Below are 72,089 nucleotides of genomic sequence, written 5' to 3'. Positions count from 1 at the left end.
ACTTTCCGGCAGACAGCTCATTTTCAGCCAGGTAATAGTGCCAAACCTTTCTCCAAACAATAATGGCAGCGTTAACATGGAAGGCCCTTGACAAAAGTAGATAGGAACCTCTTAAAACGACTAAACCTCAGTGCAGTGCCAAGTCCGGTTAACTGCCGAGCTCAATTTGTAGACAACAGAAGAGACAGCAGTTCATGTCCACCTCACTCTGTCCTCCTTCTTGTTCTCACTACAGGGTGTTTACTCTATCAGTTAGGCTCTAACAACCATGCTGATGATGCCAGAAACCAACTTATCAGTTACTGGAAAACCTGGTTGCACAACAGTGTGGGCTTTCACCTTTACACATGGTGTGGATGCCAGTTTTGGTGCTGCAACACAGGGAAAATTTGCTTTTGCCTTTTCAGCTCCAGCCAGCCAACAAACGGACTAGAACACATCTGCCTGTCTGTGCAAAGACTGCAGATGGCTGATGGAGCATGGGCTATGCACAGCTGGTGAATATCTAACCAGCACAAGGGTACAGGTTTGAGTGTTTGGATAGCTCTCCACTGTCTGACCCATCAGCTGCTGCATCTGAGTATGTATTCAGGCTCAGCTTAAGTGCATCACAGCCTTTATTTCCATTACATGTAGAGAAAAAAAAGTCCACTCTAAGGGACACACACACACTCACACACACACACACACACACACACACACACACACCAACACCATATAAAGTAAACTGATGCGCGATCATTGTTTACACCTTCACTGCAAACAAACCAGCCCATCAGGATTTCTAGTTTCTAGTTTAGACTCCAGTCACAGCTGAGTCTTGTAGCCTCAAACCTTACAGAAAACATCTTAAACAGAATCAGCCTCACTGACAGATTCACTGAATCTTGCACAAACACTTCCTGTTCAGCCTTTCGTAGAAACATCTCATTGTCTTATCTTATCTCCTAGTCTCACTGCTTCTCAGGCATCCTGTTCTGTTTTTGGTCCATCTCAACATTGTTTCTGTCAGCAGGCTAATATTTGTCAGACCTACAGTGTGTAACATTCTGGCTATTTCTCTAAACTTTGAACTGAGTTAAATTTTTAAATCATACTCCATCAAGTCTGCCATCCCTGTTGACCTTGACCAACATCAGTGTGCACACCGAACTAATAGGTCGACAGAGGATGCTGTCATGATGGCGCTCCACACAGCCCTCACTCACCTGGACCAGAGCAACACCTATGTAAGGATGCTGTTTGTGGATTTCAGCACTGCATTCAACACAGTCATCCCCCAAAAACTGGTCCTGAAACTGAGCAACCTGGGCTTAGGCAGTTCACTGTGCGCATGGATACTGGACTTCCTCAGGAACAGACCTCAGCACGTCAGGATGGGAGATTGCACTTCCTCCACACTCATCCTGAACACCGGAACACCACAGGGGTGTGTCCTCAGTCCCCTCCTCTTCTCCCTCTTCACCCAAGACTGCTCCCCCATCCACCCCACAAACACCATCGTCAAGTTCGCTGACGACACCACCATTGTAGGACTGATTAGGAACAACAAGGAGACACAGGGAGGAGGTTGAACGCCTGACAGACTGGTGCCTCCATAACAACCTGGACCTCAACACAGCCAAAACCAAGGAAATTATTGTGGATTTCAGACTGAGCCCCCCACCCTCTTCATCAAAAGAGAGGAAGTTGAGAGGGTGGAGAGCTTTAAATTCCTTGGTCTCCACATTTCGGCCAACCTCACCTAATCCGTCCACACCTTCTATCAGGTGAGGAAGGCCCACCAGCGACTTTACTTCCTCAGGAAGTTAAAGCAGGCCCACCTCACCCGCCCACTGCTGGTTAACTTCTACAGGGCCTCCATCAAGTCCATCCTGACCTACTGCTGCACAGTGTGGTTCACCAGCTGACACTGAACCACACAAAAATACAAGTGCAATACCCCCCCTTGATGTGGCTCATCAGGAAATAACATACAGGATATGTGTAACACCTGGTGAATCAGGTGAGAGTGGACTCAAACACACATCACTTGAGACAGTTCAGGTAAAATCACCCAGTCTTTACTGGTCAAACAGTCGGTTCAGTACACAGAAGGACAATCTGTGGAGGCAAACAATTCCAACAGGGGTGAGTCAGAGTCAAACAACAGGCTAAATCCAAAAACCAAGAAAAGGACACAGGGAAACAAAAGGCTGGAGCACTGGACACACTAAATACTTTGGTGAGGGGAAGGATAACGAGACACAGGTAAGGCTGATCAGGGCGGGACAGACAATCAGACACAGGTGAAGTCATCAAAAGGGAGGGAAAAGATCTGAAACAAGAGATGTGAGTTTCAAAGCAAAACAGGAAACAGCATGAATGAATGAAATAAAAATCATAACCTACAGAGTTTGAGCTGTGACCGTATACTTATTTAAAAGTATACAGAGTACAATTTACATCCTGTCCTCTCTTCACACATCTGAGCACAAGCCTTATACTGTAATTTAAATCAGTTTCCTGCATCTTACAAACCTCTTGGATTAAGTCAAGAAACAAACACCCATCCAGGACTATTTTAAAGGTCCAGTGTGTGCTGGGTTTAGGGGGATATATTGGTAGAAATAAAATATATTAAGTAAGTTTTCTTCAGTGTATAATCACCTGAAAATAAGAAATGTTTTTGTAACTTTAGAAAGAGCTGTTTATATCTACGTAAGGAGCAGGCCTTCATTTATGGAGATCGTTAAGTTGCACTGCCATGTTTCTACAGTAGCCCAGAACGGACAAACCTGCCATTCACTGTTTCACATTTTCTCATGAGCAGCAGTGGAGTTACACTGATTTGTAATGTGAAACTGTTTCATTCAGTGCTCTTGGAGAGGAAGAGACCTTCATGGATAATTTGGAAACCTCCTGAATGTCTGGATGCAATGTGATCAGAGAAAAAGGTGACCTCATATTAGCATGAGTTTGATTAGCTGTTCGCAGCATCATGCCAATGCATGTAACAGGCATGACTTGACACAGCATCACAGAACGTCATCAACCAACACACCCAGGGTACCTTTCGTGTCATATGTCGACGGGGAAAGTCCATGACTAAACATTGTATGTGATGAGGTCAGAGTGAGAATGTGTTGAACTTAAGGATATCATTGTTGTAGCTACAATACTACATCATACCACCATCTCCATTTAGTAAAACAAGCTAGCTTGCTAGCAAGCTCTGCAGAGCATCCCACTCCCCCACACAACAATAAATGTTCAGCTCCCCGGTGATCTACCTCCTGCCAGACGCCCACTCATTTAGGTCTTTGAAGTGAAATGAGGAGGTATCATAAAGATAACTCCTGATTTCAATCTCACAAATCAGCCATTTCTCATCCATTGCGGTGCTTTTATCATTAGCAACAGGAATAAAAGAGCACGGTCTCATTCTGAAGTCACCGAAATCTGGCGCCTGGGCAGGGACTTGCAGACACAGACAGAAAAAGACATCCTCTAATGTCGGCATGATACGCAGCCGGTTGCCGTTATAGTTTACCGGCCCATCAGGAGGATACACGGTGGGGCAAGAACGAAAGTTAAGGTGGTGAAAGTCTGAGTAGGTCAGGTGGGAGCAGTGGTGAATGGGTCCAACAAACACCAACTGTGACCTGGGAGAGCGGTGTTTGTGTCCTGTAAGATTATAAAGCCAAACCCTGTTCTTTATTCCTAAACCCAACCATGTGTGTTAGTTGTTGGAGGAAGATTCCTGTGAAGAAGTAGAAGACAGGCACTTCTTGACATGGCGTCCCAGAACATAAACAACCAACACACCCAGGCCCGGACTGGCCCACGGGAGAACCGGGGAGTTCCCTGATGGCCTGGCCCACAAGTGGTCTGCTCTGGCCTGCCTGTCTATTTTTTATTTATTTATTTATTTATTTTAAGGCGCGCTCTGCAGCGTAGGCTGCGCGTGGTGACGTTGTCAAATGATGATGCTGCAACAAGTAAGTTAACATAGAAAAGTAAGAAAACTGGTTATTCTCAACATGAGGTCCGGGGAGGATGGGGACTGACCCGAGGCCAGATAAATGATTGATGATAAGCTATAAGAGCCAAATTAACCCGTAAGGGTCCATTTGGTTCCATTTTGTACAGAGCAGCGCAGGCTGAAACAGTTTGGGGACTCTTATCTGTCTAAGTTCAAAAGTTTTCAATATCTGAATACAAATGGGGCAGTTAGGACAGTCTGATAGAAAACAATGAAATCAAACAGACGTAGTCACTGACGCTCGCTTGTATCGCATCCACTGAGGACACTGTGTTAGATATGAAAAATATTTTGTTATCTTACTGTTCTGTACTCAGTGTACTCAGTGGACATCTGCTTTAACTCACAGTTTGGTGCCTTACAGCTAAAGCTGAGGCTCCACTTCTTGAGAGAGAGTTTATCTTCAGAGGCCCGGTCATGACGAGCTCCGTGCAGCAGGCAGGATGAAAGTCACAAAATGTGAAAAAAATAACCCTTAATGTTTCATAATAGTTTGCTTTCTCTTTAAAATGATAACGTTATTCATTTAGTCTTCACCTCACTTTCACACTATACCAAATGTTTTAAGTTTGATATGATTCAATCTTTTTGTTTGAGTCTTGCTAATACTGATCATTCCATTAAACGGTTCGTAATTTTTTAAAATGATGGTGATTTTTAGGAGGAAAAAAAGCTCATTACACTCAAAGAAAATTACACAAACTGGCCATTAAAAACAAATCAGCCTCCTTATCACTGTCAGGATGTTTTTAAATGTTGCTGCTGTGTGGCCCTTTCTTATCACTAACAGTACATCTTGCTATATTTTTATCTACAGCTGGAAAGTAGCAGCACACCACTCTGTTTCCTTTCTGACAGTCTCTCACATGTTTAATGCTGAAGTGTGCAACTGCACGGCTGCACGCTGGGTTCTGATGTCATATAGATTTCCACTGTTATAATAATGATAAGAATAGGCACCTTTCAAAACGCCCAAGGTCACCTTAGAGAGTTTAAAATCACATACAGGACAAGAGACGTGAATTGGGCACACATACAGCGATAAAAACACAGCTGAACAGGTGGGTTTTGAGATGGGATTTGAAGGATGTTTTGCTGTCAGACTTTCAGATTTGTCAGGGTAGGGAGCCCCAGAGCCTGGGGGCAGTGCAGCTGAAAGCTCTGGCAACCGTGGTGCTGAGGCGTGAGGTGGGGATGGTCAGGAGACCAGCAGAGGAAGATCGGGAGGGGGGTGTACTCCTGGAGAAGGTCAGAGAGGTAAGTAGGGGTTAGGTTGTGCAGGGCTTCAAAGGTGAGCAGAAAGTTTTTGACAGTGTAGTTGGATGGGATCGGGGGTGACGTGGTCAGATGATATGGTGTGTGGGTGATGATCCGGGCAACAGACTTTTGAATGATTTGAAGCCTGTTAATGAGTTTGTTGGGGAGGCCAGAGAGAACTGCATCATAATACTCAATACGGGATGAAACAAATGCGTGGACCAAGACTTCAGTGGCGGACTGGGACAGCAACAGGCAGAGTCTGGAAATGTTGCATAGGTTGAGGAAAGCAGTCTGGGTAATGCTTTTTATTGGGTGTTCGAAAGAGTGCTGCCCAGAATGACACCAAGACTTGAGCTGGCTGGAGAAGGCCACAGAGAAGTGGTTTATGCATGATTAGACTCACAAGTCAGTCTTTAGACGCTTTGCTTAACTAAAGACTGATGACTTTCTCCCTGATTTTGTGTTTAGATCGGCGGATACAATTTCAGAGTTTAAAAAAACTCCCTGCGTTGCAGAGTCAATAGTAAATCTGCAGGGCGGTCCTTCGGTGGCTCGCTGAACTCTTGTGCTTGTAAACATAGTCCCAACAGAAACACGTGTAGCGGTACAAAATGGCTCAGCCGTGCTCGCAGAAAACGCTGTCAAAGTTAGTGGATGTTTGTCGCGTTTGCGGCGACACATTCTCGCCAACTAAAAGAAACAAACATAATCTTTTACAAGGCCATGACTCATCCGTCCGGCCGGACTATAGAGGGAATCGCCTTGTTGTTTAGAAATACTTCCGGGTAGAAAACCAGCAGAGCTTTTAGCTAAATATATAGCCTATATATCACGTTTTTCACATCACTGTATCACCGTGTAGACTAATCCGATGTTTGTAAAGTCTATAAACACAGTGATTGAACAAACATTACTATTTCTGTGTGCACGTTTAGCTGGGCTAACCGTTAGCTGTTAGCCCTGTTAGCCGTTAGCGGTGTCTGCAATAGGTAATAACTCGTTAAACGGTCCGTGAAAAAAATATCTTTTCCAGTGGATATCTTAGTTACAACATGATTGAGCTAGCAAAGCAGTTTTGTGTTGCGATGTGTGGTATTTATTCAGTTTTGGGAAATCACGATGTCTAGAAAGCACCAGTGGCCGCAGCAGCAGCAAAGCTATCAGGACGTCATCTGTTAAATGTCTCCCGTTGTCGGATACGACATTAAACTACTCCAGTTAGCTCAATCATGTTGTAACTAAGACATCCGCTGGAAAAAATATTTTCTTCACGGACCGTTTAGAGTTAGTGAGTCATTACAGACACCGCTAACGTGGCTAACAGCTAACAGTTAGCCTCGCTAATCTACGATAACCATGTTATTAATTTCAGACCGTAATAGTAATGTTTGTTCAGTCATAGTGTTTATAGGCTTTACAAACACCAGATTAGTCTAAACGGTGATACAGTGACGTGAAAAACGTGAGATGTGCATATATATATGTTGCTAAACTCTGGTTTTCTACCCGGAAGTATTTGTAAACAACAGGGTGATTCCCTCAGAAGGGACACTAACAGCTCAAAGTACACGTCAAATAAAATTTCTCCAAACATGTTTCTTGTTATTTTAGGTAGTTATTATCACGCTAATGTATGTTCAAGTGTCCTTTTCCCCCGATAAGTTGGTTTTAATTCGTTATTTGATTCTATAAACAGTCTGACCATCTCGAGCTTTTATTTTGGTACTTCCGGTGACCGCAGTGTGAATTTGCATATTAGCTAAATATTTAGTTTCACCCAAAACATTTAGATTTAACATTTAGATTTAGATTTAGATTTAATATTTAGATTTAACATTTATATTTATATTTATATTTAGCATTTAGATTTAACATTTAGATTTAGATTTAATATTTAGATTTAGATTTAGCATTTAGATTTAGATTTAATATTTAGATTTAGATTTAGCATTTAGATTTAGATTTAATATTTAGATTTAACATTTAGATTTAGATTTAGATTTAGCATTTAGATTTAGATTTAATATTTAGATTTAACATTTAGATTTAGATTTAGATTTAGCATTTAGATTTAGATTTAGCATTTAGATTTAGATTTAATATTTAGATTTAACATTTAACATTTAGGTGCCACATTTAATATTTAGATTTAACTATTTAATATATTTCTAAGTTAACAAATATTGCTGTAAATGTGGTAAAAGGTGACGTTAAAAAAATAACAATACTTTTTTAAACATTGTTTGAAGCTAAATGTGGCAAAATGTTGATGTTATTTTCAGCGTGAGACACTTTACAAACGGCACCCCATACTACAGCAGCTCCACTGGCTCCCGGTCAAGTCCCGCATTGACTTCAAAATCCTTCTGCTTGCATTCAAGACCATCCATAATCTTGCCCCCCCATATCTTTCCAGTCTTCTCCACATCGCCACTCCCTCTTGCACCCTCCGATCATCCTCCTCCATTCTGTTGACTGTCCCCTCCGCCCGTCTCACCACCATGGGGAGCAGAGCTTTCACCCACTCTGCTCCCTGGCTCTGGAACTCTCTTCCACCCGAAATAAGGAACATCAGTACACTATCACGATTCAAGTCCCAACTCAAAACACACCAGTTTAAGATCGCCTTCTTCCTTCACTAACCCCATTTCCTGTTCACATCTAACTGTTTTTCCCTTGTGTGTACTTTTTGTGATTTTCTTTTGTAATTTTATTTTAAATTATTTTAATTGATTTTATTGTGTACTGTGCATTGTCTTTTATCCATTGTAAGGTGTCCTTGAGTGACAGAAAGGCGCCTAAGAAATAAAATGTATTATTATTATTTATTATTACATGTTTGGAAATGATGCAGCCAGCTACAATTTGTATTTATATAATTTTATCATTGATATATCTTTTAGGGAAACAATACCAAATGCTTGTGAGTATTGAGGCTCCTCAGCTGGTTGGCTCCAGAGCACAGAGGATCATTGGGATACAGTTCCCAGCGCACTCCTCCTCAGTAACACCACCAGCTACATCTCCAGATGGAGAAACATGTTTCTGCCTTGAATCACCCCACAATGTGTCCATAATTTGTCTGGCTGCCCCCACAGTCTCACACAACTCTCTTTATTACAGTGCAGGGACAGCTGCAGTAGCTAAAAAGTACCCAGCAATCACTGGTCTGACAGTGACGCCCTGTCCCTGGACAAAAATAGTCCAGCATGTCACAGGCTACAAAACCATGTGGTCATGTAGTGTGGCACTGTGTTCGTACAGGAAGCAAACACCCTGGTGAAAGTCCAGGGTTTGTTGGACCCATCCACCCCCTCCCACCCACCCATAGGGACTTTCCAGCAGCTTGTATTACATCATTACTGGTTACGAACTGACACTGTCCAGCAGCATCACTATTGTGTCTACCGGGAATCCAGGCATGTCTTCATCTGCTCTCTTCAGGTGGATGATTTGGATTCTAGTTTCTGTATTATTCCATTACTCCCCATGATTACGGTGGATTATGTGTCTCTTGGTTGTGTCACTGTGGCTGAAGTGTAAAATCAGAACTGCTGCTTTGTTCTGGTTCAGGATGCTTTTCCAGCACACAAAAGAATGGCCCACACACCCAAAGTCTAAAACAGACTGCTCACTGCATGTCTCATCTCCTCAATGACTACAGAGTTATTCAGTAAAGTCACCACTATGTCACTGGTTTTGCCCTTGTCATGCAGTTACAAGTTTCCACATGAGAACACATTACAGATGAATGACAAACTGGCACAGTGATGGTGCTTTCCACTCTGTCTGAGTGCCAGCAAGTAACACAGTGCACATCTTATGTTCCAACTGCATTGGATAGTTTCTGCTGCAACAACATGCCAAAATGTACAAACCAAAACGTGCAGAATGCAGTCAGCCCAACAATTCTCTGTATTGTATTATCACGGCTTACATCACACCCTTGCCCAAACTTGCAAGCTATCTAAGGATTGATTTAAATCTGGCCTAGTTCCAGAGGCTGATAGTTTCAAATGTTGCTTCCACTCTAATGGACCATGGTTAGTTTATTATGTTACCCTACCAGATTTTTGTACTTGACAATCGATCAAAAAGCGTTGATTCCTGGAAGCAGTTTTCCGTTATCGTTTGTGCTACTCACAAGTTTCTCTGTTTGGTTGGGTTTTCTCCATTTGCAGCGTTTTTTTCTTCCCTAAATGCAGCTTATGATTCATGAAATTGCAGCCCAGTTGCAGGAAGAAGAAAATGCTCGCACTGTATGCTTCTGCGACTGCGGATACTTTCAGTCAGGATTTAGAGTGAATCATAGCACTGAGACAGCACTAGTTAAAATGACAAATGATCTTCTGATTGCTTCAGACAAAGGACTCATCTCTGTGCTTGTTTTATTAAATCTTAGCGCGGCGTTTGACACAACTGACCATCAAATTCTGCTACAGAGAGTGGAACATTTAATTGGCCTAAAAGGTTCTGCACTAAGCTGGTTTAAATCTCATTTATCTGAGATCCGTTTTCAGTTGGTTCATGTTAATGATGAACAGTGTTGTGCTAGTTATTTAAAAATAGTAACTATTTACCGTTACTAGTTACTTCATTATAAAGTAACTCAGTTAGTAACTCATTTACGTAAACCAAAAAGTAATGCGTTACTGAGAAAAGTAACGTTTTAGTTACTTTTCTCAGTATCTACATATACATATGTAGTAATAATACAAACTGTTGATTAACGTGACGGTTTCAAATGATTTGCTTTCACATCACAAATCTGACACAAACACCAAAGTATTTTTTAAATGCTAATTTATTTAAGTCAGGACATAAACTAAAAAGTTTCAGTCACATCAAACAAATGCCTGCAAACTTGCATTTACAAAAAATAGAGGGGAGCAGAAGGTGTGCCATATATCCCAGCAGAACATAGCTGTAAGCCTGGCTTTCTTATTATTCAAAATAAAAGTGCAAACATTAAAGTGGCTTCAGCAAAAATAATGCTGTTGTGTTTAGCCCATAAAAATGGTATTTCATAGCTCAAGTATGAAATCTAGCAAGCAATGTACTACATTAACTCAAGAATTGCATTCTGGTAAACCCAATAATTTGTTGTTTCAGCTACAACCTATAAATGCTAGACATGGCTATACCACCAGGCATGCTATGTGTGTTCACTTTACTCTACCGCTACCAAGATCTAATGCACTGAAGAGAACTGTAATGTATAGAGCAAAAACATATTGGAATAGGCTCCTGCCAAATATAATTAGGATAGACAATAAATTGAGATTCAAAAAGAAATTAAAAGAAGCCATTATTGGGAGAGAAATTGTGTTTAGTTAGCAAGTTGAAATTGCAGAACTGTAATGATGTTTTGTTTCTTTGAATGAGGTGCGTTTATTGAACATTAATAGTTTTTAGAAACACTGAGTATTTCTGTTTGTTTTGTTTTATTTTAAATATGCAATTTGTTTTTGTATTTTATTGTATTGTTTCATTGTATTAAGTTTTTAGTTTGATTGTACTATATGAGTGTCTGGACCCCAGGAAGAATAGTCTTCACTTAGATGAAGACTAATGGGGATCCATAACAAAACATAAAACATAAACCGTATTTTCCTCAAAACATTCTGATATATCTGAAAACAATCTGAATTATTATTCAGAATCAAGTTGGACAAATGAATGTGCTTTCACTCAGCACGTAAGAACTGCTGTTAAAAACACCAGCTGGTCAAAAATGAAATCTGAGGAGGACATCATCAGCAGGATATTCCGCATCTACAACTTTGGTCGGAGAGCTTGTTCCTCTTTGGAGACAGTACCAGACTTCCCAGGCTGAACAGTCTCTCAACTGGTGCACTGGATGGAATAGCTGCATTTTTCTTCAGAGAAATTTCCTTTATTGTGGGAAATTGTTTCAGAATCTCCATCCCTGTTTCGGCCGTCCTCAAGTAGGCTATTATCTCAGATTCCACAGAGCTGAAGACGTCATCATTCTCCTCAAAGCAAAAAAAGTCCTGTACTTTGGAGGAGCTTGAGTTTGGTGGTGTGGGAGGCAGGGCCATGGCTGGTTGCTGCACAGGGCCAGCGTGAGGGACAAGCTTGTGACACTCTGCGACCAGGATTCCCTTGACCATCTCTTTCTTCCTCTGGTCTCTTAACTTCAACATGGGAAGTGTGGCAGCTGCCAGCATTGCATCGTTGCTTTCCAAGACGGATGCAAATCGTGTTTTAGTAGCCTGCAAAACATACACACAGTGACACAGGTATTAGCATAAGTGAAAGACTCCCTTTGTGAACATACATTTCCATGTGTCGATGCCGTGTTTCTTACCTGAACTATGGCATCAGGTAGGCCGGTTGCCACAGTCAGACCTTCCTTCATCTCCAGTGTCTTTGACATCAATACTTCTAGAGTGGGCAGGAGGGTGCCATAGTAACAGTGCTCCTCTCCTTGCAGGATGTCCAGAGCAACGGTGAGTGGCTTCGTAATGGAGCAGTATTCCTTCAGAAACAGTAGTTCCCTCTTGCTAAAACAGTTTAGTCCTAAACCATCACAGATGATGGTCAAGTCAGTTAGAGGTATTTCAGTGATTCTTGCCACAGCATCATGAAATGAATTCCATCTTGTTGAGCATGGCACCAGCAGCTTTTTGGTAAACACTTGGCCCGCCATCTCTGAGGCCACAGTGGACCTACTGGCCTTATTCCATAGTGCTGTGCACTTAGCTGTAGCGCTTCTGTAGATTCCTTTGGTCCCAGGATTTGAAAGGAGCTCCATGTTCACATCAGAGCAAGAAATTAAATTAAGTTTTTGAGACGCACATCTCTGATGTGGAGGTAAAGCAATCCCATCCTCTGTGGCGGTGTTAAGCATGTCAGTAACATCTGTGAAGACGACCTCATCATCATCATCATCATCTTCATCATCGTCAGACAGTGACGCCGGCTGATACATTTCAAAGGCTTTAACAAAATTAGAGCCGTTATCAGTAACTGTGGCTGTAACCTTCGTTGATAGTCCATACAGTGAGTGAATGTTGTCAATCTCAGCAGCAATGACATCATAAGTGTGTCTACCCTTGATCCGTTTACAAGCCAATGCAGCTTTCTGGCGTTTCAAAGAAGTGGGGTTTATCCAGTGAGCTGTTATTCCAAGGTAGCTTCTGTTGTGGACAGACCAAATGTCTGCGGTGGTTGTGATGTAGTTTAGCTCTTCATGCTTTCTTAAGATCAATCTCCATTTTTGTGTACTCCCTGTCCAAGTAGTTGGAAAACGTTTTCCGTCCCATTTGCAGTGTGCCGCCTGTGCACGGCACCATGCTGACTAGCTGCCTGAAAGCAGGCAGTTCCACTGTGGCAATCGGTTGCATGTTTTCTACCACATACCTGGAAAAAAAAAACACATTCATTATGTGTTTTTATCTGTATGAACTGTTTTAATGGACACTTAGAAGAATAGCTTTACAGGGCTAAAAGAGATCCAGATAAACATTTAATCAATCAAACATATCTTACCGTGCAATTGTCTTGTCAAGTTGTGCCTTGCTAACAGTCGGTTAAAATACAGGCGCTGTTGCTAAGGTGAAGTGGCTTGACTCTCAGATGCCACTGGGCTTTCTTTAGCTACTAGCTTCGTTGAAGCATGTTGCTTCTCCAGGTGCTTCAACAGATTCAAATTACTGTTTGTGGATGTAGAAAGGACTTTCAAACCAAGATACAGTTTACATTTAACTGAAATGTTTTTGTCTTTGTGCTCGACAAAAGAGAAATAATGGGAATATCTCCATGAAAAAAAACTCAACTTACTCTTGTCTTGGCTCGCCATCACGCCATGACCTTGACGCACACGCACTAGTGTCATCTATACTCTGAGTACGTCCTGGCTGTAGATGACTGAGTGCGGACGCTAGAGGGCACTAGGTGCTTTTTTTTTTTTTGCAGTGTAGTTTTTCTAAGCCACAAAGAAAGAAGACAATGTTGCTAAGAAGGATCATGTTTTGGGAAACTCAGCCCTGCAGCCCAAAACATTTCCTAACTGTATTGGCTCATAGGTACATCGCCTAAGCGACAGCGGATGGAGTTTAACCAAGGGACTGTTAGACTACATGCAACCGTCTTCTACAGTGGAGTCGCTCACTGTCAGGCAGCTAAACATTTTACAACTATGGTACTTGGATACAAATATGAAAAATGAGCTAAAAGCTTCCTCGGGATAACAATGGATATCACGTCACTGGATATAATGTTACTGGGACTAAAAATCTACAGAAGTGCTACAGCTTAACGTAACGTTACAGCACTGACAGTGACTTCAGAGATGGTGAGAGACGTGTTTCACTAAGATGCACTGATAAGAATTGTTCATATACCTCTATCTGACTTGACTATCTTTTATTGTTTCGGGCTAAAATGATTTAGTGAAAGGGAACTTCAGTTTGTGAAGGAATACTGCATGCTGCGCATCGTTTTAAAACCTGGCCAAAAATAAAGGAGTAACACACTGTTTGGTAACGGTAATTGAGTTACTGAATTTAAAAACTAACGCGTTAGAGTATTAGTTACTGCCAGTAGTTACTAACGGCGTTACTGTAACGCGTTACTAATAACGCTTTACTGCCCAACACTGATGATGAATCATCTCTACTTTCTAAAGTTTGTTTTGGAGTTCCACAAGGTTCTGTGCTCGGACCAATCCTATTTACTCTATATATGCTTCCCTTAGGTAACATCATTAGAAATCACTCTGTAAATTTCCATTGTTATGCGGATGATACACAGTTGTATTTATCTATGAAACCAGAAGAAAGTAATCAATTAACTAAACTTCAAAAATGCCTGAAAGACATAAAAACCTGCATGAGCACCAATTTCCTGATGTTAAATTCAGACAAAACTGAAGTTTTTGTTCTTGGCCCCAAACAACTCAGAGACTCTTTGAGGCTGTTTACACGTTGCCGGCTATTTTCATAAACGGACATTTCACCGTCTCCGGTGAGCATGCCAAACCTGTAGGTGGCAGTGTAATGAGAAGCTCGAGCCTTCCATGTATCCATTGTCACCATAGCAACATAGGTCACACTTTTGACACAGGCGCAAGTTCCGGCGCATACTGTGACATCAGCTGCCTATAACTCCGTTTATCTCAGTTTACATGCAAACGCGCAACTGGAGTTTTCCAAAATCTCCACTCTGGCCGGAGTTTTTAGAAAGACTCGTTTTCAGAGGAGAAATCTCTGTTTGCGTGTAAACGAAGGGCACAGACGAAGGAAGATGTCTCCGTTTATCAAAATCACCGTGTACGTGTAAACAGCCTCCGAATCTGATGACATAGTTTCTCTAGATGGCATTGCTCTGGCCTCTAGCACTACCGTAAGAAACCTCGGAGTAATATTTGATCAAAATTTGTCTTTTAATTCTCATTTAAAACAAACCTCACGGACTGCATTTTTTCATCTGCGTAATATTGCGAAAATTAGGCCTATCCTGACCCGAAAAGATGCAGAAAAATTGGTCCACGCTTTTGTTACCTCAAGGCTGGATTACTGTAACTCTCTGTTATCAGGTAGCTCTAGTAAGTCCTTAAAAACTCTCCAGCTAATTCAGAATGCAGCAGCACGTGTACTAACAGGAACTAAGAAACGAGATCATATTTCTCCTGTTTTAGCTTCTCTGCACTGGCTCCCTGTAAAATCCAGAATTGAATTTTGAAATCCTACTGTTAACTTATAAAGCTCTAAATGGTCAAGCTCCGTCATATCTTAGAGAGTTCATAGTGCTATATTATCCCACCAGAACACTGCGTCTCCAAAAGTAGATCAGGAGCCAGAGCCTTCAGCTATCAGGCTCCTCTCCTGTGGAATCATATTCCTGGTGCGGTCCGGGAGGCAGACACCGTCTCCACATTTAAGACTAGACTTAAGATTTTCCTCTTTGATAAAGCTTATAGTTAGGGCTGGCTCAGGCTTGCCCTGTACCAGCCCCTAGTTAGGCTGACTTAGGCCTAGTCTGCTGGGGAACCCCCCTATAATACACCGGGCACCTTCTCTCCCTCTCTCCCCCTCTGAGAACTGCGTGGTAAGTGCTTCCCGGGCACGGCCACTAATATATTATTTTGTAACTGTAACATCAAGTGTAAAAGCCTATTTTCAGCCATTCTTCTATGAAATGTGTCCATGCTTTACTGTTGTTCTTAATGTGAACTCACTAAGCAGAACATGAGCAGCACTTACAGTCATCCGATCACTACATTAAAAAAGCAATTAGCAGTCATGAATTACTGTGTCCTTCCGTTGGAGAGCACCCACTGTCTACTATTTCACTTAGTGGGAATCCTTAGCTCAGAGTTATTTCTTAAAGCCACCCATTAGGTGGGTGCGGGAAGTCTTCCGCCATGAGGAATCCTGTTACCCAGGAATACCATTAAGCTTTTCTCCAGCTCATTCATGCATGTAGAACCAAGGGGAAATTCCATGGTAAAATACAGGCTGTTTTTATTGGCTGCTGCTGAGCAAACAGGAGAAGGTGAACATGTGGTTTCCTTGGTCACCAAACTGATACTAAGCAGAGTGGAGTACTGTAAATTTGAGATTTATCCTGACCTCCTAGACGTCTTACTCCTTTAACTCATGTCTTTGTCACTCATTACAGGAGCTCTCATAATGAGTGACCTGGATTAATGAGTCAGAGTAAGAATAACAGACTCACTCATAGTAATGTGATTCACCACCTTAATTTTCCACACTTGTCAAGCACAGTGGAGTTAATATGTTAAAACATTTGTAGAACATTATTCTGATAACGTAAGTGTGAGTGCAGCTGATAGACTCAATAATATGATATTAAGATAAAAAGCAAAGTCTATCATGTGTTTAAACAATAATATTGTCACATGCTGCTCATCAAGCTTTGTTTCCTGAAGGGCCTCCTGTCCAATGTCAGCTGGGAAAGGCTCAGTGTTATGTTTATGAATACATTACGCTGACACGTTGTCAATCCTCTGATGAAGGCGGCTTCAAGGTGCTTCCCCTGTGCGCATTTGTCTTGTCTCCATCAACATGTATCTCTACATTGTGCAGTATAATCCTTTGTTTCCATATTGACAAGAAAAAAAACAGATTTGAGAGTCACAAGAATAAGGTCATAATTTTGGGAAATAAAGTAAATAATCTGTAATTAAACTTGTAAATTTATAGTTTAATCTTGCAATATTACGGTTTATCTTCTTGTGAATTTATAAATTTAATATTGTAACATTATGACTTTTCGCCCCACTCCTCCGTCATAGTTTCTGCTTTCAGTACTGTGCTTGAAATAAAAATACAATTTAAAAAAAAGAATAAAATAAAAACAGGGGAAACGATATTTTCTGAAAGTAAAGTCAGACTTCGGCTGTGTTTTTCCAGGAAAGCTGCGTTGAATCACAGCAAATAATTTCAGTCTTGCAGCCATTTTAATTCAATGTGTCTAATTCATGATCATCATTTGGCGCATTATTTTAAAGGTTTACACGTCCTGAAGTTTGCCATGTCAGAGTTTTCCCATATGGATTCATTGTCAGGATGAGATGTGTTTCTAAGGGACAGAAGATTCCATCCAAAGCTCAGAAGAAATGGCTCTAATTTCATTAAAGTCACTGCTCCCTTAATTTCCCAGGAAAACGGTGAGAAGTGTGTGTGTGTGTGTGTGTGTGTGTGTGGGGGACACATTCCGTTCATCCTTGTCCAGGAAATGTGTGGGTGCAGTGCCTCTTCTGTGCCAGTCCCATGAGACGTGCATAACTACCTTGCCTGTGAGTTTTAAAGTTGTGTGAGTGTGTGGGTGAGCTGCAAATGAAGTGCTGTTCTCATTCTACATTCTGACCCTCACCTATAGTCATGAGCTTTGTGACTGAAAGAAGTAATACGGATACAAGTGGATGAAATGTGTTTTGTCTGTGGGGTCGCTGGGCTCAGCCTTGAGGGGCTTTCACACTGCTACGCGGTCATTTAAATGAGGGGAAGAGGTTTCAGACACAGCGGTCGGGGTATGAAGTGATTAAAGCTCAGATCCATGCGCATGGACTTTGCTCTGTCGTGGTGAGTTCACTGTGTTGAACTTCTGGTGGTTGCCACCGTACCCAAAGGCCTGCCCAGATGATTTAATGGGCATCACACAAACACAAAGCAGACAAGATGAAGGAGCTGATAATGTCGGTGTATGAATACCTGGAGTCACAGCGCCAACAACTTTCAAGGACAACCAGAAGAAAGATTGGGCCTGGGGTAACATTTGCACTAAACTTCATTTTCCACATTTAACGACGTGGACAAAGATAAAGAATCAATTTTTCCATTCCATGCAGGGTACAGTGACACCCGTGGGACTGTATATGCAGATTATGTAGTCATGGTAGCGATGTCAACATGGTGATGACAGGGCAACGAACATGTGGTATCTTGTCCTTGTGAGTGTGCCTCACATCATGCTGTATTACAAGCGACAACAAAGTCTACTAGATGATAATATTTATTTCCTCTCAGCAGCAGCAGAGCAGACAAGCCAACCTCGTCTGGTGCCTCACGACACCACAGTTGGCACATCAGAGTCTTTGTAAATACACCTGTCACTTTTTAAAATCTGCTCGGTACAAAGGATTAAAACACAAGTACAGTCCCTCAACAGCAGCAGTTTGGGTTTATGTCATTTTGGCACGCACACAAATGCTGAAGCACAGAGAGAGATTTCTAAGAATTTAGAGGCTTCCAGTTAAGGCACACCAGTGTGTGTGTGTGTGTGTGTTTACATGCTTGAGTGAGGGAGAGGAAGAAGTAAAAAATGGGAGAAGGCAAACGAAAGGAAGTAGTGTGTGTGTGTGTGTGTGTGGGTGTGCGTCTAAATGAATGAATGTATCATTATGTGCGTGCATGTCTGAGGGTAATTTCCTTTTCTAGCTGTCATGATGCTGCTCACCCACTGAGCAGCGATGAACAGAGGAGATATAAAACCACGCAGAGGAGGAGATGAAGACAGAAGAAGACAGAGTCTGACTTGATCCCCTCCGGCTGTCAGCGTGCACTCACACAAGGTAAGTCAGCCGTCTCATTTTTTACTCCTGCAAGTTTATTTGAAACTTTATTAAACTGTAAAACTAATAAAGGTATTTTATAGTTTTTGGGGAACTTACTTACTTAGATGTATGAGAGGACTGCACTTTATTTAATCAATGCATTTTTCTTTGACAATTTCTTAATCACTTCATCAACTGCTGGACATTAGTTGATTTTGCAACCTTTCACATAGTGGCAGCATTTTAAAAATCATTCATAACGGCACCAAGATGAATTAATTTTTTATACTCACTGTACTTTATTTTATATTTCATTGAATTTTATGAGAGACCTTTACATCCAGTTTATTCAGATGGTCAAAAAGACAGAAAGTTGGAATTTTCAGAAAAATGTCTCTGCTTTACAGACGCAAATATTTACATCGGCATTATCTCTAAACAACCAAATCTGTTTCGACGGTACACAGTGTAAATCTGTGTTATGCCTGAGTTATTTACATTCTGCTATAACAGTAGAAAACACACAGACAGACAGACAGACAGACAGTGCGGGATGGGTTTGGGCTGTTGATCTCCAGAGCTGCACTAATCAATATTGTAGCATTAACAGTGGATAAGATGTGTATGGGTCGCTCACAGTTACTCACTGAGAATGATCCAGCTCTGCAGCTCTGAAGAGCTTGTTCAGCCTGGACTCCCTGAGAGATGAGATCTTGTATCTCAATGGGACCTCCCTGACTAAATAAAGGATAAATAAAAATAATTTTGAGCCTGATTCACAAACTCCTCTTATTAACCCACCAGTGTCTGCAGCGTCACACCTGAGTGCTTCAGTCACATTATGGTCTTTCATTGTGGCATTTGTGGCATCAAAGCTGGGTGGTTTTTCTACCATCACTTGATGTCTTTGTGCTGATTCAGCCCCTGAACACTGGGTGTTTTTATCACCAACACGTCCCTACTTTTCCAGTGGCTTTTGTGCCATCAATCCTGAGTGTTTTAAGCCGAAACACGATCTCTTCCTGACCATAAATAAGTGGTGCTTTGTGTGAACCTAACAACATGGTAATCACATCATTGTTTGAAACCAAACCGGTGTTTTCAGCAGTGTGTGTGGCACCGCACCTGAGTGTTTCACATCATGGTGTTTCCCAGCAGCATCTGTGGCATCAAACCTGTTTTGTTTTTTGTTTGTTTTTTTTTACCAAACCTACTTGTCTTTAGGGGCATATTGCTCCATTTGAGCCCCTGAACCTGTGTGTTTTTCACCGACACATTGCAGCATTTCCCAGCAGCATTTGTGGCATCTAACCTGGGTGTTTTTTTTTTTTACCAAACCTTGGTGTCTTTAGGGGCACATTGTGCTGTTTGAGCCCCCGAACCCGGTTGTTTACCCGTCCCTGCTTTTCCAGTGGCTTTTGTGCCATCAAACTTGCTGTTTTAAGCCAGAACGTGATCTTATCCAAACCATAACCAAGTGGTTTTTGTGCCTAAACCTCACATCAAGATAATCACAGTGTTGTTGAAACATAATCTTTTCCTGTCCATAACCAAGGGGTTTTTGTGCCTAAACCTCACAACAAGATAATCACAGTGTTGTTGAAATATAAAAATCGTTAAGTGCCATGTATCCCCTGCATAGTAACCCACAAATGTAACATACCGGTGGTTTGCAAAAGTATACAATACAAACATTTTTTGGGGGACTGAGCCTTCAGCAGCCATAGATCAAGATTAGTTAGACAACATAACAGAGCTTCAATATTAGTTTTACAGCCATCAGGTGGCCAGACGTGTGTGTCTAAGTGAATGCCATGTTGCCTCATGTCTGCTGCATGTGTAACTAAGCAACTGCTTTCTAAAAATCTATATATCTATCTATCTCTATATATCCCTTAACCATCTCCTGTTGTGTTTCTTCATATCTAAAACTGAGATGCTGACTCTTTAAATTAAAGGGCCATTTATAGTTGCTGATGCCTTTAAAGGAAACTGTATGCAACAGCCACAGTTGTGTAATGAGTGTCACACTGAACCTGCAGTTTTTCAGTCCTGTCCGGAGAGGAACTTGTGATACAGAAGATAAGATCCTTCTGTCCTGTGCAGATACTGTTTTAGAACATCATAGTTTCCACTGCATGCTGATGCAAACTGCTGCTGTGTGCTTGGTAACTTGTGCGTTTGATGCAAAGAACAATGTTGTTTTGGTTGTGGTTATTCTTTTTCATTTTAATGTGGGTGTAGCACAAAGTTTATTACAGCTCAAAGCTGAAACCTTTGGAAACTGCAGAAGTAGGTTGAGGTCATCGTAGGGTTAGACACTGATGCTCAAAGCTGAATTATTACATAGTTTGGCTCCAACACGCAGTTGCCTCCTAATTCTAAGGAACAGTCCTATGAAAGAGAGTTGATAAACTGTAGGATCCCCTCTGATAGAAGCCGCTTTTTACTGCCTGTTTGAGAAGGGAATATCATGCTGTTATGTCTCCTTGCCGTTCTGCATATAAGATACGATTGCAGGAAGAGAACAGTGTGGTCTCGCCTCTGAGCCGGGAACGTGGGCAGTAACAGCCAAGGTCTGTGTAAAATGTGAAGCTGGAGAGATGTGTTTTAAATGGAGTTAATTGTTTAACTTAGGTTCAGGAGCAGGACCACGCCTCAACCACTCCTCTAATCACCTGACTAACATATATATACCAGCACAGCTCTACCACAAGCCTCTCAGATCTCTCGAACATTGGTGACCCTACATAGGTTATCTCAGCAAGTGTGTTTTTTGTGCGTACTCACCGATGGATCACGTGTTGCAAGTCAACCTGTCCGAATCAGACTCCGACGACTTGTACGACTCTCTGTTCGAGCCAGGTGATCCTCTGACCCTGTCTCAGCAGTCTGCCGGTAGCCGAAACTCCCAGGGGAGCCGGCTGCGCTCTGTGGTCCACATCCCTCCGTCTCGCCGTGGTTCTCCGTCGGGCTCCATCAACGAGATCGCCCCAACTCCTAGTGGATCTCAGGCCTCCTCTCCTCCGTCCTCGCGGGTGGGAAATCTACGGCGCGTCCACAACCGTGGGAGCCAGCGGCGGTCTTCTCCTCCTCCTTCCCGAAGCGGTGCAGCGTCTAGTCAACCTCGCCGCTCCCGCGGGGCTCCGTCACGCTCAACTCGGCCATCTCCACCATCTCCACGTCCACAGCAAGAGCCCGACATCAGGGATTGGACCATCGCTCGGCTCCAGCGGTTCCTGAGGGCAAAAAACATCCCCTTCCACCGCAGCGACAACAAGTCCAGGCTGTTCCAGCTCTATTCAGCCGCTGTCCGGGCTCCCGAGGCCACAGCTCCTTCTCCCAAGCCGGCCGCACTTCCGGGTCGCCCTCCGAGGCCTACTCCCGCCAGCGTCACCATCGGTGATGTCACAGCGCCTCCACCACTCCAGCCGGAGCAGCCTCCCTCATTCATTCCCCCAGCCGGGGGTCAGGTCGTATCACCCCCTGTGCCTGCTCCCTCAGACGCAGATATGTCACGCGCCATATCTGCCTTCTTCTCCTCCCTGTCTCGCAGGCCTCCACTCTCACCCCGTGCACACACATCCTCCATCCCCACATCCCTTTCCTCTACCCTTCCTTCCAACTATCCTGTTCCGGCTGGCATCGCAGCCCAGGAGCCCGTTCCAGCACAACAGGCTCCTCCGGGTGTTTCACTGCCTTCCACTCTCTTTCCGACGTGTCTCTCCTTACCCCTCCCCTACCCCCTCCCTTCCCCAACACCCTAATGTTTTTTCCTCTGCTGCCGTCTACACTCTGGCCACAGCCACACCACCAGCTCCGCCGGCCTCTGCCATTCACCGCCCCTCACCCGTCTCGCACTCACTGCGCCAGCAAATACTGTCCGGTAATTATGTAGACCTAGCCCAGCTCATTCAGCCATCTTTTTTCGACAGTAGTCAACCCAGGGAACTGCAGACTGTCCTCGGTCCAGATCTATTAAAGCAGTCAATGCCAACCAGGTCCAAAGACTTGACTCCTGTTGAGTTTGCTCTCGCTTTCTCCCTTTTTCGCGATGTCATCTGCTCTGCTTTTCCTCACCGTCGATCAGAGCTGGACGACTATCTGTCCATCGTGTTGGACATGGCTTTGCATTTCGGGGGGACGGGATTTTACACCTACCATGTCCACTTTGCCGCACAAGCAGCTGGCCGGTTGCAGCAGCTAAACCAGGGGACATACTGGGGGGCCCTCGATTCAGAAATATACTGCCGCATTTTCGCAGCTCGTTCCTCCCTCTCCTGCGACTTATGTGGCGCCCCTTCTCACCCTGCCTCTGCATGCACTATCAGGGCTCCGCCACCACACTCCCGCCCCACCACCCCACGCAATGCTCCGATCTTTGACCGTCTGTCTTCCGCTGCACCCCCCCCTCCTGTCATCCCCAGAGCTAAGGACGCACGTCCCACTGTCAATGTGCCGGTGCCAAAGGGCGTCGACAAGCGAGGACGGCCGATCCTCTATCAGGGCGGTAGGATGGTGTGCAATAATTTCAATCAGTGGGGTTGCAACTCGTCCGGCTGCCGTCTCCTGCACGTCTGCTCCTTCTGCGGGGGCGCTCACGCCAGGACCACCTGCCCCCACAATCCCACCAACACAGCAGCATGACTAGAACGTCACCTCAGCATGCCCATCAAGGTATGTGCACTCGCTGCTGCTCTCAGTGATCACCCTGATAGGCAGTTTGTCGATTTTCTCATCTCTGGCTTAACTCACGGTTTTCACCCTGGCATGGAGGTGCTTCCTAATTTTTCCCACACATGTCACAATCTTCAATCCGCTCTCACTGAGCCCGACACTGTTGACACGTTATTGGCAAAAGAGGTCACTGAGGGATTTATGATAGGCCCTTTCGATCATCCTCCTTTCCCCGTATTCCGTATCAGTCCCATCGGTGTCGCCACACGCAAATACTCGGGGAAAAAGAGGCTGATCATTGACCTGTCGTCCCCACACGGCTCCGACATCCCGAGCATCAACAGCCTTATTCCTAGCCCAGATTTCTCCATGCAGTACGCCACCATTGACCATGCCATGGCACTGATTCGTCTGGCGGGACACGGAGCATGGCTGTCTAAGGCTGATATCACGAGCGCATTCAAGGTCTTGCCCATTCACCCCGACTTCTGGTGTTATTTCGGTGTCTGCTGGAAGGGGGCTTACTACTTCTCCGTGCGTCTCACTTTCGGCTGCAAGAGCAGTCCCAAAATCTTTGACTCCTTATCCGAGGCTCTATGCTGGATCCTCTCCAACAATTACAGGCTCCCCTACGTCCTTCATCTCCTCGACGATTTTCTTGTCGTGACCCCCCCATCCTCACCTCCTCGCCACGGTCTCACTACACTTACGTCTGCATTTTCTGACCTCGATGTCCCTCTGTCCGAAGAAAAAACTTCAGGACCTGGCACATCCATTGAGTTTCTGGGCATCACTCTGGACTCAATGTCATTCCAGCCTTCACTGCCTTTGGATAAAGTGCAGCGCATCTCGCTGCTCTTGTCTAATTATCTTCTGACAGACAGGTGCACCAAACGCCAGCTGCTCGCTCTCCTCGGGCACCTCAATTACACCATCCGCATAATTCCACAGGCAAAATCTTTTCCTTCTCAACTGCTGACCAAAGCTGCATCCATTCCCTCTCTCCACGACCACGTGGTTCTGGACGACACTTGTAAAACAGAAATGCGCATGTGGCAGCAATTTCTGTCATCCTGGAACGGCATCTCATTCTTCTATGACGACTTCATCACCCATCCCGAGGACATTCAACTCTACACGGATGCGGCTCCCTCCGTAGGTTTCGGCGGGTATTACGGGGGGAGGTGGTTTGCTGCCGTTTGGCCCTCCGAGTTCGAGTCCCGCGACACAGAGTCACGCTCTCCCTCGTCTGCTCTGTACGAGCTGTACCCCGTGATCATCGCCACTCTAATCTGGGGGCACGAATGGTCAAAAAAATGCATCACTATTCACTCTGACAACACAGCAGTAGTAGATATAATCAATAAAGGCCGTTCCCGTTCCCCAGCCATCATGCCATTCACTCGCAGACTCACTCTCATCTCCGCTCAGCATCAGTTCATCCTCCGTGCATCTCACATTCCCGGTCACCACAACGCCATTGCTGACTCACTCTCCCGCTTCTCTTTCCAGAAATTCAGATGCTTGGCTCCAGACTCGGATGTCCATCCCACACCAATCCCACCGTTTTCAGCGACCATATTCAGCTAAATCCTAATCTGGCAAATCTCACTCACACCTCCCAAGAAGCCATCCTTAACAGTTTAGCACCAAGCACACTATCCGCTTACCTCACCGGCTGGAATTCTTTCAAGAATTACCACACTACTTATCATCTACCGTTTCCCTCTCTAGATGCCTTGTCCATGTGCAACTTCATCACACACTGTCATACCGTAACAAAGATCCGGGCCTCCAGCATACAAACATATCTAGCCGGTATCAATTTATTCCATAAATTATCCACCGGCCTCCCTTGTCAATCGATCTCGCATGCTCACGTCACCATGCTAATCAAAGGCTTACGAAAGCAAGAACCGGCGCTGACAGCCAGACGCCTCCCCCTCACCTCCGATCTGCTCTGCCGCTGTATACACACTCTGCGCTCCGGTTACATCTCCCCCACAGTCGACTTAACACTGGAATCAATGTTTCTACTTGCCTTCTTCGGATTCCTGAGGTGCTCTGAATTCGCTCCAACATCATCTGTCTACGATCCTTCCCGTCATCCCAGTCTATCCGACATCACCACCCACACTTCAGACTCGCTCATATTCACGCTCCGCAGGAGTAAAACTGATCAGTTAGGAGTAACCTTTCCCATCTACATCTTCCGCCTCAACTCCTTTCTCAGCCCGCACGAGGGGCTTCCTAACAGCATGGGCTCATCAGAACACGAGACGGAACCCCCACACTGAGTCTCTCCGCCCACATCTACACCTCACCCAGTCCGACCCTCCGATGACGTCATCTCCATCCCGTTCATTCACCTGCCAATCTGCACTCCCCCATTCATCACCACCCCATTCATAACCATTTTCTGACATCACATCCTTATTAAACCTTTAAACTGCATATCGTTGTGGTGTGGTCCTTGCTAGTGAATTACGCATTTTGATGGCAACCTACTGCCAGAGATTTAAAAAGCAGCTGTCAGCAGTTAGCAGCTAACTCAAAGGAGAAGAACAGTGGCCGTAAATAAATGTCAGCAAAACGGAAAAACAATAAGATTCAGGAGCTACTTACCCTCCGAGCAGAAGACGAGATCAGCCGCCATACAACAGAGAAGATAACTGACATTATGCTATTGTTGGTGCATAGAAAGTGCTGCTGACGTGAAGACGCTGTTGTGTTACATGTAACACCTGTCACAACTCATTCATTCATTCATTCATCTTCTAACCGCTTCATCCTCTTGAGGGTTGCGGGGGGGCTGGAGCCTATCCCAGCTGACATCGGGCGAGAGGCAGGGTTCACCCTGGACAGGTCACCAGACTATCGCAGGGCTGACACATAGAGACAGACAACCATTCACGTTCACAGTCACACCTACGGACAATTTAGAGTCACCAATTAACCTGCATGTCTTTGGACTGTGGGAGGAAGCTGGAGTGCCCGGAGAGAACCCACGCTGACACGGGGAGAACATGCAAACTCCTCCTGCTCTTCCTGTAAAGAGCGTTAGTGTTCTTAGCCCAGTCCAGTTTATTGTCCATGTGTACCCCCAGATACTTACAGCTCTGCACAATGTCCACACTGACCATGCTCATCATAAAACAAGCCAGATGTCTGATTTACCTCACAGAGCTACACACTGTATTACTTCTTCACTTGGATCTATTCCACATGACGTAGCTGGCTTTTGGAGCAGCACGTGTGCTTGTTTGTCTTTTACAATGCTCCATGTTGGCTATAAATGCAGCTAAAACCACCTGTTGCTATTTAAACTGTTAACTGTCAACTTCTTTGATCTTGAACCACTCAGACATCCTTGCTTCAAGTGCAGCTAGCTGCATGTCACCTGGTACTGTTTGTTATTAATGAGTCAGGGATGAGGTGGTGCAAAAAGGGGGAGGCATGTCAAATAATATTTTAAGCACTGGGAAGGAACTTTTCTGCTTAGGGCAGGGGGAAGTCTAAATTGATGTATTTTGTATTTATTTTACTGGCAATTTTTAAGGAAAGCTTTCTCTGGGAGGTTGTGAATGGTTGTCTCTATGTGTCAGCCCTGCGATAGTCTGGCGACCTGTCCAGGGTGTACCCTGCCTCTCGCCTGATGTCAGCTGGGATAGGCTCCAGCCCCCCCGCGACCCTCAAGAGGATGAAGCTTTCTCTGGGAGGCATGTTTTCTTTAAAAATCACCAAAATCACACCATTTATCACAGTAAGAAACTGTAAAAACTGTAAAAACAGAAATTATTGTGAGATTTTAAAATATCCCATTTCAAAAGCATCTTGTATTTTACATCATTTCACTTCTTTTTTTTTTCCACAAAAATGAACAGGTTAGTTACCATTAATGGACATCCGGCTAAGGAAAGCAAAACTTTTTGAAACCAACATCCCCTAAAATCAAAAGAAAGTCCCAGGAATGAGTCCTAAAACCTAAGAAATGAGTTAGCATTTTCACACTCTGGTTCCCTCATCTTGAAGTTAATGAGTTTTTGGTTAGATATCTGAAGTAAGGTCTGTGTTTAACAAAGCAGCTGCTAACAAGTGGCTAAATGAGATCACAGAACATCATCATGCCGAACACAGCCTTACAGCCTTACTGGCGTGGGGACATGAAGTTAAGCACCTGCAGTGTATTTCATTTACAGTATCGCGTTAGCCTTGACCTCTGCCGATTGCACTGAGGCTTCAAAAATCATGACAGTGGTGTTCATCTGTGAAGCCCATCTTAAAAAACAAACATGTAAGTATCATAAATGTTTGCTTACCACAGAGCTTATTTTCTGCAATAATCCAAAGGAAAAATCCCTCAGCCTTTTTGACAAGCGTTAGATAAACGTCATTGCTTACTCTGAACAACAAAACTAGGCCTGACTAATTCCTTTCCTCTGAAAACAAAAACACAAAGATAAGACCCAACATATTGATCTAAAAAAAGAAAACAGAGTTGGCTGCAACCAACCAGTGTTAACCATGTGAGTGACTGATATGTACAGTTCCCTACAAGTCTCTTAGTATCCGGTGTGTGGCCTCTGATAACAATTTCCTACAACATTTGTTTCGAAACTGTAACAATGGTTCTGTGAGGGTGAGGGGCCCTGCAGAGGCTGACTCAGGAAGCAGCACTGTGGTTAAAGGTTCCTGCAGGACTGATGTGCATGAATATAAACTGTATGTAACATGTGCCATGTTTGTTGTTTAACAAGAAGAAATGTGGTTTCACTCTGAATGCACTCTGTGTCTCTCAGGAAATGGATACTTCCCGACTCGGCTTCTTCATCTTCATTGTGATAACTGCAACTGCATCTTCAGGTAGGACGTACAGTGCCCTCCAAAAGTATTGGAACAGTGAGGCCAATTCCTTTATTTTTGTTGTAGACTGAAAATATTTGGGTTTGACATCAAAAGATGAATATGGGACAAGAGATCAACATTTCAGCTTTTATTTCCAGGTATTTACATCTGGATCTGATACACAACTTAGAAGATAGCACCTTTTGTTTGAACCCACCCATTTTTCATGAGAGCAAAAGTATTGGAACATGTCACTGACAGGTGTGTTTTGTTGCCCAGGTGTCTCCCAATTACACTAAACAAAAATATAAACGCAACACTTTTGTTTTTGCTCCCATTTTTCATGAGCTGAACTCAAAGATCTAAAACATTTTCTATACACACAAAAGACCATTTCTCACAAATATTGTTAACAAATCTGTCTAAAATCCGTGTTAGTGAGCACTTCTCCTTTGCCAAGATAATCCATCCCACCTCACAGGTGTGGCATATCAAGATGCTGATTAGACAGCATGATTATTGCACAGGTGTGCCTTAGGCTGGCCACAATAAAAGGCCACTCTGGAATGTGCAGTTTTATCACACAGCACAATGCCACAGATGTCGCAAGTTTTGAGGGAGCGTGCAATTGGCATGCTGACTGCAGGAATGTCCACCAGAGCTGTTGCCCGTGAATTGAATGTTCATTTCTCTACCATAAGCCGTCTCCAAAGGCATTTCAGACAATTTGGCAGTACATCCAACCGGCCTCACAACCACAGACCACGTGTAAACACACCAGCCCAGGACCTCCACATCCAGCATGTTCACCTCCAAGATCGTCTGAGACCAGCCACCCGGACAGCTGCTGCAACAATCGGTTTGCATAACCAAAGAATTTCTGCACAGAAACCATCTCAGGGAAGCTCATCTGCATGCTCGTCGTCCTCATCGGGGTCTCGACCTGACTGCAGTTCGTCATCGTAACTGAGTTACCGCCCCTGGGCAAATGCTCACATTCGATGGCGTCTGGCACGTTGGAGAGGCGTTCTCTTCACGGATGAATCCTGGTTTTCACTGTTCAGGGCAGATGGCAGACAGCGTGTGTGGCGTCGTGTGGGGGGGCGGTTTGCTGATGTCAGTGTTGTGGATCAAGTGGCCCATGGTGGCGGTGGGGTTATGGTATGGTCAGGCGTATGTTATGGACAACGAACACAGTTACATTTTATTGATGGCATTTTGAATGCACAGAGATACCGTGACGAGATCCTGAGGCCCATTGTTGTGCCATTCATCCACGACCATCACCTCATGTTGCAGCATGATAATGCACGGCCCCATGTTGCAAGGATCTGTACACAATTCCTGGAAGCTGAAAACATCCCAGTTCTTGCATGGCCAGCATACTCACCGGACATGTCACCCATTGAGCATGTTTGGGATGCTCTGGATCGGTGTATACGACAGTGTGTTCCAGTTCCTGCCAATATCCAGCAACTTTGCACAGCCATTGAAGAGGAGTGGACCAACATTCCACAGGCCACAATCAACAACCTGAACAACTCTATGCGAAGGAGATGTGTTGCACTGCTTGAGGCAAATGGTGGTCACACCAGATACTGACTGGTTTTCTGACCCCCCCAGACCCCCACAATAACGCAAAACTGCACATTTCAGAGTGGCCTTTTATTGTGGCCAGCCTAAGGCAAACCTGTGCAATAATCATGCTGTCTAATCAGCATCTTGATATGCCACACCTGTGAGGTGGGATGGATTATCTCGGCAAAGGAGAAGTGCTCACTAACAGATTTAGACAGACTTGTAAACAATATTTGTGAGGAAATGGTCTTTTCTGTGTATAGAAAATGTTTTAGATCTTTGAGTTCAGCTCATGAAAAATGGGAGCAAAAACAAAAGTGTTGCGTTTATATTTTTGTTCAGTGTACATTGATTATTCAAACAATAAATAGCACTGAATGTCTGAGCTCAGTTTCAGATTGGGTATGATAGATTTTGCCTGTGCAGACTGCATTTAGAGGTGGAACCAACATGAAAACCAGAGAGCTGTCTATGGGTGAAAAAGAAGCAATTGTGAATCTGAGAGAAGATGGACAATCAATCAGAGCCATTGCACAAACACTGGCCATAGCCAGTACAACCATTTGGAATGTCCTGAAGAAGAAAGAAACCACTGGTGTACTGAGCAACAGACGTCGAACAGGTAGACCAAGGAAAACATCAGCAGTTGATGACAGAAACATTGTAAGAGCTGTAAAGAAAGACCCTAAAACAACTGTTAGTGACATCAGCAACAACCTCCAGAGGGCAGGAGTGAAGGTATCACAATCTACTGTTCGCAGAAGACTTCATGAACAAAAGTACAGAGGCTACACCAGAAGATGCAAACCACTCATTAGCAAGAAGAATAGGAAGGCCAGGCTGGAATTTGCCAAAAGGTACAGAGATGAGCCTCAAAAATTCTGGGAAAAAGCTTTATGGACTGATGAGACAAAGATTAACTTTTTCCAAAGTGACGGAAAGGCGAAAGTTTGGAGAAAGAAAGGATCTGCTCATGATCCCAAACATACAAGCTCATCTGTGAAACACGGTGGAGGTAATGTCATGGCTTGGGCTTGCATGGCTTCTTCTGGGACGGGCTCTTTCATCTTCATTGATGATGTAACACATGATGGCAGCAGCAAAATGAACTCAGAAGTCTACAGAAACATTTTGTCTGCTAATTTAAAGGAGTTCATCAGGGGCAAGAAGTGGAAGGTTTTAGACTGGCCAAGTCAGTCTCCAGACTTAAACCCAATAGAGCATGCATTTTACCTGCTGAAGAGGAGACTGAAGGGAGTAATTCCAATACTTTTGGAGGGCACTGTACATTATGATGAAGAACAGTGCATTAATGGATCTGTTCATGCAGCTGTATAGGGTGGGCTCAGCCACATCCCCTGTACTCACGATCAACACCGGAGCTCCACAGGGATGTGTGCTGAGCTCTTTCCTGTATACTCTCTACACCAATGACTGCATAAGCCCTAGGGGTGTAAATCACCAGCTTCATCACAATACGATATTATATCGATTTGTTTGGATGGCGATACGATGTTTGCCAACATCACAAAGTCTGTCATGATATGATTTTGATTCGATTTGATTCAGGAGCCTGCGATCGATATGACGCGATATCATATGCCCATCTAACACAATCATTTACATCAACTCACAAAAACAACTAGAATATGATTTGACCATTTCATTTCTGAGCCCTGTTTGTTGTTTAAGTGGAGGCGCACTTGCCCAGAAATGGTGACACAGACGTGCTATGTGAATTAATTTTACATCAATATAATCGGATCGTTAATCAATGAATCGATGTATCGATGTGGATCGATGTATCGCTACACCCCTAATAAGCCCATCACCTACCACAACCTATTTGAAATATTCAGACGACACGGCCATTCTTGCACTTCTCTCTGACAATCTCTCTGCTCTGGGTTATCACAACACAGTCACACACTTCACTCAGTGGTGTATGGACAACCATCTTCACATCAACGTCAGTAAAACCAAAGAAATAATGATCCCCCCCCCTCACCTCAGCTCCCCATCATCATCACAATCAAACAGTTGAAACACCATCTGGACAATAAACTCAATTTCGATCAGCACACCAGAGACATACAAAAAAGGAGCCAACAAGACTGTCAGCTATCCGAAAACTCAAAGGACTCTGTCGCCCCCCATCTACTGCTACTTCTGTATCATAGAATCATTCAACCAATCCTTCCTTCTTTGGCTTCCAAAATCATTGGTCTTCCCACACCCTACCTCACAGAGTTAAATAACAGGGCCATTACACGCTTTGCAAAATCAATAGACCTGGACGCCACACGCCCACTCAACCAATACCTCATCCCATTCCCCTCAGGGCGTAGGTACCAAACTCTCAAATTTAGGAAAGCTCGACTCAGGAAGAGCCTGATCCCAGCAGCCATAGCTGCACTGAACAAGAGATCCCGTTGACTCAAAGTGTCCACCTCTGTGAATGAACATGTAATGTTTGGTGATGTCTATGAAGGGAGCACTGTACAAAAGTCACCACATCTGAATCAGATGAGGCCAGAATATAATGCTTACCATGTCTATATCTGCATGTTAATGTCAAAGTATCTGCTTAGCCTCCCTTTTAAATAATGTTTGGGATCTTTTATTTGTTAAATAACTGCTAGAATATTGTAATATTTTCCACAACACGACTTTATGCTTTCAATGTTATCTTTGTCACCACAGCATCTTTAGAGACAACTGAGTTCCAGTGTGTGGACCTAAACACGGATTCTTTCAGACTTTTTGAAGGGGAGGCATTTCATTTTGTGCCCCGTGAGCTTGGCAATAACGTCCCTGATGATGAGGTCACATGGTACAAAAATAACTCCCAAATCACCACTGATGAGAACCAGAACGTACATTACCACGGTGGAGCACTCTTTATCTTAAACCTCTGCAGTGAAAACTCCGGCCTTTACATCGCCAGGTGAGATTACCTGTCTCTGTAAAACAACGTTTTGGCAACACTGAAATTCAATTTAATTTTTCTTATTTCTATCACTAAACGTAACATTAAGTTCATGTTACTCTCTGATCTTTTGGCAATGTAAAATATGTTCTTTCCAGTGAGATGATCTGTTAATATGGACCCTGAGGTGAATCACAAAGGCTTATTGTTTCTTCTCTAGGCAAGATGAGCCATCAGGACAGTGTTACAACTATTTTTTACAAGTTGACGTCTTCAAACGAAGCAATCCAATGGAAAAGAAATTCCTCTACGGATCCATTGAAGAGTCTGCTACGGCCAAAAAGATCCCATGTCCAGATCCTGTCCGCAACACATGTACCTCGTTGGCGGGAACTTTCTCCTGGAGCACGGTACCTGTGATTACAGTGACTCTGGTGTAAATAACAATGATGTTTCTTCAGGTCCTAAACTCTAAATCTGGTAACATCACTGATAATTTACTGTTGTAACAGTTGTAAGGAGAGACCCAGAATTTCTGGATTTAAATGCAGAACATGTAGGCTGAGCAGGTTCGATAAATATGAGCTTTACTCGGTCCATGTTCAGAACAAAGATCAGCACCAGGGCTTATGTGCATAGAAATATGTGATGATGAAGCCAGGGGCGGACTGGCCATCTGGAGGTTCTGGAGAATCACAGAACGGCTGGTACTCTAGGATGGCCGGCGGCCGCCATGCAGTCATCACCTTTTTTTTTTTTCCTTTTTCTCCCTGATAATCTACTCTTCCACGTCCAGTCCGCTAGGTGGCAGCCTTTAACCCTATGGGCCTGAATGACGCATAGTGCGTCCAAATCAACACCTGATCTTCTCTGTGGATTTACCCCACAACCGTGCGTCATAGTGAGAAGCCATATCACGTGAAACAGCGGTATTGTGGCTTTCCAACAAGACCAAGCACTTGTTGGTAATCTAATGTTTTCACAGCAAAAAAGACTTTTAAAGTTACACTAAAATTATGTATATCAGCTTTCATACAGCTCTGCACACACATTACTCTTGGATGGATTACTTGCCAACGCAGGCTCGTACAGAAATGCCACGCATATGACATGAAAGCGCAGGACCACACACATCATTGTGCTGTCATCCCATCATGCTATAAATCCAGATTTATTGTCTACAAAATAAAAACCTGACGAATTTCTTTACAATCCATTATACAGATCTTGTTATCAGTCACTTCATATAGTGACGAATATCATATCTTACCACGTCTTAGGCTTGCGTGTGTTTCTCCCTGTCTGTCCACATTTGTAGTCCGACTTTCAAGATGCAAATATCTCCATATTGTCCAGTTGACACTCCATCAAACTTTGTATGACAAGACAAGCGCACTTCACCTTTGCGCATCCAGACAACTGCAGCCTAATTATGCATGCTGACAGGGCCGTAGTCACCATATGCATTAAGGGGGACATGCCCCCCCCAATGCCCAAAATGCCCCCCCAATATATAACTGAAACTGAAAAACAACAACAAACTTTGTTTACTGCAAACAAAGTGGCAAATATTATCTTGGAGGACATCATTGCACTTGGTTGACTATTTTTCTATGATATTAGATGTAAATATTGCATGTTTCTTTCAGATAAAACACATTTTTGCCCACATTGTCCTGAAAAAAAAAACAAGATGTAGCATGTGTATGTAGCCTTTATAATGACTGTGCTATGAGCTTAAAAGTAAAGGCAGTAAAAATACCCCAAAAACGCCTAGGGCCCATAGGGTTAAATTGGATGCCAGCCGGCCCATAGATGTTGCCTGTTTCAGGCAGTCACCTGCATTTTATTGTTCAGCAGAGAGACATCTGGACTGTGTCGTTTATTTCTCAGTGAGTATTCTACACTATGCTCTTAACATAACATCTAATCAACATTGGTGCTATTGCTATAATTTGGAAGGTATAATATCATGTGTTAAGATTTAAGTATTTTGACATTAATGTCTGGGGCTGATGAGTTTCCGCGCACCGGTTGTTGTGGCGAGTCAAAGTCCAGGGCTGTTTTTTAGTCCCAGTCCGCCCCTGGATGAAGCTGTCACCAATCTGTGGATAATTCAGCTGCGAGGAAAAACCTTCTGAACAATGAACACTGAAGAAATTCTAGTCAGGAGAGTTTTCAGCTGGTTGCAATCTGCAGTCCTAACCACTAAATGCCAATGGATTGCCCACACTGGAACATTAAAAGTCACATTTACTCAGCCAACCTCAATTCCCTGGGAACAAGGTTCCAGAACGTGAGGGTCATTACTGCAAACGTCTCCTTTCGAACTGGTTCTCTGAAACAAATGCCAGAGGATCTCAAATTACATGCCTGTGCATATGGTACTAAGAGATCAGAGACATGGCAGGGAGAGATGCTACGAAAAGCCTTAAAAATAATTCGTGAAATCTCATGAAAGTCAGTGTGAAGAGGTTAGAACAGGAATGATGTGATCATATCTCTTGGTTCTGGTTAAAAGCCTGGCAGCGGAGGCCTGTACAATCTGCAGTCAATGAATATGTTTTGGTTCAGGCAAGAAAAGAGGCTGCTGCAGTAATCCAGGCAGGATGACATTAAGGCATGTAAAATGGCCTCTGTGTCTTAAAAAGTTAAATAGATCATATTTTGAAATACTTCTATGTTGATAAAAACACAACAGCCAGGCACTAATTTCTTCAAATTATCTTTCTCCTCTTTATGAAGCAACCCCCCTTGCCCGAGCTGCAGACGTTCACTAGCCCTGAAGATCGTCAAAAAGCTGACCTGTGGATTAAGACGGATACTGACGCTCACAATGGCATCTACACTTGCACTTGTACCTGGAAACACAATAACAAGGAGTACAAATCGACTGCCTCCAGGGAGGTAAAGCATCTAGGTAAGAGTGCATTTTCAGGTTTTCATAAGCCTTTACCCGGGGTAGTGTGGTAAAAAATAGTACAGAAGATTAGCTTGTTAGTCATTTTACCTGTTAACTGATGATGTCATTTATGTTTCCTGACAGACTGTTAATGTCACTGGCTAATGCTAAGACTTTAAGCCTATACTTTCCATAGAGCACATGAACATAATTCAGAATGTGACAAGGTGAACATTTAAAGAAATTAACATTTTCCCACCACACAAACAAAGGAATTTATATCTGATAGTTCAAAATAGTGCCCTTATTATATATTATCATATGTATATTCAGGGACTCCCACTTAGCCACACATTTAGCTTTAGTGCTCTTCTCACAATAGGATTAAGTGTTAGCATAGAGCAGAGGATCTAAACTCTTGCTCCTCTTCAGTGTAATGCTCAAATAACTGTGGTGCCCTTATAAAGGTAAGTCTAAGAATGATTATGTGACTCAGGCTTTATGCCTGAACTAATTTTCAAACATACCATGGGACCCATATAAGGTAAATGATCTATAGCATAGTCCAAAGTGCATGGCGCAAGTGCATTTAGGGTGCTCTGACTCTGCTTTTGCTAGTTAAACAGCACATGATCTGGGTGCAGTGTAAAGTGCAAAGGGGTTGTCTTTAGTCCCTTAATTAATCATAGGTGTGTGTTGGGTGTAACATGAATTTAACCAACCAAAGTGTCACCTTCAGTTCCTTTTAAAAGCCAGGTGCACCTACACCTGCTCCACTGCTATTTACATGGTGAACTCGGCAAATTGGAGAAGCATGCACTTTTCTGCTGAGAGTAACGCAGTAAGAGCAGTTACGTCACTGCAGCAAATATCGAGGGACATTTAAGCAGCAACATTAAAAACTGTAGTTATAAACCTGACAGAGGAAACAAAACTAAACTTTAAGCTTCTGAAATCAATGAAGCTATGCTGCTCCTCATGTGTGAATGTGCACGGCTTCTCTCTTAATGGGGAGTCGAACAGCATCTCTGCAGCTCTGCTCTGATCTCTGCTATGTTCACATTTTACAGAAGGCAATTAATGATGTATTATTTCACTCACCATAACCCCATTTGTGTGTCCTTATGTGTGAAACAAGCAGAGTGTGTACATGTTGTGAACCCGTATATTTAGGTGTTTAAACTATCTGGGCACAAGTACGTACACGACATGGGCGCTGGCCGTGAAAACAACAACTGTGTTGGACTGAAACTAGCAATGACAGTTGCGCAGCTTTACACCAGGTGTAAGATAGGGCCCTAGTAACTGAACATTCATTTATAGTTTTCGACACCATCGGTTCAGTTTGGCACATGGGTTTAGCTGATGCTACCAAGCTAATATTGTCATATATATAAATATGTATAACATTTGTCATCAGTGACCACTCCAAAATTAATATCTGATTCAACTTCTTCTAATCTGTGCTCCAGAAATTAAAACTTACCAGCGATTTACAAACACACAAATATGGTCTGTAGCAGCAACATCAATTATTTTTAGAATATGCACTGTGCTCGAGAGGTTAATTCAATGTGTTTTTGTTTACAGCATTGTCTATTTCTCGCCTCAAATGTTTTCAGAAACATATTTTAGAGTAATGTTAAACAATGATATATATCATTCATTCATTCATTCATCTTCTAACCGCTTCATCCTCTTGAGGGTCGCGGGGGGGCTGGAGCCTATCCCAGCTGACATCGGGCGAGAGGCAGGGTACACCCTGGACAGGTCACCAGACTATCGCAGGGCTGACACATAGAGACAGACAACCATTCACGCTCACATTCACACCTACGGACAATTTAGAGTCACCAATTAACCTAGTCCCCAATCTGCCGGAGGAAGCCGGAGTGCCCGGAGAGAACCCACGTTGACACGGGGAGAACATGCAAACTCCGCACAGAAGGGCTCCCACGCCCGGGATCGAACCGGCAACCCTCTTGCTGTGAGGCGACAGTGCTAACCACCACACCACCGTGCCGCCCATGATATATATCAAATAAAATAAAATTAATTGAAGCTGGGACTAAAAATCATGTTTACGTTACCTTAGAACAAACCATTTAAGCCCTGTTTCCACAGAGCAGTACGGTACAGTTCAGCTTGGTGTGCCTTTTTTCTGTTTCCACAGTGAAAAGTTGTGGATGGTACCATTGCAACAGTTCCTAACTGTTCCCATGTTTGGTCCCCCCTCTGTTGGGGTACCTAGCACACAGATCTGGTACTAAAAGGTGGAGCTGTGAACACTGCAGTCTGATTGGTCAGTAGAGGACGGTCACTCTGCTCAGGGCTGAGTTGTGTCTGGTTTTGAGGCTCATGTAACCACTGTTCATACTGTGGAGAGTTTTATTAGTAAACTGTAACTATAAAATGAAAGGATGCTTTGCTGCCTCTCACAGCAGCTGGAGTCTGAGAAAAAATAACTTCATTCACTGGGCCGACTGCCGGCAACTTTTAAGGTGGAACGTTAACTTGTAATGTTACTCAATGCATGAGGTGACGACGTAAATCCATCAACACACCTTAAATTTCACTGTGACAACTTTAATCATTCCTTAAGTTTTTATATGACATACGCTTTTAGTAATGAGTGGATCTTCAAGCGTTTAAACATATTAATTTCAGCCGGATTATGTGAACTGCAGATATTCTAATCCTCACTCGGAGAAAAAAAAAGCATCGTGGAGTGTCGTTCCTGTGGGCTCCAGCAACACTAAACCCCTGAGCTTGCCTTAAAAGGACTAAATGCACAAACCAACTATTTTTAAATATCCCATGGAGAGAGACTCTCACTGCAGCCTGTTTTATTTTGCTCTGAAAATGTCGGCGATGCAGGCTGATAAAGGAGGAAATACAGTGAGTGCTGGACAGAACAGTGAGTGACAACAACCCCGCCCACATTTAAGGGCACTGTTTGTGATGGAAATGCTAAACGGACTGAGGGTCTAGGTACCATGTCTGAAGCGTTACTTTTGGTTTCAAAGGTACCATACCAAAAGTATTTAGTGGAAACGGGGCTTTATATCGTGATACGGGGCAGATCCTTTTCCATAGAGTCTGCCGTGTTTTTTACAGCAGCCCAGAAAAGACCAACCAAACACTGACTCTAGATAGGGCCATTCACGTTTCCGCATTGTTCACAGTAGTTCCTCTACATACTTGGCACACAAGAAAAGTTTAATTTGGTTGCAATCTGCAACTTTTACAGTGCGATTCAAGATTCAAGACAACTTTCCCTTAAAGGGCAATTTCATTTGACAGCTTGCACAACAACACACACACACACACACACACACACACACACACACACGCACACAACACATAGAACAGAGAAAGAAAATTGACAGCTGTGTGCAAATTCTGTTAGTCGCCATGATGAATTACATAAAAATAGTTAGTACCGGCACTGGATGATAAAATACATAAAGGTACACAGTACCCAATGCACAATACACACAATACAATTCATAAGGATGTGTTTAACAATCGGACAGCAGAGGGGATGAAAGACTTGGAAAAGCGATTACCCTTACAAGCAGGTTGGGTGTAACAACGCCCTGAAGGCAGTAGTGAAAATTCACTTGCTAAAACATGCCCGGAAGAACTTAGAATGCTGTGTGACTTCCTCAGAACCTGTTGTTCCCATAGAGAACCTAGGTCTCTCTGCTTAAGTCCAATAATCTTGGAACAAATTACACAACTCTGTTCAGGCTGTTCTTGTCCCTGAGTGACAGGTTGTTGAACCAACAGATAAAGGGAATAAGTCAAAAGACTTTCAATGAAGGACTGATAAAAACGACAAAGAATCACTGGACTGACAGAAAAAGAATTTAACATTCGAAGGAGAAGAATCCTCTGCTGTCCACGTTTGACCAGTGCTTCAGTGTTAACATCCCATTTAAGCTGGTTGTCAAACACAGTGCCTAGATATTTGTAGGAGCTGACAATTTCAATCTTCTCTCCATCTATGACACGCTCAGTGAAGGCCTTCTTGTCACGTCTAAAATCAATCATCATTTCTTTAGTTGTGGATGCATTTAACTCTAAAAGGTTGTCCTTAGACCAATCTACAAATGCAGAGAGAGCCACACCATGTTGTGTTGGGCACCCTGAAGGAGAGACAACAGCACAGTATCATCCGAAAACTTAACAAGGAAGCTGCTTTCATAAGATGATCTGCCGCTGTCAGTGTATAAGATATAAAGAAGAGGTGACAATACACACCCTTGTGGTGAACCAGTATTAGTTACAACAGTGTCAGACAAATGACCATTCACAATGACCCTCTGCTGTCTGTTGGTCAAGAAGTTTAAAATCAATAAAACAAGTTGATGTGGTAGTTTAAAATCAGAAATCAGTCTCTCGATTAAAAGATTGCATGTGATTAAAAGCGGAGGAGAAATCTCCAAACAAAAGTCTGGCATGGGCATTAGGTTCCTCCAGATGTTTGTACAAGGTGTTACGAATAAAAATCTTAGCGTCCTCAACACCCTTTCCAGCCTGGTAAGCAAACTGTAGAGGGTCGAGTTTACCCTCGATAGCTGGGAGAATCTCATTTTTAATTATTTTCTCAGGATTTTCATTATCAATGAAGTGAGGGCAATCACTGCAGTCTGTGCACTCAAGACAAGCTTGACGTTTGCTGATGCTTTCCTCTGTCCAGCACTTGACTGTCTTCACAGTGTGCTTCAAGCATTTACATACGGGCTTATAGGAGGGCAAGAGGAAAATGCTGTGGTGGTAGGATGCTCCCAGTGCAGGTCTGGGAACAGACTTATAAGCACCAGGCACAGTGCCATAGCATAAGTCAATCACTGTATTCCGTTGTGTAGTGGCACATGTTACATATTGCTCATAAGTTTTGAATGATTTGTCCAACCGACAATGATTCAGATCTCCAAGAATGAATTTCGGAGATCTGAATCATTGTCGGTTGGACAATGATTCAGATCTCCAAGAATTAATTTGGGAGCGTTAGGAGAGAGAGAGTCAAGCTCATTTGTCACATCCATAACCAGCTGCGTGGCTGCAGTAACACTGGCCCGTGGGTGAATATAAACAATTGTGAAAAAGAGTTGGGAAAACTCCCTTGGCAAATAATAGGGGCGGAGGGAGATGGACAATAATTCGATGTCGGTCATGCAGATCTTTTCCCACACAGTATCTCTCATTCACATAAAAGCAGACTCCTCCCCCCTTAGCCTTATTTGTGATAGAGGTACTTCTATCCATCCGAATGGGATAACCAAACCCACTGATGAATAATTCATCATCCCGGTCAGATTCACCCAGCCATGTCTCCGTAAGAGCCAAAAGACACGTCTCCTTAAACTCCTGCTTGCATTTAGCGTAAGCCTCCAATTCGTCCACCTTATTTCGGATGGACTGCACATTGGAAAGCAGAACTGTTGGGAGAGGAGGGAGACTCTGTCTGACGCCAAGATGAACTTTCCTGATTCTCCGCTGGACACCTCCCCTTTTCCCTCTTTTCCTGCGAATCCTTTTCAAAGGTGTCTTTCTGGACAGCTGATCACTGTCCAGTCCACATAACAGTCAGGAAAAGATCTCAGGGTTGCTTGCAGAAGGTTGTAAAGACAGGAGAATCTCCCGGCTATAAGTGAATCGGTGCAGAGTGCCGCCGCCTCCATTGTCACCGCGTTGATCTCCACAAACCAGCCAGGAGAATAAAGTCCATAAAGCAGCACAAATCTTCACATAGTTCCTCAGGTTCATAACTGCAACTTACACACGTAGCTTTCCAAGAAAAGAAAGTTGACGATCACAACACAGAAACAAAGAAATCAACAATAAGGCAAATATTTGCGAGCTGCCCTAAGTCGCACTTGACAGAGCGCCCTGGATGTCAGGATTCCCAGTTCCCAATGTCACTTAATCCTACAAACTAGACCTTTAATTCACAACTAAAGGCTTTTCTGTTTGCAGCTGTGTTTCATTAAATTAAATGATTATATATTTCTTACACAGCACCGCATAGAACAGAAGTAACAGGAGGCAGTTCTCCAGAACCAGAGTTATGTTAGTTATGAGTAGTGAATTGCTTTTATGTGCCACTGACTGTAATGTATTTAAATTTTAATTCCTGTGATGTTCATATCAGTGAAGACCAAAAGCTAAACTGCAAAATCCCACCTTTGAAGAAGGCGCAACAAAGGAAAACGTGGCATCACTCGGCACTGACTCATCATGGTCCTCTCACGTTTGCAGAACGTCTAGGATAAGAGATCACACCAGCCTCTCACAATCTACCCCACCCTCACCCATCTAAATAAACATATACATACACTCCACACTGCTGCTGCTACAAAGACGTAAACTGTACACCTCACTATATTGTTTAAGAAATACTCTGTGCATATTTTATGTTGCATTGGACACCACCTATGGGGTGCCGTTTGTAAAGTGTCTCACGCTGAAAATAACATCAACATTTTGCCACATTTAGCTTCAAACAATGTTTAAAAAAGTATTGTGATTTTTTTAACATCACCTTTTACCACATTTACAGCAATATTTGTTAACTTAGAAATATATTAAATAGTTAAATCTAAATATTAAATCTAAATCTAAATATTAAATCTAAATCTAAATATTAAATCTAAATCTAAATGTTAAATCTAAATATTAAATCTAAATCTAAATATTAAATCTAAATCTAAATCTAAATGTTAAATCTAAATGCTAAATATAAATATAAATATAAATGTTAAATCTAAATATTAAATCTAAATCTAAATCTAAATGTTAAATCTAAATGTTTTGGGTGAAACTAAATATTTAGCTAATATGCAAATTCACATTGCCGGTCACCGGAAGTACCAAAATAAAAGCTTGAGATGGTCAGACTGTTTATAGAATCAAATAACGAATTAAAACCAACTTATCGGGGGAAATGGACACTTGAACATACATTAGCGTGATAATAACTACCTAAAATAACAAGAAACGTGTTTGGAGAAATTTTATTTGACGTGTACTTTGAGTTGTTAGTGTCCCTTCGGAGGGATTAACAACCTAAGCTAAGCTAACAACCGTCAGTTCTTAGCACCATTAGCAGTGTCTGTAATGACTCATTAACTCTTAAACGGTCCGTGAAAAAAATATTTTTTTCCAGCGGATGTCTTAGTTACAACATGATTGAGCTAGCAAAGCAGTTTTGTGTTGCGATGTGTGGTATTTATTCAGTTTTGGGAAATCACGATGTCTAGAAAGCATCAGTGGCTGCAGCAGCAGCAAAGCTATCAGGACGTCATCTGTTAAATGTCTCCCATTGTCGGATACGACATTAAACTACTCCAGTTAGCTCAATCATGTTGTAACTAAGACATCCGCTGGAAAAAATATTTTCTTCACGGACCGTTTAGAGTTAGTGAGTCATTACCATAGGGTCATTACAGACACCGCTAACGGGGCTAACAGCTAACAGTTAGCCTCGCTAATCTACGATAACCATGTTATTAATTTCAGACCGTGATAGTAATGTTTGTTCAGTCATAGTGTTTATAGGCTTTACAAACACCAGATTAGTCTAAACGGTGATACAGTGACGTGAAAAATGTGAGATGTGCATATATATATGTTGCTAAACTCCGCTGGTTTTCTACCTGGAAGTATTTGTAAACAACAAGGTGATTCCCTCCGAAGGGACAATAACAGCTCAAAGTACACATCAAATAAAATTTCTCCAAACACGTTTCTTGTTATTTTAGGTAGTTATTATCACGCTAATGTATGTTCAAGTGTCCTTTTCCCCCGATAAGTTGGTTTTAATTCGTTATTTGATTCTATAAACACAGTCTGACCATCTCGAGCTTTTATTTTGGTACTTCCGGTGACCGGCAGTGTGAATTTGCATATTAGCTAAATATTTAGTTTCACCCAAAACATTTAGATTTAACATTTAGATTTAGATTTAGATTTAATATTTAGATTTAACATTTATATTTATATTTATATTTAGCATTTAGATTTAACATTTAGATTTAGATTTAATATTTAGATTTAGATTTAGCATTTAGATTTAGATTTAATATTTAGATTTAGATTTAACATTTAACATTTAGGTGCCACATTTAATATTTAGATTTAACTATTTAATATATTTCTAAGTTAACAAATATTGCTGTAAATGTGGTAAAAGGTGACGTTAAAAAAATCACAATACTTTTTTAAACATTGTTTGAAGCTAAATGTGGCAAAATGTTGATGTTATTTTCAGCGTGAGACACTTTACAAACGGCACCCCGTAACCACCAGGCATCCTGAACTTGTTGTGAAAAATCAGTGCATTGCACCTGTAATATTGTCCTTCATATGTACTGTATTGCATATCTAAATGTACTGTAAAAACTCACTACACTACAACTTGCACTAGCGTTTTCTTAATAATATCATTTTTGGATCTTGCTAAGTGACTGTTCTTTGTATGCTCTCTAAGATTATGATGTACAGCAATGTTTACTGTAGCATGTATCTCTGTGCAGGTAACAATAAATCTTTGAATCTTTGCACTTGTTGCTTCTTTAACTCTTTCTGCTTCCCTTCCCTAATTCTCTTTTTGCCAGGTTAAGTGTACGCTTAAATGCCAGAGGTAGAAATTATGAATCGCTTTGCTGATTCAAATCATTTTGTTAAGTTTAGTTCAAAGATTTGCAGCCACTGACTATATAGTTCATTCACCTTTTTTTCCCCAAATCTATGTAGTTGCATTGCCTTTCAGCTGTCCGTCAGTGCATATAGCAGTTGGTGAGCGTGTAACTATTAATTCTACTGTGCTGCAATATCTCTCCATACAACGGTTCATAAAATATCCTGCAAAAATGCACACACAATGGTGCATATATCCTACAAATTAGCACCCCACAAAGTTAACATGTAGTATGTAGTTAACATAAAGTTATGGAGATAACGGAGATAGGCAAAAAAAGTTACTGTGGTTAGGTTTAGGAAAAGAAACATGATAAAATTAGTCAATTCAAATTTCAGACACCTCTCTCCTGGGAAAAGTCCTGTGTTTTTTGACCCATCAACTGTCACAGCCTTCCTGCTTACATGACCACATCCTTCTTTACTCTGGTCAGGGCTTTGGTCACATGATTGCAGCCTTCCTAAATACGTGGGTTACGCAGAGATTACCTGCACATGATCATGTAGGATGTGTATGGTTTGCTGCCATTTTGAGCAAATAGAAAGCAATTGCGCCATTGACCAACAATAACCTGGTCTGAAGCAGTATTTTCCTGCTATTCAAAGGGCGCATCATGTCAGATAGTAAGATGTGTTGACATAGACATGTTCACAGCGTGTGTACACTCTGCTTGTTGCACACACAGGGACATGCAGATGTGTTGCGGGTGATTAAAAAAATACATTATCATTGTGAAAAATATAGAATGGAAAGAACTTTATTGATCCCGAAGGGAAATTCAACTGTCCAGCAGCTCATAAAAGACAAAAAAAATGACAACCACACTTTCCTTCATCAACAACACCACAGTGGTATTGACAGACATAAAGGTTTAAACAAGCATAGAGAGACAGAAATTAAAAATCAAATTAAAAACTGCCCATTCCACACTCCAGTCCAGCTGTTGTTATCAATTACATTCCTCAAAATGTGAACATAGCAGAGATCAGGGCAGAGCTGCAGAGCTGCTGTCCAACTCCACATTAAGAGAGATGCTGTGCGCATTTGCACATTTGCAGTCTATTTTCATTGATTGTTTCAGAGGCTAAAAGTTTAGCTCTGTTTCATCTGCCAAGTTTATAACTATGGTTTTTAAGTTTTGCTGCTTAAATGTCTGTCAGTATTTGCCGCAGTGACATAACTGCTCATACTGCGTTACTATCAGCAGAAAAATGCTTGCTTCTCCATGCTTGCTGAGTTCACCATGTAAATAGCAGTGCACCAGGTGTAGGTGCACCTGGCTTTTAAAGGAAATAGAAGATGACACTTTGGTTGGTTAAATTCATTTTACGACCAAAACACACCTATGATTAATTAAGAGACTTGTGCAACCCCTTTGCCCCTTGCGCCTGACTTTGAACCCAGATCATACGCAGTTTAACTACTTAGAGTGGAATTGGAGACGCCGTAAATACATTTGTATAATATACTTGAGACCATGTGATGCATGTAACATTTCTCAAATTACGGTTCATAAAATCTTTGTTGTGTCATAGGCTAAAGAGCTGGTACAATTTTTTGGGTATCAGGTGAAATAATAATTGATTAGAGTCATAGCACTGGAATGTAATTGTTGTCATGTGTCCTACAGGAAAGAATGAAAAGAAGCACTTGTTGTATTTTGATTTTGCTTGCCTGCAGAGACAGAGGTCCACGTTCCGGTGGAGATCATTTCTCCAGCCAACAAGGAGCAGCTTGCTGATGAAGGTTAGAAAACTTCACCTCATAACACCACAAAGCTGTCAGAACACTGAATGCATTTCCTGTATTGACTAAGCCACTTACACCTCACCCGCAAGTTTCTGATCATTGTTTAAGTGCTGTTTTTCAGTAAGACATCTGTGAATTGTTAGAATTGTGCCCAAACAATTCACACTTGGGTAACTACCAGTAGAGAGTCAGGAAACTTAATAATTTGTGGAGTTCCCACGCATTCCCACACTCATTTATTTGTGGCGACCGCATCTGTCGCCACATATTGATTTTCTACGTTTAGAGCAGGACCGTTTAGTTGGTCAGCTGTTGGAATATAAATATAAATTGTTCAGTTATTCATTGCACTGTTCTCGGAGCACAGAGCATACTCTCGGCACAGGTGGAGCAGCAGAACATTGCTTTTACATGCCTCTGCAGCAGCTGCTCCTCTCTTCCATCGATCTGATCAGGTCTGATTGGATCAATGGATCAGTTATCAACCCTGTGACTCGAACTCCACAAAATGTTGCTGACGAAAAACAAAATCATGAAGAGCTCTGCCCGTCCTGCGTTTATGGACCCACATAAACCACCAACTTTAGAAAGGGAACAGAGAGTAAAACCAAAGGGACAGACACACACACAAATTTGTACTTACTGTAACACTGAGAATGAGTTCCATTTTGTGCCTTGAATCATGAGTTGCGCCAAAAGTTATTTGATAGGTGTAAAAACATTGACTTGATGTGGTTGAGTGATGCAGTGTTGACCATGTCCATCACTCTGAAGATGTGGTCAGTGTAGAAGCAAAAAAGTCAAGGTCTCGAGCCGTGCCAGAAAGCTCGCGACCTCGCTCTTCCCCTCCCAAACGGACTTTCTTTGTCTTCCATTAGATATCAAAAACTCAAATACTCAGAGGTCAAAAAATCACTGGAGACACGTAGAATCAGATGCAACTGAGTTTAATGTGCTCGCAGGCAACAAACACATCACAACTCAATGAGTCAAGCTCCGGAGCGAGACTGAAGTTTCTTTGTTTGCGCTCGCTCTTTTATCGTAGAATTTCTGCTGAGTCATCTCTTTCCCTTAATCCTTCCCACTTGGCTCTGATCGTAACGATATCCCACCTCTGCTGAGTCACTTTTTTCCCACCATAATGGTGTCATATTTCTGCTGAGTAATGTTTTTCCTAGATCTAAGACCGCCTCCTCTTACTAGGGTCATTCTCAGGACAAGCTGTAATTCCCCTAATTTTCCACTAGTGTTTTCTGAACCCATCCTCATGCTATTTTTAGAAATGATTCACAGTGAGTCCTAGGTACTTCTCCACCACAATGCTTAAGTGCTCAGTGAGTGTGTGTGTCATAAGAATACATGAAATATGTGTAATTTGTCAGTTGCACAGATTATATTGCTTCAACACATATCTTTTAAAGGTCAACTAAAAGGTACAGTATATGTCTTCAGTAAATCAGTACATTACACTACATCAGACACGAGGTGGGAAAGCAAAATCAAAAGCGTTGAGCCTTTGAGGTACCAGAGAGCTGCAGTTAGAGAGGCCTTGACTGACAACATACCAAAGATTCTATGCCACATTCAGCATGTCAGCAAACTGATACAGTCTCCCACAATGCATGTGGACTAGGCACTCAATCTTTTGAAAAAGACCAAGCAAAGATTTAAACAGTACAGCTAGTGGCTTTGTGTCCGCACAGTTGGCAGCCAAGGACCTGTGTGAGGATATGAATGTGGAGGCTGTACTTCAACAAAAAAGGCTGAGGGCCACAAAGCGCTGTTTCTCCTATGAGTCCTGCGATGAGCCTTTTAGCGATGCTCTGAAGAAGATGGAGGTCACATTTTTCAGTGTTGTCGTTGATGCAGTCACCTCTTCCACTGAAGACAGATTTTCAACATTAGGAAATGTGGGAGAGAAATTTGGTGTTTTCAACTGATTTTCCAAGCCTCTCTGACAAGGAGCTGGCTGAACAATGTGACTCTCTTGGAAACACATTGCAGTTCAAGGAGCACTGTGATTTGGACAGTCGAGAGCTTGTGCGGGAAATGAAGAACTTCCCTGACCTGCCCGCGGAGACCACCAGCCTCCTTGACTTGCTCCACTTCATGCATGAGAAGGATCTCTCACACATCTTCCCCAACTTTTGGACTGCACACAGAATCGCACTTACTCTACCAGTCACTGTGGCTCAGGCAGAGCATGTTCCAGGAATGTCTCACTGGCCTTGGAATAATTAGCATTAATCATGCACTAGGGGAACAGATCTCTTACAGTGACATCACTGAGGACTTTGCAGCAAGGAAGGCCAGAGGGATGAGGTTTTAGCTGCAAGTGTGTTCTTCTGATCAGTGCAGTAGTATAAATTGTGTAAATAGTGTAAATATTCATCGTGTTTATTCTCCATTTTATTTGTATTATATTTTCTTTCTTGCTGTACCTGTGGCATGGATGTACCTTGTGCAGAATGGTGTGTATTTTCTTATCCTTTCTTATCCTTTTTATATTGTGTTTCCTGTTTTAAGTGCAAGAAGTGGAATCTCTTTAGTGTGCTTTTCATTTCTGTGATGAAGGACAATTTAGTTTTCCTCGTGATCTTGTGACAGTTATTTTGGATGTTTGTATGTTTTTGTTTTGTTTCTTTGCGCCTAGGGCTAGAACTGCTACTGGTCTGTACCAAAATTTAATGTCAACCTTTCTGATAGCTGTTGAGACATTTCACTTAAAGGTCACTACAGTCAGCAGATTTCATCATCACCATATATTTCTCTAACAAATTTTGTGCCAATTCATTTAGAGGACGTTGAGGTCTTTCCGCTGGATAAGTGAAAACTTTGACCTGCTGGTGACACGACATGAACAGTCAGTGGATTACCAAACTGTATTCAGTCAAGTTTTTCTGATTTCTAATATGATATTCAAACTTTCTTCCAGGCGCTGGGATCAAGCTGAACTGCTCGGTTTACTGTGGGATAAATGTGAAATCTCACTGCAAGGCCATGTGGGAGGTTATTGGAGTCTCTGTCCAGGAGCGCGATGGATACCGTCAAACCTCAAAAGTGTAAGCCTGATTTAAGCAGAACTGCACTGATTAAAGAAAAAATGACACAACAAAACAAGATGTGTGAAAACTGTCAGTACAAAATGTAACTGACCCTTTGCTGGACGCAGACTGGCCAATCATGACGTAGCATTGGGCCGGCTCACACCAGGGTCTGCCAACAACACAGCTGTGCTCCATTGACTCTAATGCAGTCGTTTCAGATTTCCTTCATTTTCAGGCTGGTTTTGTGGATTTGGAGCCAAATGTTGTGCCTGGGGCACGTCGTGTATTAATGACACTCGTTACCTGGAGAGGTTGGAAAAAGATATACGTTTCTTCCCTGTTCCAAAACCAAAATCAGACCCTGAAAAGTGTAGGGTTAGCTAGCTAGCTACTGAAGATATAGCCTACTGAATGTATACACATGCTGCTTTTGTTTTGTAATGATTATGACAGTGAAGCCAGACACGGTTCATCTGCACACACTGTGATGCCACACAGCTGGTTCAGTATCAGCCAAGTTTCCCTTTATAGTCATTGTCTTGTGTGGCGATCAGCAGTGATGTGGTGGTTCACGTTTACACTGTGATCTGTAGCCTATAGTTAGTGTAAAAGGGGCTAAAGATAGTTAGGCTACTGCCAGAGTTTCGGTGAATGTTGGGCCATTTTGCTGGCCAGCTGCGAGCGTTTACGCACACAGAGCCGGATTGGCGAGTTGATCTGAGGTGCCCAATTTTCCACCTCGTAGGGTAGACATATTGGCGGAACCCTTTTAGTTTAAACAGACAGAGGCGGCTTTCCGCAACAGGAGGGACTGTTGATGACTTGTGGGAGGAGCTGTTGATGACGCTGCACGTGCGAGCCACTGGCGGTGGATAAACAGGAAACAGCTGATAGCAGGAATTAGCGAGCAGCTAGTAGCAAGAGGGAAACACAAACCTGACAGACACTGTAAAGATGAGCAACTGGGGAGACAAGGAATTGCGCGCCCTCCTTGCCCTCGCAAACAAAGAGGCCATTAACCGTCAGATGACGGGGACGGTGAAGAACGGGCCGACTTACCAGAGAATCGCCGAAGGACTGACCAGCCGCGGCTTCCCTCCCACGTCACTGTTTACGTCACACGCTGAGCTACATGTTTTGTTACTTGCTCACGCCCCCCATTGCCCCGAAAAAGGCGCATTCTGTATAAACAAAAGTAGGTAGGCGGCATTTTGCTGCACTCCCCGATTTTGTTTTTATACTGCCAATGCTGAAAAAAGACTGATTGGGCTTTCCTGCAAATTTGCACAATTCCTATCTAAAAAGGGCTAGTGTCTTTATAACCTGTTGTTGCTGCTGAGTCAGTTTGACATCCTGGATATAATGGTTAACGGGTGGTTGGGTTTGGGTGCTAAAAGCACTTGGTTATAATTAAGAAAAGATCGTGCTGATTCTTCTCAGCTTGTTTGTCTCTTGTCCTAACTCTCCTCTCTTCCTTTCTTTTTAAAATAGTCACACACTAATTCTTATAATTATCTTCTAAAGAAGCTTTGGATATTGTTTTAGAAGAAGAACATAAAAGAATATGTTGATCTGTTCTGTACGACATCTATTGCACGTCTATCCGTCCTGGAAGAGGGATCCCTCCTCAGTTGCTCTTCCTGAGGTTTCTACCATTTTTTCCCCCGTTAAAGGGTTTTTTTGGGGAGTTTTTCCTTATCCGCTGTGAGGGTCCAAAGGACAAAGGGGTGTTGTATGCTGTAAAGCCCTGTGAGGCAAATTGTGATTTGTGATATTGGGCTTTATAAATAAAATTGATTGATTGATTGATTGATAAAAGAGCATCCTTTATGCAGCGCAGCCCCAAACTGCATGTCGTTTTTGTTAAATTCATTATCAGAGATGCAGCATGGGAGACTTAACTTTATTATAAGTTAAATTTTGGTTTTCTCCTTGTACTGGGCAGTTGGTGAACCAGAATCTGGAGTTGGAGGTGGATGATCTTATCTTACTTGTTGTTAACGGTGGGTTATTGCTTACATTAGACTGGCTTTATTGAGATATTTTGATAGTGTTTTAATCCTGCAACCGTTACAAACAATGCTGAGGCTTAGGGCCAAAGCTATTGTTACCTGGGTGTCCATGAAGGCAGATGAGGAAGACGTGATGCCGCTCTGCAGGGCACTCGATTTCTGTGTGTCAAAGAGGGAGGGGCAGGGGCTTGTCTCAAATCAGTTGTCAGGCATACGACACACCTTGAATTAGGAATTGATGCCAGGGGCAAAATTAACTGAAATGTAAGAATTACTTAAAAAAAACATGTCTTGCAAAAAGGGCACTTCTGTAGAGCAGGTGCTAGAGCACCACCTGGGGTCTCTCTGTGCACGTGCCTGGTTAAGACTCAGCCACAGCAGTCCCTCCAGTATCTGTTGAAGGTTTACATTGATTGATATTGCTACCCTCAGAGCCAGTGACGAATTGCTTTTGGGACAACTATACAGTGACACAACTTTTTCCCTGTATGTGTTGGCTGCAGCTCCACACAAATGGAAATGGGAAAGTTGAATTCAGTTCAAACATTGATATTGCTACCCTCAGAGCTGCTAGTAGCATGACTAAAAATGTTACTGTAGCTATGAAACAGTTTAAATCTAAATTTTGATTTTGTGCATTTCCTTCCTCTCTTTTCTGTGATCAATGGTAATGTTGGCTTCTGAAACAAACTGTGTGTTCTTTGGTAGAAACCTAGAGAGTCCCTCACAGATGACCATCTCCACTGCAACCCTGGTCATTGACAGAGTGTCTGCTCAAGATTTCAAGACTGAGTTTAAATGCATCGGCGTAGGCTTCTCTACAAATAACTTTACCATTATAACTCTGAAGCGGAGAGGTCAGTGACAGGATCATGGATGAGTATGAATCTGTCAGGCTTTGGTCACACAGACAATACTTGTTTACTGAAGTAATCCATTGTTTATTTCAGTGTTTTTATGAAATGTATTGACAATATCAAAACATGTAGAATATTGCCCTCCATATCTTTAAGTGATCGACACACACACACACATCGTCTTTTCTTTTCTTTAATTTTCTGTCTGCTTCCCAGAGTCAATAATTCCACTCGTCATCGGAGGCGTGTGTGTGTTGCTTTTTGGTGTGTTTGCCGCTGTGCTGGTCAAATGCTTTGCCATCGACCTCGCTCTCTTCTTCAGACGCTGCATCCCACTAAGCAGCTACAAAAAAGGTAAGAACTTTTCTAATCTGTGGAGGGTTTAGAAGTCGAAGGATTTTTAGGAGCGCTGCGGCAGGCTGCGTCCGAGGCTGAGACGATATGCCATCTCCTCCAGCTGCTTTGGTGTGAAACAACAGATTTTCAGAACATTGCAGAACTTTAAACTGCAAGTAAAGGTTCAACACAAGCTGACTGCCACGCTTTACTCTCTTCTCACCTTGATGAATCCAGTTTGCATACTTTGTTCTCTCTTACAGAACAACAAGTAGAAATAAAACAACTTCACAGATAAGCGATGACTGGGCTCAGACAGATCATGTAACCAGTGACGAATTGCTTTTGGGACAACTATACAGTGACACAACTTTTTCCCTGTATGTGTTGGCTGCAGCTCCACACAAATGGAAATGGGAAAGTTGAATTCAGTTCAAACACTAATGCTTTTTTAGCCTTGACCACCAATGTCTTTTTTTCTCCAGGAACCTTTTGCTTCACACTCATGTTTAGGCTCACAGAAAGCATAGCAGGCAGGATGTGGTGAGGCTACACAGGGTCATAATGATTTCATCAGCACACTACACAGGATTTTTCTAAAAAACAATCGCAGTCCCTGTCAATTATCACTTGTGACCCACTCTCAGTGTGTGGTGATGTATTTTTTCCACAGAGATTCTGCTCTCTGCCTGTATTTTCCTATTTTCTTCTTATAATCTGTGTTGCGGAACTGTATGGATGTGTACTCACACAGCGCTCAGGTGAGGTCGAGGCTTGACAAAAAGGTAGTGACCAGGTGCCAGATCTTCAGCAGCAGGCGTCCAAGGCATTCAGTTCGGTATGAATTATTTCCGTTTCCACTGTGAAAATTTGTGGATGTGGAACCATTCTGTACTGTCCCCATTTTTGGTCAATAGTTGGTCACTCTGCTCAGGGCTGAGTTGTGGCTGGTGCTGAAACTCATGTAACCTGTCAAGTATCAGTTCAAGGAGGACCCAAATGCAGACTGAGGGCCTGTCCCAATACCCCCCCTTAGTCCTACCTCTACATTTGCGCGTTCCCGTGAGGGGTAGTGGTGTCCCAATTCTTTTTTGTGTGTAGGGGTAGTGGGCATAACGAGGGGTAGTGGGTATGAAACTAGCCCTTCGGAGCGAGGGATGTCAGATGCTGGGATGCCAGCAAGGGGTTGATGTCGCCATGGCTACCACCGAGCAAGAGACGGGGAAAAAAGTTCATACATAGCTAACATTACCGTCATCAGGTTGCTTGTTAGCTAGCTAGCTAGCTCGCTCGCACTATCTGGCATCTGTCATCTGCTCTGTTCTGCAAAATTGTTGAACTTTTAACATTACGATAACATGCCGGCTAGTATAACTGTACTGCCTCGTAATGTTAGCTGGTTAGCTAGCCAGCAGAACCTGTCGTCTGTCGTTCATCGAATGAAGCATGATGAATGTGGCAAACGCGATTGGTAGGATGAATGAGACTCCATTGTAGATGCCGGTTGGAAACGTAGATGTCTCGCAACTTCCTGTTTAAAATAGTTACGTAGAACGTAACCGACGTGCTGACGTATTGAGTGGTGTCCCAATTCCTAGGGAAAGATTTCTACCCCTACCCCTCGTTGCTTAATTTCGAAACCAAGGGGTAGTGGGCAAGAGGGGGGAGGGGGGAGGGGGGAGGGGGGGGGGGTATTGGGATTGGGCCTAACAGACAGGTTGAATTTTTTAACAAAAAGCGAGCTTTAAAGCAGCTGATAGAAAACATCTGGTACAGGCAGGCAACTAAAAGTCCAAATAGAAAGCAGAACCAACAACTAAACACAAAAACCAACCGGGAAAATACAATAAACTCAAATCTAAAATCCAAACAGAACACCAGTCAGGAAATGGATTAGGTAATGACACCAAGAATGCAGAGGTGAGCACGGGAATCAATGTGGGAATAAACACAAGAGGAACTCAGACAAACTGACAAGGAACAAAGGGAAACACACAGGTATATATATATATATATATACAGAAAACTAATCACAAGAATGAGACACAGCTGGAGGAGGAGGACATGGGCAAGAGGAAGGAAATGAGGATTGGCTAACAACAAGGGTGGAGCAAACAACACTAATACACAACAGGAAGACTGTGGGAACAGGGAAAGACTAATGAGACGGGTGTGACAGAAAACAGGCGGGAAAACACACAAAGACAGGAAGTAAAACCAGATACGACACATGAGGAGAGAATCTACAAAATAAAACAGGAAACAGATCAATCATGAATGAATAACATGAAACAAGGAGCACAAACAGGAAATATAAACAAACCCAGGATCAAGACATAACCACTGTTCACACTGTGGAGAGTTTTATCAGTAAACTTTAACTATAAAATGAAAGGATAACTATAAAATGGAAGGATGTTTTGCTGCCTCTCACAGCAGCTGGAGTCGGAGAAAAAATAACTCAATTCACTGGGCCGACTGCCGGCAACAATTAAGGTGGAACGTTAACTTGTAATGTTACTCAATGCATGAGTAGATGATGTGAATCCACGAGCACACTTTAAATTTCACTGTGACAACTTTGACCATCACTTTGGTTTTCATATGACATACACTTTTAGTAATAAGTGGATCTTCAACCGTTTGTATGTATTAATTTCGGTAGCGATGACACATATCCCAATGCTTACTTGGGGGAAAAAAAAAAGTGTCTCAGAGCATCGTTCCTGTGGGCTCCAGCAACACTAAACCCCTGAGCTTGCCTGAGAAGGACTAAATGCACAAACCCGCAATTTTTAAATATCCCATGGAGAGAGACTCTCACTGCAGCCTGTTTTATTTTGTTCTGAAAATGTCGGCGTGCAGCCTCGTTCTGTGGACGATAAACCAGGTGCAGACTGATAAAGGAGGAAATACAGCGAGTGCTGGACGGAGCAGTGAGTGACTCTCCAGGGTCTACGTACCATGTCTGAAGGGTTACTGTGGTTCCAAAGGTACCATACTGAAAGTGTTTGGTGTAAACGGGGTTCAAGAGTCACAGCGGCAAAATAAGGCAAATATATTGAGGCAAAACACCAAACCAAAGTGAATCTGGAGTTGTCTTTAACTTTCGCTGACGAGCGTTTTTACAAACAGTAAAGAGTAAACATTTAGGCCTTCATGAATTTGCTTGTATTTTCCAGATATGAGGATGTACGATGCCTATGTGGTTTACCAAATGCAGAGCATTGACAAGGACACTGAGGACGCACTCTGTCAGTTCATCTCAAAGATACTGCCGTCTGTCCTCGAGGAAAAATGTGGATATCGACTCTTCATCCACGGGAGGGACGACATACCCGGGGAAGGTCAGAATTTAATTGGTGTCTTTGTTTGATTTAAATTTTGGACACAAGTATGGATAAAAAAAACACTGGAGAGGCACACTTCAAAACACCATCTGGAGTGTTGCATGTGATGGAGTCTTAGCCACATAATGCTGCTTACATGGTTTGCATTATTAGGGCCTGGACGCTCTTGTTATTGTTATTCTTCCTGTCATGAAATCCGCCTTCTCATTCATGAAAATAAACCAAACTTTGCACAAAGGTCCAGAGCTGTGCTAGATATCCTAAACTAAAATTTGGCTCTAATAGTGCTGATGGCGGAGCTACAGCGACTGTCTAAATTTAAAACTTGAAAGATTCACATCAGATAAGTCGTAGGTGCAACAACTTTGCAACTTTCATCAAAGTGTAGCCCCAACTGAGCAGAAATGTTCAAGATGGTGGATTTAGTTTATTCATTTAGTCTGACAGCCATCAAATGTGATTAAATAAAAATAGCTTAATCAATGTAAAGAACCGACATGGTGAACTTCTCTGAAAAGATCCTGTCCAGCACCATGGTTTGTTCTGATGAACCGTTTTTCAGTCACTATATGACCTTGTTCTGTGTGACCCCACAGACCGTCTGGAGCTGGTGGAGGACTGCATGAAGCAGAGCAAGAGGCTGATGGTCATCCTCACCCCGGGCTCAGGATCGGAGCAGGAGAACGCAGACGAACCTCCTGCCTCGCCCCAAACCTCAGTGATAGGAGGCTTCGACTGGCAGGTACGAGTCTTACTGAAGGCAGTAGTTACTATTTACATTAATGTGATAAATACTGAGAAAGACTGAGGACACACTGAATAATAAAACCCTCTCATGAAAAAATGAATAGAACAATAAAACAGCTGGGGACACACCTCATATTTCTTTTCTTCTTTATTATATTCGTGTTGCATTAATGTTGGCTTGTTGTTCATTTTGTACTGTATCTTTACTGTTCAATTTTCTAACCAAGTACTATATTAATATCATGCTCCTCTATATTTGTTTTTTTCCCTTTTACGATAAATCATTTTAATATGCAGTGCTGTCTGAGATTCCTTTTTAGATAATACTTTTATTGTGTTTTTTTGTACATTTTGTATGTTTTTGCATCCAGGCCTCTCTGCATAGACTACTGGTTAACCTTGTGTGAAGATTAAATTACATGAAGGTTTAAAATTGTTAAAAATATTGGCACAGACAGTAGCAAATCAGGTCTACTAATATGGTTCATACCCAATGTGTGCATATTCCACTGGTAATTATTTGTTTTATTTGGTGTTGTGCATACAGACTGTTGCTTGATTGCAGATCTTTTGTCTGATTTCTGCTTCAGATCAACATGAGATAATGTTTGATAGCTTAAATTAGAGGTGTATTTAAACAGTTATCTGTAGATAATTGCTGGAGGCCTCCAGCACTTGTCTTCCAAGTGGAAGGTCCAGGGTTCAAATGGGGTTGACGTCAGCAAAGGCATGCGGTCGCAAATGGTTCCCACCGCTGAATCAAACAGGATCAGATCAAAGGGGAACTAATGTTTTTATCAACCTGGGCCCTATTTTCCGACCTACTTTTGTCTAAATGACGATAGGATGATAGGATGTTCAATATTTGACATTTCTCCAGTATGAAGCTAGGGCTGACCTGCCTGCAGCCTGTGAGCATGCGCTATATTAAATAATAGGGCACTGGGACAGCGTCAAACAACGTCAAAATGCATCCACTAAAAGTGCATTTTTTTTCACACAGATAGGCTCGGATTGTTAGTATAATTATCCGACAACATAACGGAAAGGAGAAATGAACGTCTGTGTTTACCTTTAGCTGGATTCGGACATGTTCCTCCGTCTGTTGCTGCTCCCTCTCTCTCCTCGTCCACTCTTCAGTTTCAATGAGCTCTGCGTACGTGTACTCCGTGTACTCTGTGTACTCCGTGTTCAAATCAATCTGGAAATCCATCAGTAAAAAAAAATAAAACAATAATTTTTCTTCCTTTACCTCTGGAGGCACTGCCCATAGTTTTTTGACTAACGGAAGTGCAGGGGCCTCGGGGATCATTCACCCGCTTCACTTCCGGCGGTGCCCCCAGTGCTACCTGCAACTCGAACCAAACAGCGGTAAAAACGTTGCCACTAATGCCCTTTTTTTTCCCTGTTGTGAGGAGTGGAAGGTGTGCTGGTGGATGCACAACAGTTGTAAGCTGTGCTGTTGTCAATGTTTTTCACATTGACGAGACGGCGTCCTGGGTGGAGCGGTCGCCATGGACACGGAGCTTGCTGTTTCATGTCGCCCCCACCCCCCCCACCCCCCTTTTGTGATTGGCTACAGTGCAGCATCGTTAAACCTCAAAGCCCCCCCCCCCAATCTGTAGTTGTCTTTCACACAGGGCTGCCGACAGATTCTACAGTGTAAATCGCAGAATCTGTCTTGAGAGATTATGTTCAAATAAATACGGGCAGTCATCAAATTCAAATGGCTCATCCAGATCCAGTTGGTCAAAATCGGGTAAAAATTCAGCCATGACTACTCCAAACAGAGTAACTCTTTGTAAGGTTTGTAAGGTCACTCCAGCGGTAACTTGTAACTGTAACTCAAATCTCGCGAAATGTGAGATTTCAGAGCCAGACTTTCACTCTCTGAGTGAGTGTTTTGACTCACAACAAACATGTCCGAATTTTTACCTGATTTTGACCAACTGGATCTGGATGAGCCATTTGAATTTGATGACCGCCCGTATTTATTTGAACAAGGACGCAGAGCTCATTGAAATTGAAGAGGGGACGAGGAGAGAGAGGGAGCAGCAACAGACAGAGGAACATGTCTGAATCCAGCTAAAGGTAAACACAGATGTTCATTTCTCCTTTCCGTTATGTTGTCGGATAATTATACTAACAATCCAGGTTGATGAAAACATTAGTTCCCCTTTAATCTGATCCAAGTCCTCAACGAGGGCACAACTCAAGCCCGTCATAGACAGAAGGTTCCAGATGTAAAACCGGATGCATCTGTAGATGATTGCTGAAAAAGTCATCAATGCAACAGAAAACCATAACTTGTTCTCTCAAGATGATGACGACATCATCAAATGTTAATCATCATGCTTAATCTTTGACTCACCACAGTGCGTCTGTCATTGCTAGCTTCAGACTGACGTAGTCATCACTGTCATGGCCAGCGCCTATGTTGTGTCAACAGCAACTTGCATCAAAATTTGTGTGCACAAGCGTGTGAAAGTCTTACAGTGAGGTGTGGTCAGGCTCATGATGTGTTGCTATTTTGAGGCAGTAGAAAGTGACTGCACCATTGAAGAACAAAAACCTGGTCTAACGTCAGAATGGTGCAGTATTTTCCTGCGGATTAAAGGGCACATTGTTCATAAAGTAACATGCTCCTACAAAGCCAGGCACACCTAACTTTTAAAAGGAATGGGAGCTGGAACTCTAATTGCTTTAATACATGTTATACCCAAAACACACCTATTATTAAGGGACTAAATACAACCACTTTGTGCCGTTGGCGCCTCACTTAACGTCCAGATTATGGAGAAAGTGTCTGTTGGAGACGCCTTAAATGCACTTGCATCATGCTCTTAAAACCAGTGGTTCCAAACTGGTGGGTCATGGTCCAAAAGTGGGTTGCAGGTCCATTCTGAATGAACTACAAGTGACTTGCAAACATGTCAAGTTTGTAAAAAACACACTTTATTTTGAAGCACAGTGAATTTTCGGCCACTGCTTCAGGCTATGTGTTATGGCTTTATAAATATGGCTCATGGTGTGTCTCCAGTCTTGGCTTCACACTTTGTCATTTCTGAAAAGAGTTCTTTGATTCTACCCTCTGAAGTTTTATTCAACTTGCTGCACTGCTCTGGGGAAATCTTTGTGTGACTAAACATACAGTGTGTTCAATTAATAAAAATGTCATTGATCCTTTTCCAGTTGGGGCTCCACCATGCACTGGTCCAGAGGGAAATGAGCGTGATTCTGATCCAGCTTGGGGACACTGGGCCAAAAGGATACACACACCTTCCTGCTGGCCTGCAGCACCTGATTCAAAAGAGCGCCCCCATCAGGTGGCCAGAGGGTTCGCGGGGCGCCACAGCCTGGAACTCACGCTTCTGGAAGAGAGTAAGATACCTGATGCCTGCAATACCTGCCAAAAAATGTCTGCAGTCTGGTATTATTTGAAACCCTTATGAGTTTGCTGTGGCTTTACTGGAATGATAATTAGCGTGTGTAATAAAAAGGATCCAGATGCACAGGCCCATCAAACGCTTTACACAGGGTCATCAGTTATGTCACAATGATGCAAGTAAGTCCAGATAAAGTTGTGAATGTACAGAACCCCTGAGAGGCAAGTGTCTGATCTAAACTGTTTTTGCTGCGGTGTTAAGAGCATTACAACAGGTGAAAAATAAGCAGCAATTTCAGGATTCAAGCCAGCATGGAACTTTAAAAGTTGAAAGCTTGGTAGGATCAAGATCTTTGACAATTTAAGATGCCCGCATTAAAGATAAACAACAGGTTTTTGGGGACATGCTTTAATGTCTTAGTTTTTTTGATGTTTGAACAAACCCTCAGTCAGTACGTTTACATGGACAGTTTAATTCCACTTTCAATCGGAATGAACGGCCATTCCGATTGAAAAATAAATCCGATTAAAGGGGGTGGTTTATTCCATTTGTCATTCCAAATGAAAGAATTTTGTGTGCATGTATACACTCGTTCCTCTTTAGGTTCATTCCGGTCTTTCTGCGCATGCTCGTTTCCTTGCCCTTCTGGTGCGATGATGTATATAGCGTGCATAGCAACAGGCTGCATAGCAACGGGCTGAGCTAGAGCAGTCGGACTCGTTGCACTCACCGGTTTCCATTCGCCACAGCACGGTCTTCTACCTCCCTTCTCCTGCTCAACAGATGAAGCATTAGCAGAACAAGGTTGTTGTCGTACTGCTGCTTTAAGAATATAAGCAAAACACGCCCGAAAAAGGCACTAATAACGGCGTCGTCAAGCATCTTGTTATCCGGAGCGAGGACTACAGTGTTTTCTTCCGGTAAACGTAAACACGTAACATCCGCCCCGCCCCCTATCCAATCAGAAACCTTCCCTGCCCCAAACCTTACGCAGACCCGAATAAAGGCGATTGAACTGATCTCCCATATAAACCCTCATTCGGAATTAATATTTCCCATGTAAACTACCTGGAAACACTTTAATTCCGAATGATTTCATTCAGATTTATTTCATTCCGAATGAGAAACCATCATGTAACCGCAGCCATTGATGGGTAAATTTTGCAAAAGGCCATTGCACTTGTTTGGAACTTGTGGCACCCCCTATTGACCGATTTCCAAATAATTTAACACATGTGGTTTGTCATAATTATTTAACAGACCCTGCAAGTTTTGTAATGATTTGACAATCAGTTACTGATTTCCAGTCTGATTTGTATTATATTATGCCCATTTTTTTGCATGTGCAGTGCCCCCTAGTGGTCAATTTGAATACAACTTTCACGTTCCTGGTACCTCTCAAGACGTCGCCTGCAAGTTTGTGATGATTGGCAGAGTGTTTAAGGAGTAAGATCCATTAATGTACTGAACACACACCTTCTAAAGTTCATTGGTCAATATAAACACAATCCAATAAGATATCAAAAAGCTTTTGATACCGTTTGATGACCTTCATCTCATGGTGATCCACGGAAAATTTGGTACAAATCAGACCTACGGCTTCAGGGGAGATGTCAAAAATGTGTTTTTAAAAAGATTCAATATGGCAGAAAATCTGGTCAGGTGGACCTTGAGAGTTCCTGAGGCTTTCATAGAACGCATTCAGCTGAACATGTGTGTCGAATTCTAAGTCAATCCGACATACGGTGCGAAGGGGGTGGCCTTTCAAAACAGCATTTCTTTAACCATAATTATAGCGTAACCCCATCTGGCCCATCGGCATTATATTTCTTGAGCACCATTTGCACACCACTTCCAGTCATTGGTGAAAATTTCATGTGTCTGTGTCGGGAATTTGTAGAAATTGTGGTTCAGCCCTTCAGGATCATTTTTTACCAGCCGTGACATCACTGTGACTGTTACGGTTTTCACCTCATCAGTCTATGTCTGAGTGCGTCATTATAAAATGTGGCCCTGGTGACATCTCAGTTGTGGCTGGGCTGACTCCCCAGATTTCAACTGGTTGGAAGGAAGCATGAGACTCAGTTCCCAACCACATGATAAAAAATATATTCACTTGTGGAAACAAATCTCAGGCGAACCTTCACAAAGGAGAGCGCCTCCTTAGTAACAGCACAAAACAATAGCCTCTTTCAGAGCAAAGGTGTTTTTAAATGGGTTAAATTGGGTCTCAGTGAAATAAACCAAGAAATAAAATCACTATGTAAAGTGTTAGGTGATCGTTTAATAAGCAAACTCTTGCGTCAAACACCAAGAACAGCCCAGAGGTAGCTGACCTTGTGTTCCCTCCACAGAACACACAATAATAACAGTACAGGAAAAATGAATTCTCAAATGAGCCTTGAGACCAGAGTTCATGAGTGACAGTGTTTTCTAACATGAGGTCTGTATTCGATTGAGGATCAGAATGTCCTCGTAGTGCATTTCCTCACCTCTCTTAAATCCTCAGAGAGGGTGTCATCACATTCTGATTAATCCAGAGGAGAAACACACCAAGCTGCTTGTAATTCTTAGTTAGGAGTCAGTACCCACACCTTGCGCAACAGCTGATCTGAATTACCCTCTAATTAACTGTGCAGTACGCTGCTGTTTCTGTTTGCTTCTATGTCATGCTGTTCCTGGATACAACTGTTGGTCTTCACCTCAAGAGCTCTGTACTCACATCAGACCACTGCTGTGTCCAACTTGTACTGATGTGCAGTTGCCATCTGAATGTAGACTCTATATTTTTTATGTTCTGTGACTATACATGTGGTTGTATTTATCTTTTTGCCGTTTCAGCCCATTCGGCAGATTAAATATTGGCGCTGAACATTTCAGGCACCCACTGTGGGTGTTTTTAAGGGGACCGTACCTATGTTCTCCCATAATATAGGGACCTTTCCGAAAAAGGGTGCTATGTCCCCCAGGTCCAATGTTCCCCCCTGAAACATGAAAGAAAAATGCACTTACCTCATGTGATTGCATGATTCAATGCCCAAAGGCGCAGACAAGGCTCTCCAAGAGTCACATATATTTAGAAAGGGAAAAAGCCAAGGTTGCAGAACATAGGGGGGAACATAGGACCCAGGGAACATAGGGATGACTATGACAGCAGTTTTTTAGTATGTCATAGTCATCCCTATGACTATGACATACTAAATGAGTTATGTTAAAAATAAACTTTAAAAAAAAATCATGAGAATGGGATGAGGATTTTTTTTAGACAGTTTTAAATAGTTTATTTGAGCATATGGACGTGGAGGTTTTGACACCAAACATTCTGAGTTTGTTTGAGACTGTAAAGTCAGGGCGAGGAAAAACAAATGTGAGTGTTTGATCTAAAATATTTTACAAAGTAGAAAGACGGAACTATTTCCTTTGTACGTTGTTTCCTCCATTGTGATGTTGCGCTTCCTGCTGGGCTCATCAGAAGCCTGCACCGATGCACACTCGCTATCTAAGGGCTGAGCAGTCCACTCGCACTCAGCGATAATTGGTTTGGGACGTCCCTTAATATGACAAAGCTCCGCGTGGCCGCGCAAATGGAGGGGGAGTGAATAGGGCGAGGGGATAGGGGCCGGTTTGGGATTGGGCCAGAGACAGACAACCATTCACACTCACATTCACACCTACGGACAATTTAGAGTCACCAAATAACCTGCATGTCTTTGGACTGTGGGAGGAAGCTGGAGCACCTGGAGGAAACCCACTCTGACACAGGGAGAACATGCAAACTCCGCACAGAAGGGCTCCCTCGCAAACAGTTTGAAACGAGGAGCCCTCTTGCTGTGAGGTGACAGTGCTAACCACTGCACACGTTTTTTCATTTATAAAACTTTGCATCAGAAGAACATAAAAATGCTTTTCTCTACACACACACACACACGCACACGCACACACACACACACACACACACACACACAGACCCTCTGTTTGCTTGTTTACCTTTCCTGATGACATCACCTTTGTGTTTGCCTCTGATGCTTACTGAGAGGCCGTTTACACGTTGCCGGCTATTTTCATAAACGAACATTTCACCGTCTCCATTTTCAAAAAGATCTTCGTTTACACGTACCCGTGTATATATACACAAGAGCATGCCAAACCTGTAGGTGGCAGTGTAACGAGAAGCTCAAGCCTTCCATGTATCCATTGTCACCATAGCAACACAGGTCGCACTTTTGACACAGGTGCAAGTTCCGGCACATACTGTGACGTCGGCTGCCTATAACTCCGTTTATCTCAGTTTACATGCAAACGCGCAACCGGAGTTTTCCAAAATCTCCACTCTGGCCGGAGTTTTTAGAAAGACTCGTTTTCAGAGGAGAAATCTCTGTTTGCGTGTAAACGAAGGGCACAAACGAAGGAAGATGTCTCCGTTTATCAAAATCACTGTGTACGTGTAAACGGGCTCTGAGGTGAGATTCCTCATCAGCCCCGAGGGGTTCCTTTGCTGTTGTATTTCTGTTGAGTCACTTTTATGCAAATAATCCTTTTGTGCAAATAAAGCCTACAACATTTACTCTGGTGAACAGGCTGACACTTAAATTCTGTGTTCGTCTATAAGAGACTATTTATTTATTCTACTGTTGTTTCTGTATGACTGATGAAGACACAGCATTCTGTATATTTATCTCCAGTGTAGGATGTTCTTTAAAAGTACTTGACAACAAATGTAATTTATGTTGTTGCAAAATGTCGAGTTGTTCATTAAAATGCTCGAAGTAATGAATAAGTTATTCGTGTGTTGTCTTTATTTTTATGGGAACATGTAATGTAGAAAGTTTTCTACCTCTGTATTGCTGAAGATGTCAGAACAAAGCAGGGAACCACTCTTTTCCCAGCCCTCATCATGCAACAATTATTTTCTTCAGTAGTTTACTTTTGATCTGCTCTTAACCGTTGTTATAGCGTTTATCCACCAGAGGGAGACACTTTCTTTTCCCCATAAGAAAAGTGTTTCACTCTGATGCAGTGGTCCTGTTAAATGCTGTGATGAAAAGCTCTGTTACTGTTAATATAGCTCATTTTATTCAGGCTCAGAAGCCTAGTGATTCTGTTATTGTGCAGTTTCACCAACATGCTTTTTTTGTTGTTGTTGTTGTTGTTATCCCGACTCTATATGTGATAAAAAGCTTAAGAGGGGGCCCTTGACATTTGGGTTTTGTTTGCATTTTTTTTTTCTAAGTAATTAGTGCCATAACAAAATTAAATTGGCTGAATAAATCAGTTGAAAGACTGTTTTTCCTTTTTATTAAGACAAATAATAAGACTGAACTTTGTATTAAAAAAATCACTCTCTCACCCCTTAAGGTGCATTTGGTTTAGTCCACCCCTGCATAACACAGCTTGTTATGCTGCTGGAGCACCAATGTGCACAGTCATGTCTTCCCCAAAAAAGGGAAATTGGGTTCCAAAAACAAGGACACAGATAGAAAGAAAAACAAGTGTAAAAAATAAAATGACTAACAAAAAAATAAATAAATAAAAAAAAGGTGTGTGAGAGAAAAGTGGAAGAGCAGGGGCCCCCACAGAGAATGCTTGTGCATACAGCCCGGGCTCACTTAGAAGTAATCAAAATCTGCAGCGACTTGCGGCGTCAGAAACCGATGAAAAAAAGTTGTCCTTTAACGTTTGCATGATGCGCTGACGGTTGCTGTTATATCAATCAATCAATCACTCACTCACTCACTCACTCACTCAATCACTCAATCACTCAATCACTCAAATTTTATTTATATGGCACCTTTCAAAACAAATCAATGTCATTCGAAGTGTTTTACATTTTGAATGAAAAATACATAGAATAAGAAAATAAAATCAGAAAAAGGACAATAATCATTTAAAACAATAATAGAAGATAAAACAAGATCAAAACTACTGTGCTGCTACTGAAAAAAAAAACAATTAAAAAAATTAAAATAATTAAAATAACATGCAGGATCAAATATAAAATCAAAGTCAGAAGAATAGCAATAATAAAAAGAGAAAAATACAGATAAGACCACTGAATAAAAACAAAAGTAAAAATAAAAATAAAATGCAGGATGCAGTTATAGTTTAAAGGTGCCCGGCGGCATCAGGGGGAACCACGTCGTTTCTGGACATGACCTAACATCATTATGTGACAAGGTGGGAGTGAGAATGTGTTGGTGCATGGGGGTCCAGAATTTGGTGCTACGCCCCTGCTGACTGATCTTTTTGGTACATATTTATGTGGTTCCTTTGATTACCAAGATATCACTTTAACCACTTTATTGTAACCTTTAGGGAGAATTAGCAGGCAGGGGCTTCAGTAAAGAGGCTGCAACAGTCAAAGTGGGTCATAAACATGCCATTTATTTTACATTAACTAAAACCTTAAGAACACAGGCAAGAAAGGACAAGAGGACAGACAGTCATACTACGGCTGGGAAACCAACCACTCACTGCTAGGGCACTGGGAGTATACTATGTATTTAAAAGAAATATAAACCCGACACTTCAAATAAAACACCACACTAATAAAGATGTGCAACCACAAACCATATCACCATCTAGAGTGAACTCCCAGCACCCCAACCACACCAGTGAATGGAGGACCCCACCAGCCGCAGCACTAGAAACAGAAGGAGACAGAAGGTTAAAACTCTAAAACTAAAGTCCAATCTGAGACCAAACAATAAAAACAATAAAATCAATAAGACTAAAACACGTAATACTAAACTAAAATAAATGGCAGTCAGTGCTATGCCTAGAAACAGCAAAGCACAGTTAATTTAGTTTGTAGGGCACATAACAATGTTTAAATGTTGTATGTTTTACATACCTCTGTATCAGAGTCAACTTTTCATTCTCTCTTTCCTACAAACAGGTTATGGCCCAGTATTAAAATCGTTAAAATACAAATACCTCAGGGTGCATGCACCCATACAGTACCCTAACAATTAAAATGCTAACATGATCATAAAACAATACTAAAAACCCCAAAAGTCCAGCTTACCGGAGCCACAGGGAATCTAACAGTCACAGCCACATGGAGAGCACACAGAGGGTCTGAGGAGAGTGAAGCCTGCAGTCTCACCTGCAGTCACACCTGCTGCCAATCAGCCCCTCCTCCAGTTCCTGTCTCCCCTGATTGGTCTCTGTCCTAGTGACCTACTGCTACATTATGCAGAATCTAACACATCCTAATTAGGCTACTATTGTAGAGAAAATATGCATGCAGCTCATGAAGCTTATGTCTTCAAATTATTGTCTTGTAGAACTGCAGATTTATGTAGAAAAGACTTTAGTTTACAGAATTACAGAGGCAAATATTTTGATTCTGTGATGCTAAAATTAAAGTGCAAAGGGGTCTTAGGACTAACTTTAAAATATGACACATGCATTATGTCGCTAGGTGTCGCAGCAGTAGTGGGTAGCATCTCATATTGTAGCTGTAGATGCAGGAGACCTACACGTGCAGACAGCAAACACCGCGGGCTGTTGCGGCTTGTGGCCGCTGGGTGGAGACAGTCAGTCAGATACAGAGACGGAAACGTTCACTAACCTGTTCCATGTCACTGTCACACGCTCACTAACATGAAGCAAGCAGCTGATTGTGTGGTGTATTCCCACTCTGTCAGCTGCTCGTTCAGCCGCCAGCCTCTGCCTGCAAGTCTCTGCTGAGGGCGTCAGTCAGTGTGTGATGGAGGATTCAACCAGGACCGAGTGGATGCCGTGTTAAATACAAGTAAGTGATGATCTGTCATGTATTTTATTGTGTTGTACTTTTACCTCCATATGCAACATATTTGATATTTGAGATGTGGGAAAAAAATTACATTAAGTTCCTCAAAATAATAATAAAATGCCACTTTTTATGCAGGACTGCGGCTGTAGGAAGTAAAGAGTTTGGTAAAGTTACTGAACTGGTTACAACTAACTTGTTATGGAAATATAAATATCTATCTGGTGTACACCAGATAAAAATTACAGTTAATGAATCGTCTGTTTGATCACATTTACAGGGCTATTTTAACACACACACACACACACACACACACACACACACACACTTCTACAAACCAGTTGAGGCCTTTAAAGGAGCAGAATAACTTAGAAATATATAAATAATGTCACTAACTGCAGTAAAGTCAGTGTGAACTCTGAGTAGTGACACTTAAAGACATCGTAAGGCAGAGATATTTTGTTGATGTGCAAGATGAAGATTGAGGGACTTTTTCTGTCTTTATGCAGTTTAATTGCTCAAACTGTGACATAATTTAGTTTAATTAAACAACAAACTTGGTGAAGAAGTTCAGTTTTCTTCCCTCTTCTTGAAGACTCACACACACACACACACACACACACACACACACACACACACACACACCCTCTCCCTCCCTCTCTCTCTGTGCCTATATGCAAAGTGGACGTTGTGACTGTTGAAACAGAGAAAGATATATTTGGCTTTTGACAGCTACATGTCATCATGTCAGAGGTATGACGGCTTCAGTCACTTCACTCAGCTGACTGTGAAACAACCTGACCCGACAGCTGTGGTGATGATTCAGGCACAGGAGCTGACCTGTGCTGACAATCTGTGACACAAAGCAAACGACTTTTAAAAGATTTATTTTGCTTTCAGAGTTCTGATATTTTAGTTTGGCCTCTCTGAAAGCTGCATGCTCTTTGTACTTCCTGCCATCTCAGAGTGTTTGGGGTTGTATTGTGTTGTCACTGTTTCATTCTGACATCTCAGATATTGGAATATTTGAAGGCGACTTTGCACACTGCATGACAGTCATATGTCCTTTCCGTCTGCTGACTTGTTCTGGTTGAGTTTTTGAAGGGGCAGGATAGAAGACAAAACTCTTAGTGGCCATGTGACACTCTTTGTAAGAAGTTCTGTTCTGTTGCTGCTCAGTCCAGTCATCAGAAGAACATTTTGGCATTGTAAGTTTATGAAAACCACGGGTACGTTATATTTGTATGTTTCTTTTGTATCATGTCAAAGTGACGTAGTTCTGATTACATGTAAGAGCTGACTTTGTCGCCATGAGGTGGAGGGGATGGTGAGACACCTGCCAGGCTGCAGAGCACTGCGTAAAACCAGCAAACAACCAGAGTTTAGTGAGCTGTTGCTGCATTTCCACCAAAACCAGGTATTTCAAGCTGAAACATGAGCTTGTCCCAATCATAACCAGGTGGTTTTTGTGCCTGAACCTGACCACACATTAACCACAGGGTTATTAAAACGTAAAGTTTCATAGTATCTGCTACATAATAAGGTGCAAATATAATGTATCTGTGGTTTGCAGAAATGTACAATGCTAACATTTATTCTGCTGATTGTGTTGGTCATACACAGTGTAGTGGGCGGGGCTCTTTTACCGTATGTCCACGGCATGAAAGTGCACCAACTAACAAGAAAACCTGAAGGTCCAGTGTGCAGGATTTAGAGCGATATACTCGCAGGAACTGAATATAATATTAATTACTTTTTTTCATTTTTTTATAATCACCTGAAACTAGGAATCGTTGTTTTTGTTACCGCAGAACAGGTGCTCCAGAGGAGCATGTGGCTCTTTGGCCCCTCTCCAGTGGCTCCCTGTGGCTTTGACAGAACATTATATGGAAATGAACAACCTTTTTTTTTGACATTTTATTTTCATTTATTAATTCATTCATTCTTCAACTGTAAAACTGTGTAACCTATATACTGATTTTAATTCTTTTTATAACATTTCATCAACTAAAATGTGCTTTGTGTGTCTGTGGCCTTCTCCTCTAAAAACATCACTGGCGATGGCTACAGTAGTCTTGAGTCTCCCTAGCTGGGCCAGCTGGGGATGCAAAATCTAAAAAGGGAAAAGTCTCAGGAAAATAATAGTGTATGCAAATTTGTTTGCTTTCATCGGCAACGCTGCAATGTTAAAGTACCAAATAATGAAAAATAGCCCGCTGCAGAGCCATCTGACCTGCAGTGTTACCTTTATTATGAGGCTCACACATGTTTTGCGGCTCCAAACAGATTTCTTTTTCTTATTGGCCAAAAAAAAGGCTCTTTTGATAGTAAAGGTTGCCGACCCCTGTCCTGGAACGAGCCTACATATGGACCCCGCCATGTTGTTTCTACAGTAGCCCAGAGTGGACACATACAGCAAACAGTGCTTCTCAGAATAAAGGAAGGATCCTTAAAGGGAAATTTCGGTTTATTTCAACCTGTCTCCTATCGTGCTAAATTTGTTTCAAGTGACTAGTGACATAAAAATAATAGTTAGCATGTTAGCCGTTAGCCTAGATACAGCTGGGGTGCATAGTAGCGTCAGACCTGTTAAAACGTAAGTGAACGGGCAACCTTCAAGTGCAAAGTTAGTCCACTAAACAAGCTTTTTTTCCACAAAGACCGCCTCATATCGTTAGGATAAATGTCAGAGAACACATAGAAAACGACATGTAAACGTGTTGTCTTACCTTACCGGTGTGGTGCCATGTTTGTTTACCATTTAGCTCTGCTTTCCAAAGCAGAAATATATCTCGTGAGCTCTAGATAAAGCCCAGCTGGATACTACTCCAGGTGGAGGTGTCTCGTCCTCGGTCACATCCAGAACTTGAAAATAAGGCTGCAGCCGGTCCCATTCCTTGCAACAGAGGCATTCCTCTTCTGTGGGCACTGGGGCACAGCATTCACAGGTACACCAACAATCTCCAGAGCTACGCAGCCTTGCAGCAGCCATTCCTCCTCTCTCATCCTCTACCTGTTGCGCCTCTCTCTCTCCTCCGCCATTCTTCAATTTCACAAAGCTCTTCGTCAGTGTATTCTGGCTCAAATAAATAAGGGCGGCCATCAAACTCTGCAAAATCAAATTCCTCCTCCACAAAGTCGAAGTCTGGCAAAAAGTCAGCCATTATTCTATAAATCTTTCATAAAATAAATGAATGAACTTTTCAGGCTACTGTCCGGTTCTGCCTTCCAGCTGTTGCTGCTTGTTCTCGTGAGATTTCGGCCGCGCTTTGGAAAGCAGAGCTAAATGATAAACAAACATGGCAGCACACCGGTAAGGTAAGACAACACGTTTACATGTCGTTTTCTGTATGTTCTCTGACATTTATCCTAACGATATGAGGCGGTCTTTGTGGAAAAAAGCTTGTTTAGTGGACTAACTTTGCACTTGAAGGTTGCCCGTTCACTTACGTTTTAACAGGTCTGACGCTACTATGCGCCCCGGCTGTATCTAGGCTAACGGCTAACATGCTAACTATTATTTTTATGTCACTAGTCACTTGAAACAAATTTAGGACAATAGGAGACAGGTTGAAATAAACCGAAATTTCCCTTTAAAAGGCTGAATTTCAAGGAGGGTACGTCGTGTCATGGATACTTTGAATTCTTCTAAGGACTGAGTCCTCCGATGCATGTGTGCATCCTCAGGGGGCATCAAGTACCAACACTTCTTTGCGCATGATTTTGGGGTCTCTTCAATGACGCACACCTTGGCAATTGCTAGCCTGTTCCCAAATGTGTTCAATGAATGTTATGGAGTCTTGCCTAGCCTCTGTAGTCCTACTAAGGAAGCATTCTTGTGTTTTGGGAAGTACCAACTAGCTCTGGATAGGGCCTTTTGTGTGTGGCCACTGTATTGGCCAACGTGAAGAGATCTCGGTTGGTTGCCACCTGCAGCCTCACTGCCTGATACCACCAAATCCTTCACACGAGACCTTTAAAGGGTTCATTTATATCAGAGAGAATACATTATTTTCTCACGTGTCTCTGGTGGCATCAAGCAACGCAGATGGTTTTATTCACCTAGGATTTGAGTCCATCTATAACTACATGTAAAAAAAAATAAAAATTCTGAATCAAAATGTAACTGGTGGACTCTAGTGCTGTCTGTGTTGTGTTGATATGAGGAGGCGCAGACTGTGAATATCCTTGGAGGTGATCTCTGTTTATTCCTGACAGCAAGAGTTAAAAACACCTCTGTCAAACGCGACCATATTAACTCTAGCCCCGACACAAATTAAGGCCCCGTTTATACGACAACAATTTCAACTGAAAACGGTAAACTTTAGTTGCGTTTTGGCCGATCGTTTACACGACAGCAGCGTTTTGGGTGCCTGAAAATGCAACATTTTGAAAACAGGTTCCAGAGTGCAACTTTTTGGCAACGGCAGTGTCTCTGTTGTCATATAAATGTGCAATATGCAGTTCCTCTGAAAACGGACTTTTCGCACATGCGCATTACAGTTCCAGTCACTAGGCAAGCCGACCATCACAACAATGCCGAGCTCTGTTTGTGTTGCTCACACTGTTGATTTGAAGTGAAGTGTACATCTGTTACTGTAGCAACTCCACCTCGTCGTCCATCCAGACAAAGTTATCTGTGCATGCTTTCACCATTGTGTCTTCTTTGTTTTGGTTTGTAATCACCGCGTTGGAGAGGAAGGCGCTTCAGCACAGGCGCGTGGCATCATGCCGTGGTGTTGCTTTGCAAATTTACACTGCCAACCATTGGCCTGGCGTGCATACTACAGCGTTTCCAGTGGATTTTGCGGCTCCGTGTGAACGGGGATCGTTTCAATAACGTCGCCATATAAACGCAGAAGTTTTTTAAAACGCAAAGGACAGA

The 72,089-nt window shown here is 42.6% G+C and overlaps 3 protein-coding genes across 8 annotated transcripts in view; 2 read left to right on the top strand and 1 right to left on the bottom strand.

Moving 5' to 3' along the window:
* LOC125899810 (uncharacterized) overlaps positions 1-298 on the bottom strand; it is a 5,149-nt gene extending 4,851 nt beyond the window's left edge. For 4 of the 5 annotated variants that reach the window (XR_007450771.1, XR_007450773.1, XR_007450772.1 and 1 more), the window contains exon 1: positions 1-298. This exon is cut by the window's left edge and continues 889 nt beyond it. The gene's annotated coding sequence lies outside the window, so the exon portion shown is untranslated. The other variant, XM_049594373.1, reaches the window with a different exon arrangement.
* Positions 299-17,448: 17,150 nt separating this feature from the next.
* il1rl1 (interleukin 1 receptor-like 1) lies at positions 17,449-60,922 on the top strand. 2 transcript variants are annotated; one of them, XM_049594355.1, is made up of 13 exons: positions 17,449-17,544; positions 18,214-18,347; positions 27,806-27,869; positions 32,133-32,376; positions 32,579-32,768; positions 35,104-35,278; positions 45,648-45,713; positions 48,652-48,778; positions 51,484-51,632; positions 51,849-51,986; positions 55,151-55,315; positions 55,915-56,060; positions 59,258-60,922. In XM_049594355.1, exons 3-13 carry the CDS (start codon positions 27,809-27,811, stop codon positions 59,504-59,506), a joined length of 1,710 nt encoding a protein of 569 aa, XP_049450312.1. In that variant the 5' UTR covers positions 17,449-17,544; positions 18,214-18,347; positions 27,806-27,808; the 3' UTR covers positions 59,507-60,922. The 2 variants fall into 2 exon arrangements, with proteins under 2 accessions (XP_049450312.1, XP_049450313.1); XM_049594356.1 differs by lacking the exon at positions 17,449-17,544 and having other exon boundaries at positions 18,048-18,347.
* On the top strand, positions 22,995-25,239 carry LOC125899798 (uncharacterized). Its single transcript, XM_049594359.1, has one exon. It carries the CDS (start codon positions 22,995-22,997, stop codon positions 24,594-24,596), a length of 1,602 nt encoding a protein of 533 aa, XP_049450316.1. The 3' UTR covers positions 24,597-25,239.
* Positions 60,923-72,089: the final 11,167 nt, after the last annotated feature.

This window comes from Epinephelus fuscoguttatus, linkage group LG13 (assembly GCF_011397635.1).
Source record: "Epinephelus fuscoguttatus linkage group LG13, E.fuscoguttatus.final_Chr_v1".
NCBI classification, from domain to species: domain Eukaryota; kingdom Metazoa; phylum Chordata; class Actinopteri; order Perciformes; family Serranidae; genus Epinephelus; species Epinephelus fuscoguttatus.
Note: the sequence above shows the minus strand (reverse complement) of the source record. Positions and strands in the feature narration are given on the sequence as shown.

Bases quoted from the DNA above. Each gene is read 5' to 3' on its own strand.
- LOC125899798 (XM_049594359.1), top strand. From the start codon at position 22,995: ATGCCCATCAAGGTATGTGCACTCGCTGCTGCTCTCAGTGATCACCCT.
- il1rl1 (XM_049594355.1), top strand. From the start codon at position 27,809: ATGGATACTTCCCGACTCGGCTTCTTCATCTTCATTGTGATAACTGCA. The intron at 32,769-35,103 runs GTACCTGTGATT...CTCTTTATGAAG, and splicing joins GAACTTTCTCCTGGAGCACG to CAACCCCCCTTGCCCGAGCT. The intron at 56,061-59,257 runs GTACGAGTCTTA...ATCCTTTTCCAG, and splicing joins TAGGAGGCTTCGACTGGCAG to TTGGGGCTCCACCATGCACT.